This window comes from Nuphar pumila, chromosome 7 (assembly GCF_984573655.1).
Source record: "Nuphar pumila chromosome 7, dmNupPumi1.hap1.1, whole genome shotgun sequence".
In the NCBI taxonomy this organism is placed as follows: domain Eukaryota; kingdom Viridiplantae; phylum Streptophyta; class Magnoliopsida; order Nymphaeales; family Nymphaeaceae; genus Nuphar; species Nuphar pumila.
Window position 1 is genome coordinate 48,205,334 of NC_143255.1, and position 72,089 is coordinate 48,277,422.

General features: G+C 37.3%; 2 protein-coding genes across 4 annotated transcripts; both read right to left on the reverse strand.

The window, feature by feature from the left end:
* Positions 1-22,661: 22,661 nt before the first annotated feature.
* Positions 22,662-37,565, reverse strand: LOC149832179 (disease resistance protein Roq1-like). The gene is made up of 3 exons (XM_090013180.1): positions 37,537-37,565; positions 37,359-37,410; positions 22,662-22,994 (listed from the first exon to the last, which is right to left on the reverse strand). Exons 1-3 carry the CDS (start codon positions 37,563-37,565, stop codon positions 22,662-22,664), a joined length of 414 nt encoding a protein of 137 aa, XP_089869306.1.
* A 13,370-nt stretch (positions 37,566-50,935) lies between these two features.
* LOC149832180 (uncharacterized) lies at positions 50,936-57,590 on the reverse strand. 3 transcript variants are annotated; one of them, XR_016433326.1, is made up of 4 exons: positions 57,353-57,590; positions 51,955-52,352; positions 51,792-51,860; positions 50,936-51,674 (listed from the first exon to the last, which is right to left on the reverse strand). XR_016433326.1 is itself a non-coding variant. In XM_090014349.1 (4 exons), the coding sequence occupies exons 1-4, from the start codon at positions 52,068-52,070 to the stop codon at positions 51,256-51,258; spliced, it is 303 nt and encodes a 100-aa protein (XP_089870475.1). In that variant the 5' UTR covers positions 52,071-57,590; the 3' UTR covers positions 50,936-51,255. The 3 variants fall into 3 exon arrangements, 2 of the variants coding, with proteins under 2 accessions (XP_089870475.1, XP_089870476.1); XM_090014349.1 differs by having other exon boundaries at positions 50,936-51,315; positions 51,617-51,674; positions 51,955-57,590; XM_090014350.1 differs by having other exon boundaries at positions 50,936-51,362; positions 51,617-51,674; positions 51,955-57,590.
* Positions 57,591-72,089: the final 14,499 nt, after the last annotated feature.

Genomic DNA, 72,089 nt, shown 5'->3' on the forward strand with positions numbered 1-72,089 from the left:
AAATCATGCTCAGCATGATCTCCAAACTCCAACAAAACAGTCCTAGATATCAACAACTAAGTGAGTGTGTGAACAGTAAAGTGTTACATCCAATAAATTAAATAACATATGATGCACTTGCATCACTTACTCACCACGGGTATTTACCCAATTTGCATTAGTTTTGTCACTTACTTACCACGGGTGGCGGGGCACAAGCGGGTTCTGTTGACAAATTTGCAATAGACACTGTGTTAAAATGAAGTCACTACCTGCCGAAAAAAAAAAACCGAGGCAAGGTCGCCCTCCTGCCGGAAAAGCAGGGGGTTGGGGGGCAACCCCCTGCCCGAATAAAAAAACGGCAGGACGTCCCCCTACCGAATAAAAAAATGAGGCATGAGAGTGACCCCTACCGAAAAAAACAAACGAAGCAGGGGTCGCCCCCCTGCTGAAAAAGAAAGAGGCACGAGGGCGACCCTCTACCCGAATAGAAAAACGAGGCAGGGGGGCGACTCCCTGCCAGAAAAAAAAAATGAGGCACGGGGGTGACCCTCTGCCCGAAAAAAAATGAGGCAGGGGGACGGGGGTCGCCCCCCTGCCGAAAAAAAAGTGGCAAGAGGGCGACCCCTGCCCGAATAAAACAACGACGCAGGGGGGTCAACCCCTGCCTGAATAAAATAACGAGGCAGGGGATCCACACCCCCTGCCGGGAAAAACAAAACGCGGTAGGGGTCGCCCCCCTGCCGAAAAAACAAACGAGGCAGGAGGGTCGACCCCCTGCCGAAAAAAACAAAATGCGGCAGGGGGCGACCCACTGAAAAAAAAATAGAACGCGGCAGGGGGCGACCCCCTGCCGGGAAAAATAGAAGCGGCAGCCCCCACCCCTTGCTGAAAAAAAAAACACTTTACCTGCGGCGGGCGGGGTGCGACAGGTGACAGAACAGGGGGTGACGGGCGGCGGGCTTGGGAGTGCGTCGGTCGGCGGAGCGACGGGCCGGGGAGTGCGCCGGGCGACGGAGGAAGGCGTCGAGCGGTGGGGCGATAGGTCGGGCGGCGGGCCGGGGAGTGCGCCAGAGGAAGGTGTCGAGCGGCGGAGGGCAGCGTCGGGAGGGCAGAAGAGAGGAAACAGGAAAAGAGGGAAAACGGCTGTAGTTAGGGATTTACGCAAAAAATAGTGATGGCTTTGGCGACGGAATTATTCCATCGCCAAGCCATCGTAAATTTATAGAAGCCGTTAGCGACAAAATATTTCTGTCGCTGACGTCGTCGCTAAGAAGCGACAGAAAACCTTCTGTCGCGTGTGTTGCGACAAAAACGGGCCGTCACTACGTAGCGACGAATTTAACGATGGAAGGTTTTCAATCGCTACATCCATCAATATTACAAATCTTAGCGACGGATTAGTTTCTCTCGCTAATCCGACATAAAGTTGTGACTGAAAAAATCCGTCGCTAATATCCGTCGCTACTTCGCATTTTTCTTGTAGTGGTGGTTAAACCCACCACTATTCGCATTACTCTTGCTCTTGCAACTGGACACAACTGGTCAATCTGGCAACTTGATGTGTAAAATGTCTTTCTTCATGGTATTCTTAATGAAGACATGTACATGGCTCAACCCCCAGGTTTTCAAGTCCCTTGCTTTCCCCACTGTGTGTAAGTTGTGCCAGGCACTATATGGCATGAATTAAGCTTTGTGTGCCTGGTATCATTGCCTTAGTGCATTTCTTTTGACAGTGGGTTTTATTGGTTCCCAGATGGACACCTCTTTATTAATTTTTCGAAAATCGTCCATTAATATGTTCGTGATTATCTATGTGGATGATATTATTGTAATCGACAACTCTTCATCACACATTTCTGTCACTCGTAGACGATATGGGGCATGAGTTTGCTCTCAAGGATTTGGGTCCACTATATTTTTCCTCGGCATTGATGTTCATTCGCTTTCTACTGGTTTGCTTCTATGCCGGTGCAAGTATATTTTGGATCTACTCAGTTGGTCCAACATGCTTGAGGCCAAACCCGTTACTTCCCCAATGGCAATCGTCCTTTCGTTATCAGCATTCAGTGGCACAACCTTTGAAGATGCCACATTATGTCGTAGCATTGTGGGAGTCCTATAATACATCACACTAACTCGACTGGATGTGTCCTTTGCCTTGAATAAAGTATGTCAATTCATGCATCGTCCGACTCTCGAACATTGGCAGGCTGTCAAGTGTATTCTTTGCTATCTCAAGTCCACGGTTTCCTATGAGTTACTTATGAATTGATCCACTAATTTTGATCTCTCAATACTCATGGATGCAGATTGGGTCAGTTGCCCTGATTACAGAAAATCAAACAGTGGGTATGTGATGTTCATTGGCCCGAATTTAGTCTTTTGGAGCTCCAAGAAACAAAACATGGTGTCCCACTCAAGCACTGAAGTTGAGTATTGTGCCCTCTTTAATTCTACGACGAAAGTCACATGGGTTGGATATCTTCTACAGGAACTCGATTTCATTGGTCCACCTCCTATCGTTTGGTGTGACAACTTTGGTGCCACCTATCTTGCCTCTCATCCAGTGTTTGATTCACGTACGAAACATATTGAAATCGATGTTCAATTCGTTCGTGACAAAGTTGTCAAGGAGCTGCAAGTTCATTATTTACATACTCATGATCAACTGGCTGACGTGTTCACTAAACCCTTGTCCATTGTGATCCTCGTGTTTGCGGTTCAAACTTAATGTACATGAAGAACCATTGGGTTTGAGGAGAGCCGTTAGAGTCATGATTCTAGATGACTGAGAGGCAAAACTACTGAGAGTCCTAGTGAAGAGCAAGATAAAGCAAATGAGCTTGAGCTTCCAGAAGGTCACGATAGTTCTGTTGAAAGAATAGTCCATAAGCTCAATAAAGTCCATATGATTTTATTAAAACAAAATGATAAGGATGAAGAAGTGAAGACCAAGTTTAGAACTCCCTATCCTCATGTAACGTTAGCTATTTTGGACTCCCAATGTAATACATATAAAGAGAACCTCTATTCGTGAGTTAGAATAAAGAGAGAAACTATGGACGTAGGTTTATACTGAACCACGTTAAATTCTTCGTGCATTTGCAATTTGTGCCTTATTGTGTGAGTGATGGTTTGTTTTAAAAACATAGTTAAAAATGGGATAAGATGAGAAATCAACACACATCCTCTTGTTGACCTTTTCAGCATCAACAGGTGAGTTGGGTGTTTTGATCCGCCCACTTATCCAGAAAAGTTGGATAAGTTGGGATATTTTGTTATGGGCAATTTTCTGGATAATTGGGCATTTGAGTGAATCGAAAGGAGGCATCAGTTTCATGAATTTTTTGATTAGTTATTTATCATTTCTGTTATCCATCTCTCTCTCTCTCTCTCTCTCTCTCTCTCTCTCTCTCTCTCTCTATATATATATATATATATATATATATATATATTCAATGTGACCATGTTATTTTATGTTGATCTTTTAACTTGTTCTATTATTTGGAATATAAGGGTTCCAATATGTCACTCAACGCCTTCAGAAGATTTTGATGGTGTTAGCAATTTGATGAATGCCCTTGAAAACGTATAAGAATAACTGGAAAATCTTGACAACAATTTTAAGAAAGTATAAAAACTGAATTTCTTGCAAAAATATCATGAAAATATTCTGGCAACATCTAGGAAATTCAAGTTGCCATCGTTGCATTGTAAATTACGTTTAACAAAAGTATCTAAATTTATGAATTTTCAAGCAAGAATAGGGTAACAAATTTTCTTTTAGATCTGATAATATATGGATATTGTTTCACACTTAAATCATAAACCCTAAACCCTAAATCTTTTGTTCATTACCCTCCAGCCCCATGGCTTCTTTTAGCTTGTTTAGAACATCAGTCATTGTAGGCCTCATGTTAGCTGTCTGAGCAGTGCACTCCACACTCTGGATATCCCCTTCTGAAAGCTTCGTTGTGGCCCATTGGATGACATGAATACGCTCATCTTCAGTAAAGATAGCCAGCCAGCTTGAGAATAAGCTCATAAATGACAACGCCAAAGCTATATTCACTTTTTTAGTGATTTTATTTGTATTGTAGTACCCAAGACAAAAAGATCATGGATAAGGTGGTTGTACTTTGATAAGTGGAAAGATAACTATTTTATGAGTTTTTTTTATCTAGTGTATATATTTTAAATTTCCATCATTTACAGGAATGAGAGTTATATGTTGAACGTAAGAAATGAAGAAATTAGAGCAAGTATGTGACATATGCAGATGCAAGTCTTATTTAGACATACTCTGGATCTATGTATTCAGGTGTCTGCAAGTATGTGGCATATGCAACTGCAGTTGGTGTCTCATCTATGATGTCACTCTTGAACAACCCAAAGTCAGAGAGTTTTGCTTCCATGTTTTCATTTGGAAGAATGTTTGATGTCTTCACATCTCTGTGAATGATTGAGAGTCGGCGACCTAAATGAAAATAGTCCAACCCAGTGTACGGTATCATTTAAGTTTATTAAAACTAATAAACAAAATACAATTCAATAATGAATAGGAGCCTGTTGTCATGAATGGTTAAACCTCATACCAACAAGAGAGTTTTATTCTTCAAAATTATCTCACATTTTAAAACGAAAATGAATTGTTTTTCAAAACTTTTTCAAACCGGTTGACTTACAAAATCAAACAAAAAATTTTGCAACGATAACAAGGTATCATTTAAGTTTATTAAAACTGATCAACAAAATACAATTCAATGATGAATAGGATCCTGTGGCAGCGCTTATTGCTATTTGAAGTCGTTTTCGGCATGTCAATGATTATGTGTTTTCATCTGCAAAAACAGTTATATATTACTGTACGTCTTTCTTTTTTCTTCATTCAATTTATTCTATTGAACTTTCTGATATAACTGAACAAGTGGATGCCCATTATACATTTGAATTTCAGCATATTTATGTGGCTTCATTTGGCCAAACTACAATGTGATGGTAAAACATTGCAGATGGGGCAACCTCTAATCATTGTTGGAATTGTTCTCTGGAGAAGGCTGGTGAAGGAAGGAGGTGGTTATTTTTGGGTTGTTTTTGGACTGTCCAGACTCCAACTCTTGTATGTATGTGATTCCTTAATTTCTTGGTACTCCCAGTTAGTTATTATAACAGCAAAATATGACTTGGTGCTGGTAGTCCCAAGAACTTTATGTTGCAAGCATATCAAAAGATGTTCCTTAATCTCCAAAAAACACAACAAATTTAAATGATCGTTGCAAGTTCAGAAAATGTAAGTTTGGTTAGCTTGCCAGGCTTGATGAAAGGGTTCATTGCTTGAAAATGAGGCCATACTGAAGATGGGCTGAATGAATTCCCTTGAAAGATGTGGCCTACAAAATTCATCTACACATCCAACCACAAAATAATAGCGAAAAAGCTCAGCCTCAAACACATGAAACACAAATTTGAGAAAAGACAGCTATTTCCATGAGGTGATGATACTTGTTTCTGAGAATGGAGGACTGCAGATTACATGGCATTTACTTTCTCCATGTGTCAGTTATAATCTATTAGATATAGAGATTAGATAATGGCATTGTCAGTTGTCACTAATATGTGAGTAAAAGGTAGTTGACATAAAAATATTTCATTCTTTTGCTGAACTAAATATATTCATATAATGCACAACAAAAATCAATAATGATCTGTGAAGTTGAAGGAATAAGCCATTTGCACATCAATATTGAAAGGAAAATGTAATATCTATATAACTTGTATCTATTATAAACTTTAGAAACTAGTTGCAGTGGATAACCAAAAGCCTAAGCATGAGCAGTGACACCAGGCAAAGATGAAATGTGACAACCAAAAATGGTCATAAGATTAATATTGCAGTAGACAGTTACATGCCAAAACAAAAGTTGTTGCATCAGTCTGTCTCCTGTCACCTCCTAGCTTGCTGAAGTTGGCATATAGGATTGGGTTATCTATCAAGTAAAATTAACATTTTGAAAAATAGAATCTAAGTTGGTCACAGAAACTAGTGCTGTGTTTCAGGTTGGGACAAAGAGTTTGGCGGAAGGGTGATGGAAACCAAGTTCCTAAATGGGAAATGTGGTATACTTACTTAGCTTCACATATGAAGCAGATAGATTAAATAAGAAAACTACTTAGTAGAAAAGAATAATTTACTGTCATGTGATAAGGATCTCCAAGGAGAATCAGAACATGAAACAAGATTTTGTGTTAAATTTATGCAAACTCCCATAACATTAAGCTTTCATCTCTTGTGTGTGTACATGTTCTCTCTTGTAAATGATTCATTATTTGGTTGTGCACTTACAATAATGTCTGTGATGGGGGCATCATAACATTTTTTATTGGATAATCATGGAGAAACCACATTTTCTGGTCCCTGACAGGTACTATTGTTTAGTGAGCCTTATTTGTAGGTTACCTTGGTGTAAAGCTCAGGGGCATCCTGCCAGCTAAGTGTAGCCCCCAGCTTTGGCCATGTGGAGAGGGACACACCCCCTGGGTGTCGATCTCATGACATCTATTCAACTTGTGACATAGTAGTCAACTCCCTAGCCAGGAGAAATCTCAAGCTATTGTCATTTGATATTAACTGTGTGTTTTTAATCACATAAAAAGTTGTATGCTTAATCTTGAAAGCAGAATACAGAAGGCGATAGTACCTAGCGATGGCAGTGGACTGGGGCGAGGGCAGGGGACAAGGTCTCCACCCCCGCCCCATCTTAAAAATTTCACCTTCATCCCCGGTCCATCCCCGTGGTGGGGGAGACTTTGGACCTCCACCCATGGCCCGTCTCAAAATAATAATCCCCATCCCCACCCCCGTTCAGCCCCCCCCCCCCCATCCCATCATACATTTATACAAAAAATGCACAACTACCTTTTGCAGAGTTCATTAAAATAATTGACAACTTATCTTAAATTTGACATGATATAGATGACAAAAAATGTTGGCAGAATAAGAAATCTAGCAAGCAAGCAAACTTATAAGCACAATCTAATAGTCTCTGTACAGGCTGTACTAAAATTTGTTACCTTCTCTACCAAAACTTAATATTAACATGGTTCTCATGAGCCACAGAAAGCACTTATCAATAATCATCTATATCCTTTGGGTGTAACAATGTGTAACCATATTCCTTTACTAAAAAAGAAAAAATTCACTTCAGCAATAATTGCAACAATTCACGTATAGCATGCATGCATCAATGTATCCAAATGAATCAATATAGTTTCACTATTGCAACAACTGGATCATCAAAATTTGAATTGCTTTCTGAACTAGTGCTGGACTCTTTCTTCTTTGGCAATGAACCATTCTCAATGCAGCTTGGGGTGGCTTCTTAGATGGAGCTGAAGCTTTTACTGTGGATTTAAGCTCTTAAAGACACTATTGAAATTGGAAATACAATCTTCCAAAGGTTTTTCAGATATTCAAATGTCCAAGCAATAATACATTTAGTGCACAAAACAACGCAATACAAAATCCAGAGAGAGAGAGAGAACCATAAAGTTTGGAGGTGAAGATCATTCGGTTGGAACGTAGAGATCTACAAAGGAGTAGGCTAAGACACAAAACACCTCATCTTGGATTCATGGATAAGCAGCTATCATCGAAGCAATGATCAAATGGCAGCAACAAGAGCACCTTTGTGTTCACGAAGAGTTCTTTCAGCCACTTTCTTGTCCAACTGAATGGTTGAAAATTTGTTTCATTAGGCACTATAAGCGCAAGAATAATTTAGAATGGGAGGAAAAATCGGTTAAAAGAGGAACAAAGAGAGGGGGGGTTGGTTGGTTGGTTTGGAGATACAACCTCGAGTTCATTTGCAATTATGTCCACATCAGCAGGGTTGATGTTTACTCCAGCCAATTCTTTTCCCCTGTTGGATGCAAAGTGAACGCAGTCCTCAGCTTAAATTAAAATTATATGCTTGTACCAATAAAAAATCAAGACAAAAATTCAGATTGTATTGTTATTCTGTGTACACACCCCTACATATGCATCTTGGGTCTCTCACTAATTAATTTAATTTTGAATATAATAGTAAATCTCCAAAGAATCCTTAATTAAATCAAACTGAAAAGCTGTTTTTCAACAAAATTTCCTCGCAGTACGAAATGAATCCTCATTCAGCTGCAACAATGTAGGTAAGAGTTTTGTGAAGCAGAATGTAAACCATAAACCTAAACTTATTCCAATAGCCTTACCAGGACAAAATATCTAGATTATAATGAGAAACTTGGTAAGAAATCATTACGGCAGACAAAGTGAAGACCATAGGGAGTATCCCAAAACTCAATAAGCTTACCACCAGGCTGATGCTCGCTGTAAGGACAAGACAATCGGTCTCAATAGAGTGAACATTATTTCATAGATAGAAAGAACAAGAGGGTACAAAATGGAGTGTCCATGTACCATAGATCAAAAAAATTCTTCTATGTGCAAGCAAACATGCTCAAGAACTGAGACTAGAAGGGGAAGAATATCACAAATTCCCTTTCACAGACAAGGGCTTAGAACCGATTTCTCAAACCTTGTAAAATCATACATGCACGTTAGCATAACATGATCCAAGCACCGATTTCTACTAATCCAAACATGTAGATTATATCAAGAAGGTCAAATGTACAAAAAAAACATTAAAAATTTAACAATATTACATATTTTACTAGGAAGTTCTTTACCCACGAAGGTAGCAAACATTAACCCCATTTTAACATTGACTAGCACATAACCATCTTCAATGCTCCTGTAGGAGTAAGATGAAAAACATGTGTGGATCCAAGAAGTCTGTCTAAGAGACAATGAAAAAATACTACCACAGGTTCATTTCAAAGCCCAAACATGCAAAAATCCCCAAATCAATGCACCTCTCATGAAACTCATTTCTTTGCAGCCTCCAAACAAGAACTTGGGAAAATGCTACACATATCAAAAGCATACTTCAAGGAAAACTCTAATAGTTTACAAGATATTGCTCTAATGGATGTAATAACCAAACACATTGCTGCCAGATCAAAGGGCTTCTGGCTGCAGCTTCTCAAATATGGTATAAAACAAAGAAAAAGAAATTTTACCTTCTCTCTCCTTTGGGCGGCGACGATGAGTCCGACTGATATTTTTTGTCTAATAAGATTTAGGGTTAGGGTTAGTAATATATATATATATATGTGGTTGTTTTGTAATTTTATAATTAATGGGGGCGGGGAAAGTATAAGTTCATCCCCGCCTCCATTCCCCACTCAGATTAATTTTAACCTTCATCCCCACCTCCATCTCCGTTTCATGCCCTTCATCCCCGGTCCAAACTGGGCAAGGCGGGGCGGGGCCCCGTTTTCCCCAGGTCCACACTGCCACCTGTTAGCAGCTGTCGCAAGTTACCCATCGACATTACTCATATATGAGGATCATATTTGCAACTTCCTCACAGAATCCAACAAGAGAGGTCTTTGTGATGCATTCTCATTAATAGTTTAACCTGCTTGTCAATCAGCGTGCCATTTATGATCATTCTTTTTCTTATTTTGGAATATTTGTTCTTTCTCATACAAACCTCTGATGCAAACCCCTTGATTCCCCGAGGTATTGATCCACTTAGTATTTTCACTGCCACTTCAGAACCATTTTTCAGGCAGCCATAGTAAACAATTGCAGATTCTCCTTTGCCTATGACCTTCTGAAAATAATGTCTTACCATTAACTTCATATGTGAAAGCTTGGTTGCTTTATGACTCCATAGAATCTTTTTGTTTGGCTTCTTTACATGTCTTTCCAAAGTGAAAATGTCAAAGAGATATGCAACATGTGCAGGCGCACATGGATTGGCAATGTTTTGAATGGCTTGTTAGAAGTTAAAGCTTGCTCTTGCAAAATATCGCTCAAGTGCATTTAGTAATCTCAAACCAAACTTACAAGGAACATCCATGAGATCATCCAAACCATTTGATTATATTTAATCCAATGGTTCATAATTTTAAAATTCAAAACCTCTTAAGTGGCTGCTGTGAGTGCTTGATCTATTAGACTCCCTGCTTGATGCCCATCTTTTTTTCAAAAACTTATTTTAAGATTTCCTTCACCCTTTTCAAAAATTTTGGAATTTTTATTGCCCAAAATACCCCTAAGCTTTCTCACAAATAATAGCATTGCCCTCACGGCCAAATGGATTTGATCCATCATTCATGGATATTAGCCGTCAATTCCAATACCAACCCTCTCAATTAATTAAATAATCTTGTTAATAAGGGGTCCAAAAATTCAAGGTGTTACAATCTACTCCACTAAAAAAATTATCGTTGAAATTTGGTCACAGTGAATCCTCAATCACAAAAACTTTCAACATATGGTTCATCAAGCTTTCACTGCTCACTTTGATCAAAAGTATTTGATACACTCACCTCAAAAACAAAAAATCACCACCAAAACAAACAAAAGCAAAACACTAGAACAATCAAAATACAAACATCAATGATCAACAAAATGAAAGATAACAACTTCAATGGACTTGCTCTTGTCGCTCGAGCCTGCTACCTCAGTGGTGGCCACATACATGCGTCCTTTGTTGTTGGTCGCAGGTGTGCTGCTAGTGCTATTGTCACGGTAGCTACAACAGCTATTGCTGGTCTAGGCTCTCTGGTGAAATCTCGCCCCTCTTCTGCGGGCCCTTTCCAGCCTGACCATGGTTCCTTAAGGGTATGTTTGATGTGCCGCTCCTGACGTGATTCGGACGAAAATCAGGCTGGGAACGATGATTTTCAACAAACCTTGGACGCGTGCGTCCGCCACGTTCATTTTAAGCCAGAAAGGAGAAAGAATAAGAAAGGATGGGCTGACCTCTAGAGGTGGTAGCTGCCAAATCCATCCTTTAGTGTAAATACAAAGGAGAAAGGGCCTCACTTCCCATCCCAAATGCATAAACGCCCATCCTAGCTATGAGATTCCAAACGGGACCACCATGGGCGTTTGACCAAGATTTTGCCCCGGGGAACACCAAATGCATAAACCCCCTTACTGTCATTTCTTGATCATCTAGATCTTGGTTTTGGCGTGGGTTTCTACATGCTTCTGGTTTTATTTTTTAATATCTTGTAAATATTTTCTACAGCATGCAGTGGTTAAGTCTGCATTTTCCTGCGATAGCACATTCTTCAAAAAAAAAAATCAAATTCATAGAGCTTAAAGGAAAATGGAGTAATCTAGTTTATGCTTTTGTATTTCTAGCTTTATTTTTTAATATGTAAGCATGTTCCTACAGAAATCTAGCCAAATTCAGTGCATATTAATAAGTTATTTATCAGTTTGTGGGAAGTCATTAGCAACTCTGCACATTTTTCTTTCTTCAAGGATTTTGCATTCTTCAACTTCAAGGTTTGTTTTGTATCACATACTTCAAACAAAATCTTTAGATGTGTGTTTATTTCTTATGCTAATCCGTTTGAAATACATTTAACTACATATTTTTGGATCTCTCCCTCTGTCAAGAGTATGCTGGTAACCTGTAAGCTATGATTTTTTTGCCTGTGTTCATATTCTTTAATTTCTATTTCAAATATGAACTTATAAAAAATGGTTAAACCTCAGGGTTTGTGTTCATCTTCCCATGTGTGTGTGTTTTATTTTTATCTCTAATTCTCTATAATTTGTAAATTTATTTGATGGTTCTGGACTAAGCATAGTCTTTCCCCAACATTCTTGCAGATGCAAACTTGGATATCATATGTCACGTCATTCTTATTTTTATTTGTTTTTCTCTTCTCATTTAGGGTGCATCACCACAAAAGAATTAGGAACTGTTATGAGATCTCTGGGGCAAAATCCAACTGAGGCTGAGCTTGTGGACATGATCAATGAGGTTGATGCTGATCAAAATGGCACCATTGACTTTCCGGAGTTCCTTAATTTAATGGCGCGAAAGATGAAAGTGAGTTTAGTTTTACAATATTCCTTAATGTGATGTTTGGAAGTTACATACTTACATTTATGATGCTTATATTATTGTTTTCTGATCTTGCTGTTGGGTTTTATCATTCTTTTTTTTTTTTAGTGTGCCTATAACCAAGAGATCTGTAAAAATCACTCTTATTTGAATCACCATGTCTTTTTTATTTAATCAATATAATATCCGACTATGTTAAAGTTATACTACATGCTTGATCATCTCCCTTTTTAAGCCCCCATTTTCACAATTGATTCCTTGGTTATTTTGATTTGATGTTTCCAAAATTTGTGGAATTTGATAGCTGTTGTTGTTTCACATCCTTTTGAACTTTTTGATAGAAAGATAATACAAACCATTTTTCTATTTTTACATGGGGAAAGCTGATTAAATATACCACAAATTCATAAAAGTTTGCCTATTTCTTTTTGCTAACTTGCTACTGATGAAAAAACACAATAAAATCTAACATAAAATTTTGTTTTACTTGAATTATGAAGGACTTGGTGACTGTTTTTTGGATTGATTGCTTTTGTACGTTGGGGTTTCTTACCAGTCTACCCTTGAATAAATGTGGAAATTATCAGCATTGCTTGTTTGACTTTGAGCTCTCTCTCTCTCTCTCTCTCTCTCTCTCTCTCATGCACACACATATTTTACTGCCTAAAATTTAATTTATGAATTGGATGAACTCTAAATTGCATACTTTGTGCTTCATCAACTTAGCAGCATCAGGAACTAATGACATATAACTGAGGCTAACCACTAAATCATCCATGTCCTGATTAAGCTAATATTAGCGTTAGAAGCACTTAAATGTCGAAATAAGGAACTTTAGTGCTTTGTTGCTAATTAGATGCTAAGCAGATTCTGATTCACATTGGCTTGTTGGTTGGTTTGTTCTTCCAAGATGACAAGAACCTCTGCTTGAAGAGTGCTTAAAATTCCAGTAGTCTACATTCTTCATGACCGAGGGCTGAGTAGGTCATGGTATTAGCTAGCTCAACATAATACAATGAACATGAACAAAAAAAATTCAAAGTTTAAAAGCTGCTAGAGAGATTCTTCAGATCAAAGGCAAAATTAAACACACCCTAATTTTATTTGGTTGGCCTAATTGTTGATCTCTCAAAGCAAACACTTTTCATGACTCATTACATGTGATTATACATACTATTCGGATTTTATTTATCTTTATTTATGCATGATTCATGATAAAATCACATTAAAAACTCATGATTATCGTTATTTTTGAGGTTTTGTTTTAAATTGATTTTTTAAGAAAATATCGTATTTTCTGATCCAGCCCTGCGTTTTTAGTGTTTTTAGAATTTTCTTAATTATAATTTAGCAAGATTAGGACTTAATAACTAATTTTAATTAGTTTAAATTTTTTTTTTCAAAAACATGTTTTTGAGAAGAGTCCTTTTTGAAAATTATTGAAAAATCTTCGGTCTCTTTTTGAAAAATTGGTTTTTAACCTAATTAGGGATTATAAATAATATTTTAGAGAGAGAAACACGTTTTTACCTTATGCAGCATGCTCCTCTCTCTTTCTCTCTCTCCTCTCTGCCTCCCTGTCTTCCTTTCTCCTTTCTTTTCGACTGACGAGTTGCCTACCTTCTTTCTTTCTTGCTTTGTTTGCTTTTCACTCCTTTTAAACCTCGTCGTCACCGGTTTCTCGCATCTCCTCTGCCAGAGAGAGAGCTGAAGTCCGTTTGAGTGCAACAAAGTAAAAACTATCATTTTCTCTTTTGTTTTATCATAATTTGTAGTTTTAGCATCTCACCAAACATAGCATTGGATGTACTTTTTGTTTATTTATGTCATATTCATCACATCTAATTTCGATTCATCATATTTTTCATCTGAAAATAAAATATAAAAAATTATATTTAGCTTTGTGTATTTTAGCCATTTTTATTGATCTATGTGTAGGTTAATAATATTTTAATTGAATCAGTAGTTATAGCGTAGAGTTCCTGATATGTTCACAAGTTGCAGTTTAGTTTAATTCTAGATTTAGGTTTAGATTAGACTCAATCTTTTTTGTTTTTATTAATTAATTAGAAAATTTCTTTGTATTAGCCGATTAGGGTATTAGCATTAGTTTTCAAGTCTTTTTAGTTTTCGGTTCATATTAGCAAATCAAAGTCGTTTCTTTTAATACAATGTTTTATTTTTTATCAATTGATTTTTAATCACTGCCTTTTATTTTGATTCGTAGCATGGTTGCGTGAATTAACTTCAATCACGAATTTTCATCATTGACACTAAGGCCAGTTCACCCTTAGTGTGATTCAACAATCCTTGCTAAAATCACTTACATCTCTTTTTTGTTTGATAGTTACATAGCTGTTTTCCCTATTAGTTTGCTATTAGGTAGATGTAGTTTTAATATTAACAATTCTTATTCAGCAGCATATAGTTTCAATTTCTCTATTTCATTAGGTGTACTTTATGTTTTACGTAATTCATTAGTTCAATTAACGTGTTTGTTTTTGGTAGTCTATCTCTCGTGTGTTGCAGTTTATAATAGTAGTATTACATGTGATTTATTTTCTTTCTTTTCGGTTTTATGAAATTAATAGTTTATTAATCATTCTCCCAATTATTTTATTTAGTTTATTAGTTGTTTGTTTCAAGTTGAGGAATTATAGTATTATTTAAGTTTAGAGTCACATTATTGTCTTGATTTAGTACACTTAGTTTGCTTCAATTTATAGCATGTTTAGTTAACTTGTAATTAATTTGAATTCACATTTTTAGAGATTGATTATTTGCCATCTTGTTTTACTTTCATTAACCTAAATTCATAGTATTATTATTAATTCGGTTGGTCATTTGATGTCTTTACATGTGGTAGTTGGTTTCATCCTTTCGTCTTTGATTTGAATTCATTAGTTGCTTATTTGATTTAAGTAGTTAGTTTTATAAATTCTTATTAGTTTGTTAGTTAGTTTTCTTATTTTATCTTCTAGTGCCTTAGTTTTTGTTTAGATTTAGTATTAGTTTTTTTTTTGTTTCTGCGTTTTGTATTTGTGATTTTTGCAGGGAGCGATCAGATGTGCGGTGAGCCATATTTTGATCCCCCGAGGACAAGAAAGGCCTTAAGAGAGCCTCATGAAAACATGCATTACCTGTTCTATTAATAAATGAACAAGAAAAAACTTGAAGCACTAAAGACCATTTTTTATTTCTTTTAGATTATGGTTTATTTTATTAGTTCAATTTGGTTTGTAATAAAATCATTTATTTATTTGTTTAAGCCCTCTCCAGATAGCCACACTCTTTTATTTAGATTAATTAATTAATTTTTTTTGGCAATAAAGCGTAGTTAGGTTGCATGTTTGAATACAAAGTATATCTCATTTCTTAAGATCGACTCAGACTCAACCACTTGTGCAAACCGTTTTTTATTAATTTTGGTGTTTGGCTTTCACTTCAATTTTATTTAAAAATATTGTTTTAAAAAGCATTTTTCAAAACTCACACCAATATGGTCACAAGATTTCAATATGCAACATTAAAACTATGTTTTCAAATATCTTGCAGTTCTTGTTAGTGAAGTCATGAAGAGTAACCTAATTCCATTAATAAAGCCACCACTGAACTCAAGTGACGTTAAACTATAAAAGAATAAATTGTGACACTTTATCAAATCAAACCTAGACTTGTTTTCCTAAATAAAGTATGTATTCTTGTTGGGTGAATGGATCTATAAAATCAAGGATCCATTGCTAAATATAAAATCTGTTTTGTTGTCAAGGACTATGGTCAACAAGAAAGACTTGACTATTTTGAAACATTTAGTGTTGTTATAAAACCCAATGTTTGTTGGATGATGTATTCTATTGTTGTTAGTTTGGGTTGTTACATGAGTTGGACGTGAATAATGTTCTACATGTTATTTATGTTATTTTGATGGATAAAGTTTATATGTGCCAATGACTAGGGCTCAAAGATGAAAACCATCCTAACATTTTTTGCAAGCCTAATCATGCTCAATATGGACTAAAACATGCTCATTGTATGCAGTTTGAAAGACTTTGCCTTTATTTTAAAAAGATGGATTTTTCCAAACCAAAAGTTAATCCATCACTTTTTATTCATCATAGCAAATGGTGATGGCATCATTGGGACAAGAAATTCATGTGACACTATGAAGCATATTATACATGATTTCAGTTGTGATTTTTCTATAAAAAACTTGGGTTCTTCACATTATTTTCTTCTAAATGAAGTGGTCCATGGATTCTTAAAAATCATATTGTGTCAAAGGAAGTATATTCTAGATCTTTTGATCAAAATAGGCACGACAAAATGTAAACAAGCTATTACTTCAATCGCACAAAATGTTACATTGTTCAGATATGGTGGATCATGTAACATCCCTATCCAGAACCTTTGAAGTCTGGGTTTGTGGGTATTACTTCTCAAAAAAAAAATATCAAAGTAGCGAACAAAAACATGACATCAATTTTTTTTTAAATAAACAGTTATCAGTTAAATCTAAATAAAGAAATCTCACATAAGCCATAAAGGTTACATCATTCAAATGAATCATCGCTTCTCAAGTTCAATAAATAAAGAAGAAAGAGAACATTGCTCAAGTAGACTAGCAATGTCTTACACCAAGTCCTATCCCACAAAGTCACTTGAAACCTACAATTGTAATAATTAAAAGAAAGATGAGTCTACAACTTAGTAATAAATAAATTACAAAAAAAAAACTCAGAATTACAACTTTAGTAGGTTCTAAGCCTTTAGTCTTATTTCAGTTTTCTTATTTTAGTTTTGGATTACACAATACACATATGTTTGTGTCTTTTAAATCTCTCAGTTACTGATAATAGCCTAATGTAGGCAAATACTTCAATTTTACGGTGTTGGTTAGACTATAAATCACTCCATCTATCTCTATCCACTACAGTGTGACCCCCAATAGTGAACCAGCAAGTCAGTAACTAGAGCTATACTTGTTTCAAGGTTTTCGTGGTTCATGTTACATCTTAATCTAACTCTAGAACCTCAAATCTCTCAATGAAACCCTAAAATTCTTGATTAAATATATAATATGCATTTCATACATTCACATGAACTCTTACTTGAGTTTATACTTACTGTCTCCCAACAAGTGTTCTCAAAGGATAATCTTAGGAATATAAAGTTCACCTATTTTCTAAACATTCAAAGATGTAGTCTCTCTACATCTATAAAACCTGAGGGTTCTGTCAGTGGCGACTCTCAAGCTGACAACCATCAAGTTGTCATTTTCACCTATCACCCCCGATAATTTATGGGGTTTTAGCATGCTAAAGTATTTCAAGTCACAATAGCACATCTATAACTAATATGAGATTTAAATCTCATCTCAAGTATTATATTCTCAAACAATTATTTCTAAGTTCTTCAGAAACTCAATTATGCATTTCATCTAAAATACAATAATTTTATACATGCAACTCATGTTAAAGTATCACATATATATAAAATCATTTATGGCATTAGGACTAATTTACATGCATTCAATCTCTAATCACAAGAAAAATGTATTTCTAATAAGCAGTTGCAAACTCATTAGAATACAACTGTAATCTCAAGTAAGAATGATTTCATGTAGTCTAATTCACAAATATATCAACATATAATATTTTATTAATTAAAATACTTATAAGTTTTTTTATCTTGAATGCAAATGTTGGACTCTAATTCACAGTCGAGTCTCTTGTAACTCTAATTAGTAGAATTGTAACTCTAATTAGTAGAATCTAATCATCATACAAGTGTGTTCATATTAATAACAAACATTCTTTATACTTTATCAAAATATTTCTCCCAAGATGGTATGTCAAACATCAATTTTAATGCCCCTGGTTTGGTTAGAACCGTAGGACAATCTAATTGCTCTATGCGACATGAACTCAATGAACTCAAGCATAACCTCACTCAATTATGAATTTGGAGTGTGAAGTTATGCTTGTTTTACTAACTTGATATCGAGTCACTACAAGAGTAGTTTGATAATTTCAACTCACTATGATTTGACCTGGTTTAGCCCAAGTCAAACTGGACTCGGTCTCAGTTTAAAATACTAGGTTTACATAACCTAGTATGGATGCAACTGAGTTTGGGTTCAGACCCACCTGGACATCTTTAAATTTCTCTATTGGATTCACTCACTAAGTGGTGCAAATTCATATCCAGTTTGGTGTATAGAACAGTCCAATTATTTTTCAGTCAGGAAGAGACTGGACTGAATCCACTTGAGTCTCAGTCAAGAATAAACTTGACTGAATCTAATTGAGATCTAAAGTTTATCCAACAAGTCACAGATTAAAACGAGGTCCAATCTTGATCTAGATCCAGTCCTGATCTGGATTTAAGACCGGTCCTTCTGGTCACATACTAGATCCATACCCGATTCAGGTTGGGTCTGGTCTAACCTAGACCAGTCCAGACTAATTCGATTGAACTGGACCTAAACCCAGTTTGGTCCAATTCAATCCAGATCCAAAATAAGAAAACCAAGACAGGGCTTAACCTGTCTCGATTCTTTAATACATTGACCAGACTGGGTATGGCTGGATTGAAATTGAGTCGGTCTCGGTCAGACCCGACCTGGTCTGGATTCACACCGTGACCTATCCGGTTGGACCAACTCGTCCCCCATTTTATTTAAAATTTTGTTTTGTTTTTATGCTTATCCTCCCCACTCGACTCTGCCGGCTGGGTTTTATCGGTCATTACTTGAAGATTCTACCCAATAAACAACAACATTGTTGGTACTTTTCAAAATGTCGCATTTAACAGACTAGGCATACCCTTTGCAATCAGATAGACCAAATCATTACCATTGGACATATGCTAAAAGAATCATAAAATATCTCAAGGAAACCATAAATCTAGGGCTTAAAATCAAGAAGTCACCTTCTCTTTGCTTGTCTGCATTCTTTGATGCTGACTGGATGTTCGTAAGTCTACAAGTTGTTACCTCACCTACGTTGAAACCAACATTGAGCTCAACTAAATAGCACATTGTGTCCAGGTCAAGTACTAAAGTTGAATATATGAGAATTACATAAGCAATTTCTGAACTTGTATGGCTCAAACAGTTGTTAACTGAGATGGATGTTTTTCCATATGAAACTCTGGTCTTGTGGCATGGCAATTTGGGTGTCACATATCTTGCTGCAATCTAATATTCCTTGCTAGAGCCAAACCCATTGAGATAGATTGTCATTTTATTCTGAAGATGGTTTCTAAGAAAAAATTAATGTTTAGTTTATTTATTCTCAAGATCAAGTTGTTGATATTCCCACTGAGCCTCTTTTTTAACATACATTTGGCTTCTTCAGAAACAAGCCCCATCTCACAGAGATTGGCTTGAGGGGCATGTTAAGACAATCGTAGACCTATATCCAATGACTCATCAATGTGAGTCCAAGAAGCAAGAGACTCCTCTTAACGTAAATCCAAGAGAGAAGAGGACTTGTACCGATGAGAGGACTCCTGCCCCAATGTGAATCCAAAAGGGAGTCCTCTCAACGTGAGCCCAAGATATAAGAGTGGATGGTACATCTATAAATAAACATAGACCTTCTCTTCTCTGTTGTGTTAGAAGAGAGAGAGGGAGCTCGTGGACGTAGGTCGCATTAAGACTGGACCAAATTGAAAATGGCTATTGTTTGTGTGTGTCGTGCCTGTATTCTGCGTTTTCAGTTAACAAGCTGGCAGATCACCTAAATAAACCTTGCAGTAGTGATAGCTAATTTGGTCGTGATGAGCCTTCTCAGACAGCGGCAGCCTAGTTTGATTTTGTAAGTTCAAAAGAGGGCTTTAACCGGATTAGTTGCCAAGTCTGAGTCCATGTGCCCTGTATAGCTGTCACGAAAGCATTCAATTCAATCCTGCTTAGGTCTTTAAATGGATCAAGTCTGAGTCCATGCATAAAACCTGGTTTGGGCTTTAATGTAACGAGACTAGTAGCTAAGTGGCCTGTGTCAGACCCGCTGTATATATGCAATATATGGATCCCGATATGGAAGGTTGATTATCTGACACAAGGTCACCCGATATCCAAGTTTCAGAATGTTTTTAAAATGAAAATGCATGAAATTTGTCTCGTTATATCAAAACTCAGCAACAGATGAAATTTTGGGTTGAGATCTGCCACATCAGGCTCAATTAGGTTCGGGTGCTCCACATCCCTCGCCATAATGCATAATGCTCTTGATTCCATTAACAAGATCTTAGATTAATATATATATAAGAGAGAGAGAGAGAGAGAGAGAGAGAGTCGGTAAACAAATCTATGGTAAACCATTCATATATTATAGAACCAAAGTTGTTAAAACATAATATAATTGACAGGGATACAAATCACAAACGACACTTGGTGATTTATTGATAAACTGAATTCCTTCATGTGTTTCATTCTCTTCCCACTCAATTTATTTTATTTTTTGAATGCTTAAGCTATTTTTTTTAAAAGATCAAAAACATATTCAAAAGTATTAGATCTGATTTAGTTCAAGCCAACTTTCAAAATCATTTTGAAAAACTATTCGGTTCAGAAACCGATTATGAAAAAAAATATTGGTTTTAATATTTCAGGCGATTCAAGCTTTCAAGGCCACTTATATCAACAAGCTTCTCGCAGCCCCTTTAAACCCAATGAACGTAGATGTTTAGATTTCAAAAGATCGGCCATGGTTTCCAAAGCAGAGCAGTCCCGTGCCAAAAGTATGACTAGGGAAGGGGGGAAGTTCGGGGAGAGATTTAAGTCTACTACATCCTGTGAGAACCAATCTTTCCAAGCAATCCAATCTTTCAAAGCTACTAACATCGACAAGCTTCTTGCAGCCCTTTAATTCCAATGTACACAACTTCTTCAAGTTTGAAACATGTATGATTTCCCAAGCAAGGCAATCTGTTGCTGAAAGTTGGACTAGAGAAGGGGGAAGTTCAGGGAGAGATTGAAGGCTGCTACATCTTGTGAGAATTAATTCTTCCAAGCAATCCAAACTTTCAAGGCCACGAACATCGACAAGCTTCTTGCACGCATTTAAATACAATCTACGTGCATCGTGCTCAAATAGGGAAGGAGGAAGTTGCGTGAGTTTGAGATGAAGGAAACTAGAAGGCGCTACAGATTCAGGCAACTCGTGAATGGCTGTTGCGACTAAATCAAGAAACCATAGATTCTCTAAATTGCCGATTGAATCGGGCAAAGCTACAAGTGAGCGACAGTATTGAGCATCTAGTTCTTGGATATTGGTTAAACGTAGACATTCTCTCTATTTCAGTACCACTAATTCTGAGCTTTCTCAAATATTTCAAGCTTACAATCCATTCTGCGAGCTCTGAAAGTGACCCATCTAAAGAGAGTAAACTGAGGTTCTCCAGGTGTGCCATGGAATCGGGAAGAGCGTAGCACTCCTCAAATAATGTGTTTTAACAAAATGTCAACGTTATTGAAACACTTTTGCCTAGTTTTTATATTATTTATATTTATATTTTAGTTAATATATTTTCTATATTAACATAACCAATACATCTGATGTGAAACAAAATATTACAAACGACCCTAAAATAGCCTTTTGATGAAATCATTCTCAATGTGAAATAAAATATTAAACATACTTTATAGACTAGGTGAGCGCGCTGAGGAGACATGTCCATGGTGAGTACAGTCACAGCCTTAGAGAATGTTTTGTTGACATAGTCCATGCCCTTATATTGAAAAACTAATCCTTTGGCCCAAGCAAACAAGAGAAATCCTTTGAAAAAAAAAATCTCAATATTTCTCAAAACTGAACCATCTAAATCCTATTGACTTGGGCTGCGACAAAAGGCTGCCTTAGCCCATTTTCACCGATAGGCTGACTTGTTCATGTCTATATTTTACCTGCCTCACCCGCCCATTGACAGGTTTGCGACTGCTTGATTGACCCAGTGGATGGGTCACCAGACGGGGATGAATTTAGAAAACGAGGGTCCAGCTGGGGACATTCAGTCTGGACCACGGGCAGCCCGTGGGCTTTTGACCAGTCTGATTCTCACCCTTTTGACTATTAAGTGGCTATTCCAACTTTAAAGCTAAAATTTAAGTTTTGATGGAAAACAGAAAGCCAAAGAATTAACAAACATTAAAGTTCAACAAAATAATCTCTGCAGTTGCATACAAGCGACATCCGTGACCACGCTTACTCTCCGAGCCAACTAAGGTACTTTTTCCATTGACTTCCATTGCATCCATCAACATATTGGTATGAACTTGGTTAAATATGGTGCCTATACAAATCTGTGGCAGAAAACATGGTTGAACCCAAGGTTGCTACACTAGGAAGTAGAAGCCAGGCATTAAGCAAGTATCAATTTGAAAGCGAAACTAGAATAAAAAATGAAGTAATATGAGAATTGAATAAGAATCAAACAAAAGCTTAAATAAAATTTGATTATTGTTATATTTCATGAATTTTCAGTAAAATTGATACTTCCTTTTCCTGTCGCTCCTTTAATTTTTCAAACATGCTCTTCCATTTTTCTGGATTTCTTAAATAAAAAAAGAGTGACCCATATACTTCAAGTACCAAGGGTAGTCCACCAGCAACCCATACAACTTCTTGAGAAAGTTGTGCATATTCTTCCATAGGTTCTTTGCTCCCAAATGCATGACAGTTGAAAAATTGAAGTGACTGCTCAGAATAACTCCAGCACTTCCAGGTTATACATCTCATGCTCATTCACTCCCGAGCCACCCAGCAAGCGTTTGTCTCTTGTTGTAATGACAATCCTGCTTCCGTTACAAAACCAGTCTTTGTAACCAGCTAATGCACGAAGCTGATCCTTATCATTAATATCATCAAGAATAAGAACCACGATTTTGCGTTTAATTCGTTGTTTGATCATCCTAATGCCATCATCAATATCATTTACTATGGTGACGTTGTTGTCACCAAAAATGGCATCCAACAACTGCTTTTGCAGATAGGTGATTTCTTTTTTGTCCTTGATATTGGAGATGAAGATGCTCTGTTGAAATTTAGAAGAGATCTCGTTAAAGATGGCCTTCGCGAGGGTCGTGTTTCAAGAATTAAATTATTTTTCAGAAAGGTTCATAAAATCAGTCTCAATCGAATCAAATTGAATTTACTTAATTTATTTTTTTTTAAAATTTGATCTTTATTACAAATTCAAAAAGATAGAGGAGAGTCTGGGTCTCTGATCACCTACCGCTGGTGAGACAGAGAATAGGTTGTGCTGATCATTGTGATAAGGAAATCACATATTCTAGGGAGGGAATCTGCCTACTCATTCAATGCATGAACTTATGTCAAGATATCCAAATATTGGGAGGGTCTATCCGGGTGGGTCCCAGTGAATTGTTTTGGGTCTTGCTCAACTCAAGTCGCACTTTACACTTTGTTGGGCTGCTCACATGGAAGGTGTCCAAAGTTGGTTAAAGGCATTGCACCCCCCCCCCTACACACACACACTAGGTTTTTCCTCTTTTGTTTGTTTTTTTTATAATTTTTATTTTTGGTGGTTGTGGTGGGAGGGGGCACTAATGACTGATTATGCAACTTTTATTGCTTGGTAAAAAGAGGGAACACAACAAAGCAGACTTGGTGCATTAGCATGTGCTTTTTTGTACAATTATGTACTGTGAAGATGTCAAAATTGATGATTCACCTGTGAAACTTCATTGGTGTCATTCACTCACCATGTTTGTATTTTCCTAATTTTGCAACTCTAGTGTTGAAAAGCTGAAGTTGGCCTTTTTGTTTTTCTCAGTGAATCATCGGCTTGCCTTGGTCAGGTAGGCCAATATTTCTAGGGCTAAAATTTTAGAACATACATAACATTCTGATGTTAGCAAGTAGGGCTGTCAAAGAGCTGGATTTGCAATGCAGTGTGTGGGCTCAGGTCCAACAAAGTAAAAGAATCATAAGACGAAATTAAAAAAGTAAACACCTTATTATTGTTATCGTTGCAAAATTTTTGTGTTTGATTTTGAAAGTCAAACTGACCAAGTTTTGAAAAGATTTTGAAAATAACTCCCATCCGTTTTAAAATGTGGGATTATAACGTAAAATGAGACTTGTATGTCGGTACGAGATTCAACCATCCTTGGCACCATAACCAGGAGTAATTGAACCAAGGATCAATCATGTGTTCTGATTTGCTTAATTTGTCTAAATCATGTTCTATTTCCTAAATGCATAGAGAATCAGGCATGTGCTATGAACTTAGAAAGAATGCAAGTTTGAAAACATGATGTTTGCTTTGATATTTTTGAAAATGCTTGGAAAAGATAGTATTTAAAAATTCGTGAGCCAGAGAAAATTTTGAAAAAAAGAAAATCTTGGAAATCATGAGTCAGAGTTTAAGTATTGAAAGTACTTGGAAATTGAAGGTTTTGAGAAATCGATTTTGATAGACAGACACAGCATATGATGTTGGCTAGCCTATATGATGCATGAAATGAGGTTTTCGAAAATCATACTTAGAAAATGCAGTTCAAAAATTCCTTGAGAAATCTCTTCGTTTCAGAAATGGAACTTGCATAAAATCAAAAAGGGTTTTATGTGCCTTATAGAACTTGATAGAGCAAATCCTCCACATAACCTGACTATGGCCACAGTTATGTTTTGGAATTGGTTCCATTGATTTCCATTAGGAGGGTTTTCGAAGAATATTTGAGAAAACATTAAAAGATGTAATATGATTTTCGAAAACAACCTAAGAGTGTAGGCCGACTGTAACTTAAGGGAGAGTGATAAATCTGGGTATCTTTCATACCCTGACTATGGCCGTAGATATGACGCCAACCGAGTTTATTAAGCCCCCATAAAAAGCTGCATGTGCCATTCATGTCGATCATAGTAAATTTACAATTTATGTGCATGAAATGACAAGCAATAGCAGGATATAGCAGAATTCAAATTATATGCGAATGCAACTTATGCTAAGCAGGAAATAAAGTTCTTATTCCAATATGAAAATTACAACATTACATGATTGAAATAAAGAAAGAAATGGAAATTACATTCTCATTTGCAAAAAGAACAAACTTGTCAAGGAAATGTAGGTTTTTCTAGGTTTATCCGACAATATCTAGAAATTAAAGGACATTTTTCAGAATTCAGCCCTTTCAAAGCTTCCATGAATAAAAACTTAAGCAATAAAGTACTGAATTCATGTATGAATGAATAAAGTATGAAAATAGAGTTTATTTGAAAGATTGAATTTCGAAATTAGGGTAAAATGACCAAAATACCCCTGAAAACAAGACTATGGCCTTGAAATCAAGGTTTTTTAAAATAAATTTAAGATACCTCTAATTTGGGCATTCAAAAATTGATTATGAAGGTGATTGACATGTTTGAGAACATGTTTAAAGTATTGAAATATTAAAATATTGCCCAAAATTAGAAATATTAAGGAAAAATAATGATTTTACCCCTGTTTTAGGGTTTTTAAAGAACTAATGCATGAATGAGATGCAAAACAATTTTAGAAAAATCTAAGATTTGTTTTGAAGACTCCTAATAGCCTTAGAAATATCTTAGAATAAAAAAATCAGGAATACTTTTGAGAAAATCTAGGAAAATAAGATATTTTTTGCAAAACAATTGGATTTTTTATAAAAATAAAGAAAGGAAAAAAATAATTTTGGTGTTTTGGCCAAAAAGGATTAAAAAAGAGCTCAAATTGATCTCAGTTTGAGGCTGAAGATCCTAGACATCCCTAAGAATCAAATGGAATTGATAGAGTTGAAAAACAATTTATAAAAATAGATTTATGATTAAACATTGAAAATAAAAAGCTTATAAAACAGAAAACAAGATTTTTAGGCAGACTTTTGGTATTTTTAGTGTTTCAGAAGCTAAAATCTTCAATTTTTCCCCAAATTTTGGGAAACGATTTTAGGCATCTCAATGAACACATCAAGACTTAAAACATTGAAAAATACCACTACAAGAAAATACGTTGTTAGCGACGGAATTTTTTCGTCGCTCGTTAGCGACGGATTACCGAGCGACAAACATCCGTCGCTATAATTAATGAAGCCTACGAACATAACGATGAAATATAGTCCGTCGCTACTTAGTGACGGATTTTGCGACGTAATGGTTTGTCATTATGGTCGCACCATTTGCCGACGAAGTTGGCGACCGAATCCAGTCCGTCGCTACTTAGCGACGGAATATAGTCCGTCGCTCGTTCCATAAATTTGATTTACGTTGGCTTAGCGACGGAATTTATCCGTCGCTAATTTTTGAATAACCCTAATCCCAGACAACTTTTCCTTTTCTTCTTTCGCTGCTACCGCCGTTCGCCGCTCCCACCGTTCGTCGGTCCCACTCCCGCCGTTCGCCGGTCCCACCGTTCCCCGGTCCCACCATCCTCCGGTGCCACCGTCCACCGGTCCAACCTTTCACCGGTCCCAACCCCCGGAGACAGGTAAAGGAAGGTAACCCCCCCCCCCCCCCAGCTTTCCGGCAGGGGGTTTAACCCCTGCCTTTTCCAGCAGGGGGTTAACTCCTTGCTGAAACAGGCAGGGGGTTAACCCCTTGCCTGTTTCGATAGGGGCGACCCTGGTAGGGGGTTAACCCCCTGCCTGTTCCGGCAGGGGGTCGACCCCCTGCCTTTCCGGCATGGGTTTAACCCCCAGCCGGAACAGGCAGGGGGTCGACCCTCTGCCTGATCAGGCAGGGGGGCGACCCCCTGCTGTTCCGGTAGGGGGTCGACTCACTGGCGGAAAGGCTGGGGGTCGACCCCCTGCTCGAACAAGAGGTCAGTTAACCCTCTATGTTCCGTAAGGGGGTCGACTCCCTGTCGAAACAGCAGGAGAGTCGACCCCTTGCCGGAACAACCTCTTTTTTTTTTCGTGGTGACTTCATTTTAAAACTGTGCTTTTTTTTGCAGATTTTTCAACGGAACCAGCTCGTGCTCAGCCACCTGTGGTAAGTAATTAATAAAAACAATGCAAATCGGGTAAATACCCGTGGTAAGTAAGTGATGCAAGCGTATCACATGTTATTTAATTTATTAGATGTAACACTTTATTGTTCACACACTCACTTAGTTGTTGATACTTAGGGTTGCTTTGTTGGAGTTCGGAGATCATGCTGAACATGATTTTAATGTATGAATATTGAAGTGTTCTTATTTTTGGAGTACGGAGTCCATGCTAAGCATGGTAGTAGTTAGTGAGATATTGAAGTGTGTTTGTTGCATGTACATGTTTGCCATTTGTTTGATATGAATGATTACGATGTATTGCAATGTTTGATGTAATTGTATCCATGCTTGCATGTAGTTACTTTCAATTTGATTATGACTTTCAAGTGAAATTGTATAATGAATGCATGTTTCAAATGATTGTATCGTGTCATTAATAGTTTGTATATGAAAATATTAAGTTATCAATGCATGCATCAAAATTCCTGTTATTGCATGACATCATATATTGCATGATAAATTTGATATTTTCTTCATTGTAGCATTTTGATTATTCTCTTTTAATTCGTTAGGCTATTATTCGTAACATCATAAGAAAATGACTGCAAACCGTGAATGGATGTACCGTAGGATAGTGGACAATGAGTTATCGCATGAATATATGGATGGTGTTGACAGTTTTATAGAATTTGCAATGACAAGTGTCAGTACAGTGGATCCCACAAGTCAGATTAGGTGTCCCTGCAAGATTTGTAAGAATAATCGATTTGTAGAACCTCATAGCATTAGACATCACCTATACAGAAAGGGTTTTGTGAGTAATTATCAGAACTGGATGTTTCATGGAGAAGAATTTAGAAACGATTTTGATGCACGGGTGAATGTGGTGCACGATAATCCATATACGGATTTGATATTTGATGCTGCAAGAACAGAACTGGCTTTTGCTATGAGTTCTAGTGATGTAAGAACTGCCGTAGATGAAGAATCACCAAACGATGCAGCTAGTAGATTTTATGATTTACTTAGAGATGCTGATGAGCCACTTTGGAACGGTTGCGAGAGTCACACTATCTTGTCTGCAGTTCTTCAACTAATGAATTTAAAGTCCGAGTATAATTTGAGTCAATCATGTTTTGACCGTTTGTGCATGATTGTGAAGAGTATGTTGCCCAAAGATGAGACATTGCCACAAAATTTTTATCGTGCGAAGGTTATGGTCAACGCTTTGGGTATGGGTTACAAAAAGATTGATGCATGTCCAAATCACTGCATGTATTTCAAGGAGCAGGAAAACAACATATCATGCCCGTCATGTGGGCATCCTCGGTTCAAGCCAAAGACAAGAGGCAATGGTAGCACGAGATCAAAGGAAGTTTCATACAAGTCGCTCTGCTACTTTCCTATCACTCCTAGATTGCAGCGATTGTATATGTCTTCAAGGACAACTAAACACATGAGATGGCATGCACATAAAGTTCGACACGATGAAAACAAGATCACGCATCCTGTTGACGTTGAAGCTTGGAAGCACTTTGATCGTACTCATCAGAACTTCACAATGGAAGTGCGAAATGTTAGACTCGGTCTATGTACAGATGGATTTAATCCATTTGGGGGTAGATCAACTCCATACTCATGCTGGTCAGTATTTGTAACTCCATACAACCTTCCACCAAGCTTGTGTATGAAACATCCAAATCTTTTCTTGTCTCTGTTGATCCCTGGTCCGACCTCACCTGGCCAAAATCTTGATGTATATTTAAGGCCATTGATTGATGAACTAAAAGTACTGTGGGATGACGGTGTTACCACGTATGACGCCCACCAAAAACAAAATTTCAACATGAAGGCCGTTGTTCTATGGACAATCAGTGACTTCCCTGCATATGGTATGCTATCTGGTTGGAGCACACATGGGAGATTGGCATGTTCGTATTGCATGGAGGATTCCAAAGCTTTTAGATTGAGGCATGGAAGGAAGCCTTGCTGGTTTGAGTGCCATCGTCGATTTCTACCCAGCGATCATCCGTTCTGACGACAAAAGAATGCTTTTAAAGCAGGCACAACTGAAACAGAAGGTTCATCCTCAAGATTGTCTGGCATAGAGATTCTAAGAAGATTGCGATACTTTTCAGATGTATTAACAGATGCCCGCAGTTCTACACCCTTTCATGGATTTGGGAAGGATCACAATTGGACGAAGAAATCTATTTTTTGGGAACTACCGTATTGGTCGACCCTATTGATACGACATAATTTGGATGTGATGCATGTGGAGAAAAATGTGTTTGATAATGTGTTCAATACAGTAATGAATGTTAAAAGAAAAACAAAGGATAATCTGAAGGCCCGTATGGATGTAAAATTAATATGTAAAAGACCAGAATTAGAACTCAAAGAGTATAATAGCAAAGTATTGAAACCAAAGGCAAAGTACGTGCTCGGATCTGATCAAATAAAATATGTATGTCAATGGTTGAGATAATTGAGATTTTCAGATGGATATGTCTCTAACATTGCTCGGGCTGTGAAGATTGATGATGGACAGTTATATGGATTGAAGAGCCATGATTGTCATATCTTTATGCAACGATTGATACCCCTAGCATTCCATGATATGTTAGACAAACCTATATGGGGGGTACTGTCTGAGTTGAGCGGATTTTTCAGAACATTATGCGCATCGGAGGTCGTAGTATCAGATGTAAAGAATCTCGAGGACTCTGTCATCACCACTGTTTGTCTGCTAGAAAAGTTATTTCTGTCAGCATTTTTCGATGTTATGGAACATTTGATCATACATCTGCCATATGAACTAACGGTTGGTGGCCCTGTGTAATATCGATGGATGTACCCATTTGAAAGATATATGTTTTTTTATATTTGTCTCTTTAATGACAGATATTTAAAATTTGAAATGTATATTTTTGCCAGATGCATGTTCGACCTAAAAAAAAAGGTTCGTAATAAAGCAAGAGTAGAAGGCTCTATTTGTGAGGCATACACTTTAGAAGAGATTTCAAATTTCTCATCTATGTACTTCGAACCTCATATTCCAACACGTTACACATGCCCGCCCTGTAATGATGATGGAGAACAAGTAACTGTAGCTGACAAGCTGTCGATATTTCAAACACTTGGGCATGCATTTGGTAGTTGTCGATCAAGGCTCTTGACAAATCGAGAGCAAGACACAACACACATCTATATTCTTTTTAATTGCTCAGCGATCGACCCATACATCGAGTAAGTATATGTAAACGCAACACAATTATAAATCCTTTTATGTTTTATATGTGGATACATGGCTCGGTAATATAAGTATTTGTGGTTTGCAGACGATTTGATCTGGAGTTGCAAAGAGAAGTTTCACATCTCACTGATGCAGAAGTACATAAAGAACGTGAAACTAAGTTTGTGGAGTGGTTGAAATAGTTGGTAAAGAAGCTAACATAAATTTCGTACTTATAAACAACACTAAGTTACTTAATTGATCGTTATCACAATCATTGTTTATGTCTGTGCGTAGGTCCGCCATGGTGATGTTCAAGATCAAGGAATATGTGATTTAGAAAATGGTTCGACCAAAGTTATGCAATGCTACAACGAGTACATCGTAAATGGTTATCGATTCCATATAAAAGATTACGGTATAAACAAATCAACGATGAATAGTGGCGTGTGTGTCAAGGGTAGCAGCTACGGTGAAAATGAATATGATTACTACAGTGGTATAGAGGAAATAATGGAGTTGACTTACTTAGGCATAAATAACAGGGTAACTTTATTCAAGTGTCATTGGTTTGATCCAACTGCAAAAAGACTCGACAAAGCTTCAGGCATTGTGGAGGTGAATCATAAATCCAGGTTTGGAACATATGAACCATTCATATTAGCCTCGCAAGCTCAACAAGTTTATTATACTTCATATCCGAGTATAAAAAAGTTAGATAGAAATGAATGGTGGGCAGTTTGCAAGGTGAAGTCCAAACTATACCCTGAGTATGATCAGTTACAGGAAGATGAGTTAGCTGAAGACAGCGATTACTATCAATCAGATGATGTCTATGACTTCGCTTATGGTCACGATGTTGTGCATGATATGCATGTTATATCTCCATTGGCCGATGAAACATTCATAGAGGAATGTGATCCAAATGATGTACCAAGTGGATGAGCAAACAATGAAGAAGAAGAAGAAGAAAGTCAATTAAGTAACGAGGAAGAATTCTCAAGCTAGTGAGCAAAATCTTGTAATACAAACCTCTATTTAAATGCATTGCAATACTTTATGTGAATGATTTGAATGATTTGAATGTATTGTAATACTTGATGTGAATGAATGAGTTGTAATGCAATACTTGATGTGAATGATTAAAAAATTTATTTGAATGTATTGTAATACTTGATACGAATTATTTGAATGCATTGTAATACTTAATGTGAATGATTTGAATTATTTGAATGTATTGTAATACTTGATACGAATGATTCGAATGCATTGTAATACTTGATGTGAATGATTTGAATTATTTGAATGTATTGTAATTTATGCAACGAATGATTTGAATTATTGAAATACTTGATGTGAATGATTTGAATTATTTGAATGCATTGTAATACATGATGTGAATGATTTGAATGCATTGCAATGCTTGATGTGAATGACTTGAATGCATTGCAGTACCTGATATGAATGATTTGAATGTATTGTAATACTTGATGTGAATGATTTGAATTATTGTAATACTTGATGCGAATGATTTGAATTATTGTAATACTTGATGCGAATGACTTGAATGTATTGTAATACTTGATGTGAATGACTTGAACGTATTGTATGACATATGTTATTTGTTAGAATATGGTTCGTGGAGGTTACAGTGGTCGTTCATCCAGTAGTAGTCAGGCCCAACCTTCATTTTCACGAGCTCATGTGATAGGTATATCATTTAACTAATTGGATGATTGATTAGTTCAAATGCGTATTCTGAGAAAGTCTAACGTATTTTTTTACAGATGATGTTTCGCCTGTACACGACCCACCTACACCAATTGATCAAACAAGTCATGAGCCAACACAGGAAGCAGGGTCTTCTTAGTCTGCCACAAGAAGACTCATTCGAATAGTGTATATCGATAATCGACCGTAAGTATTTTGTTTTCAATTATTGTATATCTTATAAATATTTTATATTGATATTTACTGTGTACCAATTCATGTGCAGCACGATGTTTGAGCCACAAGAAGTAGTACGGAAGATTAGGAATTCACTTCTTCAACATCTACCAGGACCGGTGGCTCAATGAAAAGAGTACCCAAAGGAGGTGTTAGACAGATTGTGGTCCTCATTCATGGTATACAGTTGTTTCTCATAGTTAATGTGTTTATATTTAATTTATTTAAGTAATGTCTACTAACTTTCTGAAAATATTTGTAGGCTTTGAATCGCTTCGCAACTACGGTGGAAGAAAATGATGCAAGGAAGGTGTGGCAGAAGGTGGTTGCCAATCGATTTGTAGACATGCTGCACACTATGAAGACTGCAGCAAAAAAAGCATCGTAATAGATGATCCACTACAGTGGAAGGGCCATGGCCCTATTACTATCAGGAGAGATTATTGGGATGAAATGTGTGATACGTGGGCGGGAGATGCATTTCGAAATCGCTCTGCGAAGGCTGCACAAAATTGAGCAAAAATGCCCGAAGCCCATCTACACACAGGTGGATCTAAGACATTTGGGCGCCACCTGAAGAAAATGGTAACTCATCAATATATAATATTAATTTTATAAGTATTGTTGCAAACTTGTGAACTAAATTTTTTGTCATTTAACTTCGCAGGAAGCAGAAAAAGGAGGCATTGTACCATATAAGGATGTGTTTGTTGAAACACATAAACGGAAGACCATGGGAGTCTTCGTATCAGAGAAGGCGAGAACGACAACAATATGTATTTATTCTATTAATAATCATTGCAATATGCAAGTTATCATAATGTTATCATTAATTATTAATGCATACTTTAAACATTATTTTGTAGGAGGCATATGAGCAACAGATGATAGAGCGATATGACAATGACGCTACTCAGCATCCATCATTTGATCCTGCAGCATGGGTGACTGCAGTAGGTGAACCCAAAAAGGGTCGCATGTTCGGGTTTGGGAGTAATCTGAACACTGCACCAGTTATTGCTTCTTCCAGTTACGGCTCACCGACTTCTTCCGTCGATATAAGCTCTAAGCAGCAACATATTTTTTTCGGTGATGATGCACGCCTAATCATTAAGGACACAATGAATGACTACTTCCATGACACCGTCGCCCCCTTTCTTCGAGATGAGATCAACAATCTTGTGCTGAACAGGGGATCTTCGATTGCAGGTCCCTCTCAGGTATAATCACATATTCAGTTTTTTGTCTGTCTGCCTTAGAACACATATGAGCATAATCGAATCACATATATAACTTTTTGCCTGCCTTAGAGCACATATGAGCATGATAGAATCACATATAGAGTTTTTTGCCTGCCTTAGAGCACATATGAGCATGCTATAATCACATATAAAGTTTTTTGCTTGCCTTAGAGCACATATGAGCATGATAGAATCACATATAAAGTTTTTTTGACTGCCTTAGAGCACATATGAGCATGCTATAATCACATATAAAGTTTTTTGCCTGCCTTAGAGCACATATGAGCATGATAGAATCATATATAAAGTTTTTTTTATTGCCTTAGAACACATATGAGCATGCTATATTCACATATTCAGTTTTTGACTGCTTGAGAACACATATGAGCATGTTATAATCACATATTCAGTTTTTTAACTGCCAAAGAACACATATGAGCATGCCAAAATCACATATAGAATTTTTTTACTGCCTTAGAACATATATCATTCATGATATATTCACATATAAAGTTTTTTTCTTTGCCTGCCTTAGAGCACATATGAGCATGATAGAATCACATATAAAGTTTTTTTGACTGCCTTAGAGCATATATGAGCATGATAGAATCACATATAGAGTTTTTTGCCTGCCTTAGAGCACATACGAGCATGCTATAATCACATATAAAGTTTTTTGCCTGCCTTAAAGCACATATGAGCATGATAGAATCATATATAAAGTTTTTTTGACTGCCTTAGAACACATATGAGCATGCTATAATCACATATTCAGTTTTTTGACTGCTTGAGAACACATATGAGCATGTTATAATCACATATTCAGTTTTTTGACTGCCTGAGAACACATATGAGTATGCCAAAATCACATATAGAATTTTTTTACTGCCTTAGAACATATATCATTCATGATATATTCATATATAAAGTTTTTTGCTTTGCCTGCCTTAGAGCACATATGAGCATGATAGAATCACATATAGAGTTTTTCTGTCTGCCTTAGAACACATGTGAGCATGCTATAATCACATATTCAATTTTTTGACTGCCTTAGCACACATATGAGCATGATCGAATTACATATATAGTTTTTTGTCTGCCTTAGAGCACATATGAGCATGATAGAATCACATCTAAAGTTTTTTTATTGCCTTAAAACACATATGAGCACATGATAGAATCACATATAGTGTGTAATTTATTTCATTATATTTTGTTTATCAATACTGACTGTTCTTTTCTTGTGTAGGCTGCTAGCGATAATCAGCGTAGAAGAGCTGAAGGGACAGATAAAGGCAATGAAGAAGAAGACGCAAAAAATCTTGGCAATGATTAGAGAACTGTGTTGAAGTTCTATTTTTTTTTGTTTCTTAAATGTAATTATTGAATTGTAGTTAATTGAACTTGTTAATTTTAAGGTGAAATGATTAATTGTTGTAGATTCCTTTTATATGGAATTTTTTGTGTGGTTTGTTTTTTATTTACAGAAAATATAAATTGTATAGGAAATAAAAATTATACCGTTCTCGGTATTTAATTTTCAAATAATTTTTTTAATTTTTTTTTTGTGTTTGCGACAGATTAGCGACAGAACCATCCGTCGCTATGCATATAAATCTAGCGACGGCTTAGCGACGAACGTAAATCCATCGCCAAGCCGTGGTCGCCGTTTAGTACCGACGGATTGGCGACAAAATATATCGCTCGTTATTCTGTCGCAATTAGCGACGAACCTGGCGACGGATTTATTCCGTCGCCAGTTAGCGTCGAAAAATTCACGATGTAAGCATACCGTCGCCTAGTCGTCGCTAAGCCTGTTAGCGACGGAATAGCGACGGAATGTGGTCGTCGCTAATCCACGGCTTTGTTATGGTGTACCTCAGGGTTAGGGCTGAGTGACTTCAGGAAGTCAGAGTTTTTATTTTTGAAAACAGACATGTTACAGAACCTGGGTTCTATACCAATCTCGGTATTAAATCCGAAAAGGGGGTCAAACAGACTCCAAAAATTATGAATAATTTAGGGTAAATACTAGACATCTAAGGGAACAACATTGGTTTTTATAGTGTTTGGAAAACAACTCCCGTTTTAAAGGTATGGCCGGGACACATTGACCCTGATTATGTATCCGGCTTGACGACCTACAGAGATAGGCTCTCAACTTTTATTTTTTAAAACAAGATTACCGAATATTAAAAAATCCAGTTTTTTTTTTTGAAAACGTAAGAGAAACACATGAACGTGCCATAAAAAATTAAAATTTTATGATGCATAAAAATAGGTGAAATAAATATGCAAACAAACGGCTGAAAATCAAGCATGAGCAAATAGAATAGCATAGCATAGCATGAAATAACTTGATTTAAGCATCATAAATAATCAAGAAAATTATTCTAAGGCCATTAGGCATGCTTCAACACATTAAACAATGAAAATATGCATGCATATGCTTGAATGAAATAAAAAAATATAGGAAGCATGAAATAAACTTTGATTTAGCCCTTGAAAGAGGGATTTGATCCATAGAGGGATCGAATCTCATCCTTTCTTTGGCATGAACTTAAAAATATTAATCTAAGCTATTCTAATAGATCAAAAATGTAAAATACATTATAGATTAGCATTAGATCAAGTTCTTGAATTAACTTTATGGTTCCTAAATGCAAATCATGCTTGAATCTAACATGAGAGAGGCCATAATGGTGAAAAACACATGAAAAAGATAAAAAATAATAAAAAAGGGAGAAGTTATACCTTATGGTGGCTTCAATAAAGGATTTCAGCTGGAGGAGGAGTCTTGGAGGAGAGAGACTAGGTAGGTCGGCCAGGGGAGGGGGTATATAGGCTAGGGAAAGTCATATTTAATTAGGACTCTTAGGTTAGTTAGGTAGTTAATTAAAAAAAAGAAAGAAAAGAAAAGGGATAAATACCAAGGGGGTCGACCCCTCTTGGAGAGTCCTAAAGGACTTCCAAGAGGTGAGTGGCAAGCTCCTTTTAAAATGATTTTTATTGGAAAAAGAAAGGGCTTGCCAAGTGGTGCCACCTAGGCGGCCCCAAATCATTTAAAAATGATTTAAAAAAAAGATTTTCGAAAACAAATGTTTGAAAGGTTGAAAACTTTGAGTATTCTATTTTTGAAATTGTAAAAATCGCAAAAGTTAGATAAAAATCAAGGATTCGAGTGTGGCGTTCCCGACAGAGTGGGCCCTACTTGAAGAAAATTTAATAAAATTGAAAGTTAGCCTAAAGATCAGGTTTAAAACAAATCCAAGCTCATTTTGAGAAGCATGTGTTTTGAAATAAGGTTCTTGGGGTTGGCCAAATGGCAAAATTCGATTTTAAAACCCCATATTTTCAAAATTGGTTTTGAATCGAGCCTAGTTTTCAAAAACATGAGTGTTGGATCTCGAGGATGATGTGAAATGATATGAAATGCAATAAAATGATACAAAATGCTATGAAATGATATGCAATGACATACAATGCTACAAGGAAATAGACCCTGGATGAGGGTTTTGAAATCCCAGACCCCTGGCATAGATGAACAATTGAAAATTCTTATCTGAAGGTGAACATTTGAGTTTGCATTGAGCCAAGATGAAGAAGTATTGGGAATTTGAAGCAAAATTGGGCCTCTGAATGGCCCAGGCTCAGGTGTCAACCAACTAGTTCTCTGAAGGCTTCAGAGAACAAGTCTTAGTGGTTGAGGGGAGGTGTTGGTGAATGAAGGTAAAAATTTGGGGTGTTTACAGATGCCCCTCTTTACTACTAAGATGGGTTAGGTCCAAGCTTAGTGGCAAAGAAAAACACACAAAATTTGGGCTATAAAAATGCCCCAGATAGAAGGATCTGACTAGGTATGAAGAAATTAGCCATAATGATCATGGTATGTATGAAATGGAGAATAAAGAGAAGATTCACCTCATTGAAAGTGAGGCTCAAGCTTGACTTTTACCTGAATGAGAAAAAGATACCTTACGGGAGAGGCTCAGGTTTGACCTTTACCTGAACAGGGAAGACAAACCTCACAGAATGAGACTCAAGTTTAACCCTTAACCTGATCAGAAAGACAAATACCTCACAAAGTGAGACTCATGTTTAACCCTTAACCTAATCGAGATGACAAATACCTCATGAAGTGAGGCTCAGGTTTAACCCTTAACTTGATCGGGAAGACAAATACCTCATGAAGTAAGGCTCAGGTTTAACCATTAACCTGAAGGAGAAGGCAAATACATCACAAAGTGAGGCACAGATTTAACCCTTAACCTTATCGGAATGACAAATACCTCATGAAGTGAGGCTCATGTTTAACCCTTAACCTGATCAAAAAGATAAATACCTCACAAAGTGAGGCTCAGGTTTAACCCTTAACCTGATCAGTATGATAAATACCTCATGAAGTGAGGCTCAGGTTTAACTCTTAACCTGATCGGAAAGACAAATACCTCACAAAGTGAGGCTCAAATTTAACGCTTAACCTGATCGAGAAGACAAATACCTCACGAAGTGAGGCTCAGGTTTAACCCTTAATCTGATCGAGAAGGCAAATACCTCATAAAGTGAGGCTCAGGTTTAACCCTTAACCTGATCGGGAATGAAGATGAGATATATCAAAGACAGACGTCAAGCTCTCACTTCACGTTGGGATAACTAGAAAATATTGTCAATAAGGTAAAAATGGTTGTTGATTTAAAATAACTGGAAAATAATGCATATTGGTGCAAAAAATATTTTATCTTTTTCTACCTGAAATATTACCTCTAATTGGGCTAACTCCGTAGAATCAAGAATCAAATTCAAATTACTTATGCTTGGCTTTCTTCAAGGAGGCTATCAATTTTCTTGATATGAACAAAAAGGAAAGTATTAATATTGTGAAATGATATTGATAAAATAATTTCACAAAATTAAAGAAAATTCTTGGTAGACTTGGCAATTTGATATCCTGGGTTTTTTCCATGATGATCTTTTTGCACTCTTTTGAGACATATAATTTGAGCACTCTTGAAGTTTGGCGAGAATTTCATCGCATCAACCTTCAATTTGGAGATGCTCTGGTTTTCCCTAGAAGGATGCGTCACAAACTCCTTCAACTTGGAGATGATTTGAGTCTTCATTGATCCCAAGGATTATTTTGATAAGATAGTCTCTTTTGATTGAAATCTCTTTTGATGATAGCATTAATCAAATATTTTTTAGGGATTGGTTGGAGGTTTATCGTATCGACCTTCAACTTGGCTATGATTTGAACTTTCCTTGGAAGGACACATCACAAACTTCTTCAACTTGGAAATGTTTTGAGCCTTCTTTGGTCTCAAGGGTCTAACTCGTCCATCAGTCTTCAACTTGATGATAGTTGAGAGATCCCTTTTGCAGATAAATAATTGCAGTTTTGAATTATTGAAGAGATAATTAGATTGATCGGATTCCTTTTTCTTTTTCTTTATCACCTAGGATATTTCCACTGTCTTATTACCATAAGAATGGTATTTAAAGATGTGCCATAGTTGTGATCAATATCAATCACTTATAGCTTTTTAGCACCATTGAATTTTCCTTGTTGGTCACATCGAGGATCTTTCTTCATCCTTTTGATTGACCAATAGAAAAAAATTGATTTTTGAATCTTTATTCGCAAAAGCTTTGTCCTTTTGGAGAAAAATATTGGATGTAACTTGAGGTAAAGACTTGTGCAATAAAAGTTTTGAGATCAACAAATGCTTGATGACAATTTGGCAAAATATTATTAAAATATTTGGTGAAAGAGAGTGCTTGATGCCTGACTTGACATGTTTGTGGCTGCTTTCAACTCAAAGGTTGGGCCTTAATGAACCAGTGTAAAATTGGATTGAGGTGATTCGACCAGTGTAAAAATTGGATTTGAGAAGTTTGTCCAGTGTAAAAACTGGATTTTGAGTTGTTCGACCAATGTAAAAACTGGATTTTGGGTTGTTCGACCAGTGTGAAAACTGGATTTTGTTTGTTCGACCAGATAAAACTGGATTTGGGTTGTTTGACTAAATAAAATTGGATTTGGGTTGTTCAACCAGTGTAAAAATTGGATTTGGGTTGTTCGACCAGTGTAAAAACTGGATTTGAGAAGTTCGACCAATAAAAATTGGATTTGAGAAGTTCAACCAGTAAAAACTAGATTTGAGAAGTTTGACCAGTAAAAACTGGATTTGGGAAGTTCGACCAGTAAAACTAGATTTGAGAAGTTCGACCAGTATAGAAACTGGATTTGAGAAGTTCAATCAGTGTAGAAACTAGATTTGGGAAGTTCGACCAGTAAAAATTGGATTTAGAAAGTTTGACTAGTAAAAGTGGATTTCAGAAGTTTGACCAGTGTAGAAACTGGATTTAAGAAGTTCGACCAGTGTAGAGACTGAATTTGATAAGTTCGACCAGTGTAGAAACTGGATTTGAGAAGTTCGACTAGTAAAAACTGGATTTGAGAAGTTCCACCAGTAAAAACTAGATTTGGGAAGTTCAACCAGTAAAAACTGGATTTGGAGAAGTTCGACCAGTAAAAACTAGAATTCGGAAGTTCGACCAGTAAAAACTGGATTTAAGAAGTTCGACCAGTACAAACTGGATTTTGGGAAGTTCGACCAGTACAAACTGGATTTGAGAAGTTCGACCAGTAAAAACTGGATTTGAGAAGTTCGACCAGTAAAAAACTGGATTTGGAGAAGTTTGACCAGTAAAAACTGGATTTGGGAAGTTTGACCAGATAAAACTGGATTTGAGAAGTTTGACCAGTAAAAACTGGATTTGGGAAGTTCGACCAATAAAAACTGGATTTGGGAAGTTCGACCAGTAAAAACTGGATTTAGGAAGTTCGACTAGTAAAAGCTGGATTTGGGAAATTCGACTAGTACAAACTAGATTTATGAAGTTCGACCAGTAAAAACTGGACTTGAGAAGTGACCAGTACGAGTATTGTTTTTTGATAAAAGGACACGACTCAAAAGTCGAATTTGAAGAGACCAGTGCTCTTAAAATGTTTGATGGTTATGATGGGAAATTTTCAATTTCACCTTTATGATTGAACCGTCTTAAATGATTGTCGGGGTCTCAAGATGATCCCTTATCCTAAATGGGTATTGAATTAATGCAAAATGATGCAGATATGCAAATTAATGCAAATGGATGTATATCAATGCAAACGGATGCATATGCATGCAAATTGATGATGAGAGATTTGTTTGATCCTGTCTGCATACAGGACATTTTGAGATAAAGACAAAATTTTGAAAAATGCCCCCGTGTAACTAGGGAAGATGATTTTGATCATTATTGAAGAAAGCATATCAAAGAATTACAAAGGATAAGATATGCGCTTTAGGCATAAAACTTGTTCAGATGTCGAGCATTGATGGGATCCAACAACTCTACCCCATCTGCGTTGATGAGACGATATGAATTGTGTGACAAGGCTTTTTTGACCATGTAGGGACCTTCCCAATTTGATCACCATTTACCGTGCGTACGGTGCTTGAGATGAGTTGTTGATCTAAGCACTAGATCGTTAACTCAAAATCTTCTTTCAATGACTGATTTGGTGTATTGCCTAGCTATCCTATAGCGATAGGATTGAGCGTGCTCGATTGCCTTGAGTATTCTCTCATCGAGTAGATCAAGCTCTATCAACGGTTGTTACTGATACTAATTAAGTGGTAGCTCTAAAAGTGATGCGAACTTAAGATGGAGCTTCTGGACATACAGAGGTAATACTACTTCGGTTTCATAGACAAACTCTGATGGAGTAGCATTGGTTGAAGTTTGAATAGTGGTTCAATACGCCTAGAGTGCATTATAGATCTTCTCGTGCCAATCACGGTTCGTTTCCACGGTTCTCTCTAAGATGTGAATCAAGATTTTATTGGTGGCTTCTGCATAGCCATTCCCTTGAGGATTATAGGGAGTTGAAAAATGATGATGAATCCTGAACTTCGAACAGAAGATCTTCATTCTTTCGTTCTTGAAATGGATGTCATTGTCTGACACAATGTCATGTGGTATGCCGAAACAACAAAGGATATTCCTGTGGATGAATAAGAAAACATGTTGACCTTCTACTGTGCATAGGGTGACAACTTCCACCCATTTAGTGAAGTATTCTGCTGCTGCAAGAAAATACTTGTGGCCATTTGACTCAAAATGAGTAATTGGGCCCACAACATCGAAAGCCCACATAGAGAATGACCATGGAGATATGATGGATTGCAAATATGTTGTTGCCGCATGAATGGAAGGTGTGTGCATATGGCATTGGACACACTTATTCACAAAATGATAGCAGTCCTGTTGCATGGTTTTTCAATAGTATCCTGCTCAAATGATCTGCTTAACAAGGGTTTGGTAACCGGCATGGCCACCACAAATGTCTTCATGCGCCTCTTGCATAACTTTCTTGGCTTCATCTTCGTTCAAGCATCTAGAATATTCAGAACTGAATCCACGACAATAGAGAACATTAGCAAGGATAAAATATCGGGCAGACATGTATTGAATCAATTGTTGCACCCTCTTTGAAAGTTCTGGAGGAAATTTGCCAGTTTTAATGAAGTTTTTGATGTCTTGGTACCAGGGCTTCTTCTTTTGCTCAACCTGGTTTACTCACGTTGTTGGAAGGAAGGCAGGTTGATCAAGTCTGTCAATTTCAAAAGAACAACAAGATTCACCATTTTTTAAAGACATGATGGAGCCCAGGCTGGATAGGTTGTCGGCTATTTGATTGTATTCTCTCTTGATATGATAAAGTTGAAATTCTTCAAAGCTATCAACGAGAGCTAAAATGTTCTTTTGATAAGGAAGCAATTTCTGGTATTTCACTTGCCATTCGGCATTGACCTGGCTGATGACTAACAATGAGTGGCTAAAGGCATGCACTTTTCTGACGTTGAAGTCTTGTAGAATCTTTTGGTCTTATATTAGAGATTTATACTCAGCCATATTGTGAGTGCATTGAAAGTTGAGCTTAAGAGAAAAAGAGATCATTTTTTTCTCGGGCGTGATCAGTAAGATCTCAATCCCTATGCCAACAATATTCTTGGATACATCGAGGAATAGACTCCAAACTGGAGATTGATGAACATTGCAGATGCGTTCATCGGGAAAATCATCCTCGACTTTCACATCCTCGACTAAAAGAAAGTCCTCTAGCTGGTCGACAATGACCTCACCTTTGATCGACTTCTGAGAAACAAACTCTAAGTCATATTTCATCAACAACACTTGCCATTTAGCGATTCGTTCGTTGAGAAATGGCTGCTTGAGAATGTACTTGAGATGGGTAAGCTTTGATAAGATTTTGACTTCTGATGCTAGCAGGTAATGTCTTAACTTCGGGCACATCCAAACCAGCGCTAGACATGTTTTCTCTATCGAAGAATACTTCTTCGCATAATCGATGAATGTCTTGCTCACGTAGTAGATGACATGCTCTATCAAGCTGCCTTCTTCGCACTGCACCAAGAATCCGCCACAAGCGGCCTGGTTGACTGAGATATATAAGAAAAGAGGCTTTCTTAATTCTGGTGGCTTCAGAATGGGTGGATTTAGCAAGTACTTCTTGATGCGCTCGAACAATTGCTGACACTCTTGTCCCCATTCGAACTTCACTCCTTTTCTAAACAAATGATTGAAAGGTTCGCATCTTATGGCCAAATTGGATATGAATCTACAAATTGATTGGATGTGTCCTTGAAGACTGCGCAGTTCTTTCAAGTTGGTCAGAGGCGGCATATCGATGATAGCCTTTGCCTTGGCGGGATCCATTTTTATCCCTCTTTTGCTGACTAAGAAGCCGAGCAACTTGCCTAACTCTACTCCAAAAACACATTTCTACAGATTTAACCTTAGCTTGTAGAGAATAAGTTGCTTGAAGACTTGATCGAGAGCTTCGATGTGATCTTCTTCTTCCTTGGACTTCATGAGGATGTCATTGACATAGGCATCTATGATTTTATACATTTGATCATGAAAAATAGCAGTCATCATACGCTGATAGGTTGCCTCAGCATTCTTGAGCCCAAATGGCATGACTGTATAACTAAAAGTGCCTCAAGGTGTGGTGAAGGATGTCATGGACTGGTCACAAGCGGCCAGCTTGATCTGATTATACCCAGAGTATTCATCCATGAAGGAGAACATGGCATGCCATGCCGTGCTGTCGACCAAGAGGTCGATGTTTGGAAGCGGATAGTCGTTCTTTAGAGTGGCTTTATTGAGATTGCGGAGGTCTATACAAATTTGAACCTTGCCATTCTCCTTGGGAACTATGACGATATTGGCTAACCAATCCGGATAGTCAATGGTTTGAATGAAACTTGTTTTGAGTAGATCTTCAAGTCCCTCTTTGACTTGTTGCTCGATTTTGGGATCCATTTTTCTTAGAATTTGCTTGACCACCTTGGCACTAGGCTTTAAGATGAGGCGATGTTCGACTAGCTTGGGATCCAGTCCCGGTATGTCCTCATAAGTCCATGTGAACACTTGATGCTTCTTGAAGAAGTCGATGAGCCTTTCCTTCTCATATGCTCTCAGCCTTGTGCTAATCTTAAGAATCTTTAGATTGTCCTCTGAACCAATGTTGATATCTTCGATCGAATCTTGAACTAAGGACGATGACTCCTCTTGCTTCTAAATCGATGTGAATTCTAGTAGATTTTGGAGAGACAAGTCAAACTCTGCAGGCTTCTCTGACTGCTTCATTTCTTTACTGTCCACTACTCTTGCTTTGATTCGATGGATCCTTACCGGCTTCGAAAAGGCATTCATATTGATGATGAGCTTTTTGATTGATTGAGAAGACATTCTGAAAGTTCTGAAAAGAAATCGTATTTAGGGAAAAGTGCTCGTCATGAGACAAATCGCATATTTGGAAGATAATTTGCAAAAGGAGGACAATAAAGACAACATCCAGTCATATGGGAAAATTTGATGACTTTATTGAATACTTGAATAATCAGATGACAATGCAATAAGGGAAGGAAATGGGACATCGTCCCTACAAAATGAAGAAAACAAAGGAAGAAAATGAATAAAAAAGAATGACAGAGTAGAATGAGAGAGCTATCAATTTGCTGACGAGCTAGCCGACTTAGTCTCATCCTTATCTTCCATCAGAAGGTTCTGATTGATGCAGTCCTGGATAATATTCTTGAGAACGAAGCAATTCTTAGTATCATGCCCCACTATCTGATGGAACTTGTAGGACTGGTCTTTTATTTTGCCCATGACAACAGGAGGATCTGCCATTCTAGAAAACTTGACCATCTTTTGCCAACATATACTCAAGAATGGTCTCGAGTGATTGGTCTAGGGGAGTAAACTTGCGGTCATAGCCCCATCCTTTTCATTTTGGCCTACCCTGTGGCCTCGATTCCTACTGGATGGTTGGCTTGCCTTTGAATGTTTTGTTCTTCTGCTAATTTTTGACAAGGTTAGAACTATCTGGCTTACTCTTGCGACAATTCCTGTGGTTGCCTGACTCCACAGAGTAGGTAAAGTGAGTTTTCTTCTTTGAGTCCTGCTAATTATTGCTTTTAACAAGGGTCAGGCTCTCGTAGACCCCACTGTCCATGCCCATTTCGAGCCATTCGGCTCGCTCTATTAGCTCAATGAATGATTTTGAAGGTGATGTTGAGATAAGACTCCTCAGTGGATGTGAGAAGTTAATCAGAATGATTTAGAGTGTGTGCTCCTCTGAGATTTGGTTCCGCATTTTGTTGCAGGTGCCTCTCCACCTGCGAATGAAGTCGTGGGCTTTTTTATTATCTCTCTGCTTCAGATTACAGAGATGGTTCAATGTTGGCAATGCTTCTATGTTGAATAGAAAGAGCTCGATAAAAAGATTGACACCTTATCAAACTCTTTCAACTCGATGGGGTTGATATGCTCAGAGTACCACTTGGCTGCAGTACCCTCCAAGCTACAAGAGAAACACCTGAATAGAGCCCAATTATCCCTCTTAAATTGGTTGCACTCTGCGAAGAACATGGCCAAGTGGGCCTTGGGGTCGGTAGAGCCATCGAACTTGATAAACTTCTTGGAGAGATCTTCTAGATTGCCATCCCCTTTCAGGCCATCATAAAAATCCTCGTTGGTATAGACCGTTTTGCCCTTGTCGCAGGCCTACGGGTTCTTGACCATCCTGCTCATTTCTTTTAGCTGGGCTTATACCGGATCTTCTACTGAGTGGTCCTTGAGCTTATTGACTGATTCATGTTCGGGGGTTGATCTTTGGAATGCTTGGGATGCAAGGATGAAGGTTTCCTGCTCTTCTTCAGTATCATCAGTCGAGTCCGCTTCCTTGAAAGAGTCTTTATATCGAACCTTTTTCTTGGAAATTTTCAGATGCTTCCGCAGAGTCTGGCCCTTGGCCTTCTTCTTGAGAATCTTTTCAGAATTGGCTCTGGCATGCTCGCTCATCATCATACTCATCATCTTCTGGAATAATGAGTACATTTGGGGGTCGATCTCATCGTTGGTCTGCTGACCTTGGGCACTGGCAGATAGTAGAGATTTCATTTCTTCTTTGGATGCGGTCGAGAAACTGATATGCTGGACTGACATAGTCTTCTTCCCGAACCTTGTCTGAACCATATAAACTCGTGAGAGCTCTCTGCAGAAAAGATGGGAAAGTTAGTTGGAGGTGATTTTGATCAGGTCGACCATTTGAAGGATATCCCATTACTAGAAATCGGGTCGTCACAGGAGGTGCGACAATTGCATTACTACTCATGGAAGGAGTGAGTAACTAAGATATGACTTGATACCTAGGCGAGGTCGTTGATGCTCATAAAGAAACTTTAGAAGAAAATATTGGTCTAACAATTTGAAGAACATCTCATTACCAGGGATCGAGTCATCGTAGGATTTGCGACAATTGTGTTGTTTCCCTTGTGAAAGGAGCGAACAACTCATAGATGCCTTGTTACTTAGGCGAGGTCATCAATCACAAATATGACACAAATTATCAAAATGAAGACTTTATTGATTTTATTGAATATATAATGAACAAAGGGAAGGCAGACATACAATTTTCCACCATTCAACATAATCATGTGACACACGTGGACCGGGAAAAATAGACAAGTAAACAAAAGAGACCCAACTGTACTGGCAGAATGGTATGCTCCAAACCATTGAGCGGACTTTAGACTGAACTCTGATATGATGCCGAATAGAAGGCGCGCTTCGATGCGTCTCTGCCTCTGCGAAAACTGACGAACACATCTCTTGGGCTGATAGTACACATAGAAGAAAGGTCCTAGCAGGATGAATTGCTTGCCACAAGTATAGGCGTATCGAGGGGGCGACTCTTGTTGATCAAAGTAGTCCCACATGATATTTTCTTCACAAAGTTCTTTAATCAAGACAAAGTACTGAGGAGTGGCTAATGGTTTTATGTCGTTGAATATGAAGGAACTAGCTCGGGCTGACACGTGCTTGAAGAACCAAGACTGCAACGCATAAACACACCCTTCCACTAGAACTGAGTATTTGAGTGTGAAACAGATCAATCCATGATACAGGAAGGCTAAGGCGGCCATGGCAATGGAAAGGCGACTGGTCTGATGGCTTCCCCATCTGTGCAAAAGTTGAATTGTCCTGAGGTCTATATAGTTCTGTCCATCCTGGAAGAAGGCTAGTCCTACTGTGCACAAGACCATCACATGTTGAATCCTTTCTCGGTGAGCTTGGGATAAGGAATCGACATCTTCAGGTGCGCCGTGGAAGCGGTACAACTCAAACAGATCAACATGTTGACTGTTGTAGAGCTCGATCAGGAGCCAAGACCGGCGTCCTGTCAGTCTGACTAAGGCATCTCGAGGATCAAGTCTTTTGACATTAACAAGGAACTACTGCTCTAATGGATCTTCTGGCTGCCCAGCTGGCTCAGGCAGACCCATAATCTCTGAAAACTCGTCCAGTATGAGAGTCATCTCTCCCCATAGAAACCAGAAGGTCGAAGTGCACGGGTTACACCACTCTGCTAGTGCTTGAATCAGGTTGACATTGATGTTTTGCTTTCCCACTGTCACTGCTAGCTCAAGTCCGCAGTCACTCAAATGGTTCGAAAACATATGCGAGAAGGTATAAAATCAAGAATAGTACCATCGAGGAAGAAAGGGTCTGGTATTCAGGATACGATGATCGGGGAGACCTTGTCGCACCTCGTAGGAGATGTGGCCCTTAAGAAAGACTGAATCGAGACGACTGGGTGCAATCTAGACAGACTGGAAGGATGTAAGGAAGACATTAGGGCAAGTCTTAGGAAAAAACACATAAATTTTTTAAAATGATGCAGATAGGATCAAAATAAGGCTGAAAGTTCGAGATCCAGCAAAAATGCAGAAAAAAAAAAAATCGCCTGGACCTTTTGAGGAAAATAGAGGTTTTAAAAAAATCATCTAGGGTTTTGATAAATCGTTGAAAATATTATAAAAAAAGAAATAAAAAGGAAAATAAAAGAAATTTAAAGGAAAAAACATTCAAACACATCCTGCACAAACAATTATGCACATACAACATTCCCTAAGAAGCTGACTCTAAATACACAAGGTTTGAAATAGTTGTAAGACCCAAATCCTAACTCTAAGCTCAAATCATCTGTGTCCAATCATGCTATGTCGATATACTTGAGCCGAAACCCAAAGTACGTGGCATAAAAGTTCTTTCTCCGGTTTTAGGCTCATGTTTTTCAATATCCTTGAGCACTTGCCGATATACTTTAGACTATGTCCCTTGGTATGTGGCAGGGGGGGGGGGGGGGGGGTCAACCCAAATAGGTGGGCCAATTGTGAGGCTTTGTCCCGAACTATGGTTCTGAAAGAAAGCCCAGCAACGTGGTGGCCAGGTAAAAATAGGTGAAGTTATTTTTTAAAAAAATGCTCAACATGAAAGAAATTAGAAGGCTTTAAGGATCTAAAGAAGGAGAATTTTGAAAATTTTAAAGAAGTAAACAATGTTTTCACACAAATCCTAGATTGAGAAGGATTGTATGAGACCTAAGTTTAAGTGAGCATGAATAATGCTTTCTCAGTCGGTCCTATCAAACCATGCCTAGGTCTACATGCTTTCATGTCAACTAAGTTTGAATCTAGGCTCCTAGGTTCACATGAAATAGAGCTGACATTCAGAGAACACAATTTTGACAATTAGACTAGAGCAAAGTACATGATTGATCAGACGAAGACAGGTCCCATCACAATCTCCAAATCTGTTATCGTTGCAAAAATTTTGTGTTTGATTTTGCAAGTCAAACTGACCAAGTTTTGAAAAGATTTTGAAAATAACTCACCTCCATTTTAAAATGTGGGATTATAATGCAAAATAAGACTTGCCTGTCGGTACGAGGTTCAACTGTTCCTGGTGCCATAACCAAGAGTAATTAAACCAAGGATCAATCATGTGCTATGCTTTGCTCAATTTGTCTAAATCATGTTCTATATCCTAAATGCACATAGAATCAGGCATGTGCCATGAACTTAGAAAGAATACAGGTTTGAAAACATGATGCTTGCTTCGATGTTTTTTAAAATGCTTGGAAAAAATAGTATTTGGAAATTTGTGTGCTAGAGAAGATTTTGAAGAAAAGAAAATCTTGGAAATCATGAGCCAGAGTTGGAGTATTGAAAGTACTTAAAATTTGAAGGTTTTGAGAAATTGATTTTGATAAAAAGACACAGAATATGATTATGGCTAGCCTATATGATGCATGAAATGAGGTTTTCAAAAATCATACTTAGAAAATGCAGTTCAAAAAATTCTTGCGAAATCCCTTCGCTTCAGAAATGGAACTTGCATAAAATCAAAAGGGATTTTATGTGCCTTATAGAACTCGATAGAGAAAATCCTCCATATAACCTGACCATGGCTACAATTATGTTTTGGAATTGGTTCCATCGACTCCCATTAGGAGGGTTTTCGAAGAATATTTGAGAAAACATTGGAAGATGTAATATGATCTTCACAGACAACCTAAAAGTGTAGGCCGACTGCAACTTAAGGAAGAGTGATAAATTTGGGTATCTTTCATACCCTGACTATGGTCACAGATATGATGCCAATCGAGTTTATTAAGCCCCAAGAAGAAGGTGCACATGTCATTCATGTCGACCATAATGAATTTGCAATTTATGTGCATGGAATGACAAGCAATAGCAGGATATAGTAGAATTCAAACTATATGTGAATGCAACCTATGCTAAGCAGAAAATAAATTCTTATTCCAATATCAAAATTACAACATTACATGATTGAAATAAAGAAAGAAATGAAAATTACATTCTCATTTGCAAAAAGAATAAACTTGTCAAGGAAATGTAGAATTTTTTAGGTTTATCCGACAATATCTAGAAATTAAAGGACATTTCCCAGAATTGAGCCCTTTCAAAGCTTCCATGAATGAAAATTTAAGAAATAAAGTATTGAATGCATGTATGAATGAAAAAAGTATGAAAATAGACTTTATTTGAAAGATTGAATTTCGAAATTAGGGCAAAATGACTAAAATACCTCTGAAAACAAGACTATGGCCTTGAAATCAAGGTTTTTTAAAATAAATTTGAGATATCTCTAATTTGGGCATTCAAAAATTGATAAAATCGATTATGAAGGTGATTGACATGTTTGAGAATATGTTTGAAGTATTGAAGTATTAAAATATTGCCCAAAATTAGAAATATTAAGGGAAAATAATGATTTTACCCCTGCTTTAAGGTTTTCAAAGAACTAATGCATGAATGAGATGCAAAACGATTATGAAAAAATCTAAGATTTGTTTTTAAGACTCATAATAGCCTTTGGAATATCCTAGAATTGAAAAATCAGGAATACTTTTAAGAAAATCTAGGAAAATAAGATATTTTTGCAAAATAATTGGATTTTTTATAAAAATAAAAAAAGGGAAGAATAAATTTTAGAATTTTGACCAAAAAAGATTCAAAAAGAGCTTAAATCGAGCTTAGATTAAGGCTAAAGATCCTAGACATCCCTAGGAATCAGATGGAATTGATAGAGTTGAAAAACAATTTATAAAAATAGATTTATGATTAAAACATTGAAAATAAAAGGCTTATAAAAACAGGAAACAAGATTTTTAGACAGGCTTTGGTTGGCAGAGTGCATGCTAAACAAGTTCTAAGAGTGGTTTATCATATGGTTTCAAAAGATGGACTTAGATTCCCCTCACTCTACCTCGATTGGGAAACATATTGATTGCATTGTTAGTTATGCTTTCATTATCAAAATATGTCTTAGTCAACTCCTTTTCCAACAAGGCCATTTTACATGTTTTAACAAGTTTATTATGGATTTTTGCCTTAAATATCAAATTGGATCCAAATACATAACATAAAAAAAAGTTTAAAATCTAAAAATCTCGGATTGGATCTAAAAACTAAAAAATGTTTTGACAGATTACAACAAAAACATTATTTTAGTTTATTATGCACTATTTGGGACTACAAGTCTTAACTTTGATGCAGAATCCCTTTGTAACTGAATAACATAAATTTATCAAGAAAAATGTACAAATTTCATATTGAATTCACAATTGTTGTGCAACCATGCCAGAAATAATAAAAAAAAAACTTGTATTACAATGGTACCCAAACTCTGCAGTTTTGAAAGTATAATGTCTATTGCACTAAATATCTCACTAACACTTCCAATTATCATAATGATTCTATCTGTTCTTGAAAAATATTCATTGTTATGGGACAACTGAACACGAGTTCCAGATTGTAAAGCCAACTGGAAGATTGTTGAACCACCTTTGCCAATGACAAATCCAGTTGTTGCATTTGACACAAACGATATAATTTCACGGGCATCCACCGTTTTTGTGTTTCGCAGCCTTGCAGTAAGTTGAATGATGTGCTCCTCAAAAAATCAAAGTCCTGTTCTGGAGCTTCAAGCAATATCCCATCACCCTGTCCATCGACTAGAATGGCACCCACATCACTTCAAGCACCAATGACTAGATCATCTCTACAGAAACAAAAATTTAGCCAAAAAGGATAAAACATTTTGAATGCCTGAAATGGATAAACTCCATGGGATTCAGAGGCCACCAACCTGTAAATTCCTGCTGGGAATTGTAGATGGTGAATTACAGGAAAATGCATTATAATATTGAATTCTTTATTAGTTTGACATATCAATGAACATTCATCTCAATTATGCAAAAACATCATTATTCACAAAATACTTTTACAAAGACACTGAATCATTAAAATTCTCACCCCTAACTCCGTTAGTTTCCTCAGCGAGTTTCCCTGAAAGCTCAAACGACGGCTTTTGCTGCATTTCAAAAAACTAACCGGTAAGATGTATAATAAGATGTTCATATCATTAATCAATACAAGATGCCTTCAGCAAAAAACCTGAATTTATATTAAATTCACAATCCAACAATACCTTTGTTTGGCCTCTAAAGCCTCCTCAGCATCCTTCATCCTAGTTACTGAATCATGGTCACCATCCTTGCTAAAATAAGCAACATGTGTGAACATCAGAAAAATTACAATAAGTGGATGCTTTGTCTAGAGAATATAGTGTTGGTGTATGGAATATTATCCACCTTATAGTGGGAACAAAAAGGGTATTTGTAACACCAAAAAGGGCATTCATCTCTAAACTCATAATCCAGCCTTGCTTTTCAGATGTTGCTTGAAATCCATAATGTCGCCTTCCCATCTTGTCACAGTCTGGTTTTGGCAAACCCAAATTTCCTCAGCCACCTGATTGATAAGCCTGAAGTCATGGCTGAGTACCTCTAACAAAGATTCAGCCTTTTTTCTCCAATCTTAATCTCGCCTCATCACTGTTTATGACAGCCTCAAGGGCAGACATATGTGAAGCTTCAATTTCCCAGCTGAGGTGATAGATAACCATTCAGGAATTGGAAGCTCCCTGCAGCCTATTGCTGTAAGAAGGGTGGACTTCCCACAGCCATTCAACCCAAGCAAACCATAGCCCCTAGAAACAAAATGACAATAGAATCTCCATCAAAAGAACCTCCAGGGTTGATGAAAGAGAATTGATGCAAAGGCTAAATAGGACGTTATCTGCCATAGTTGAGCTCATAATCTACAATCAGATCATGACCATGGAAAGTAACTGATAATGACTCAATCTACAACAATAGGTAAACCAAAAGTCAGGCAACAAGAAATGCAAGAACTATAGGTTCGATTCAGAGTCGGAACACAATCCATATAATGTATTTCTATGGATAATTACCTCAGATCTGAAAAACATTTTAGATTGACCAAAATATACAAGAGTTGAAAATTTACAAGAAACATGGGTCTTCAACCATGGTCTTGATCTAGAGTAGTAAGGAATAAATAGAACATCATGAGTTGTAACCAATCAATCAAACTTAGCCATAAAAGCATCCATAAAAAGGACATTATCAAAAGGCTGCCTGCTATATTAAGATTTTCTGCCAATGCCATGCTTGTAACTTGATAACACAGAAGGCAGCCTTATGATGTCCCCCTCATTAACACATGCTAACTATGAAGATCAGTGACAAAAAACATACATAGGAAAATGGTGTGACACAGTGACATCATCAAACGAGCTTGATGCTTCAAGTGACCAGACCATAAGGCCATGAGCATGTAAACATAGATAAAATGCTCAAAGTCTCATTCCCTATCTAACAGAAACTGCTTGAAAAAATAAATCATTTAAAACAACAATTTCGATAGATTCCTAACTAGCCTGACCTCCACTCCTGATGGAGGGGTTAAAAATCAAAGGAAGAAAGGTAGTTATATTTTGCTAGGCCAAGATAACTTTCTTAGGATTCAAGTATATAACAAGAAAAGAAACGAAAGACTGACTAATTATTCCTTCATTAAAAACACTAGATCTCTCTCTCTCTCTCTCATGCATTACATTCTTAGAAGCACATGCATAACCCTAATCGAAACTAAACCATTAATGATATTATACACAAAAAGATTTTCATATTCTTAAATTCTCATAAAGCAAACAAAATTCACACCAAACTGCCAAGATTTCAATTTTAACTGTTATCATATTTTGTAGCATCAAGTTGATGACATTTTGATGGAACAATGAAATAAACAAATGAGCCCCATAAAGAAAGAATGAAAGGGTTATTGTTAATACCTTAAAACCTCAACTTCTCATGCAGAGCAGGCCCAGGCATCACAGACCCAACAACACGCAGACATTGTTTTGGGTCCGGACCTGAGACCCGAATCCAAACTGAAACCCTTTAAATAAGCTGCCTAGGGTTTCGTAAGAAGGCGGAGAATATTCAATATTAGCAGCAGCCGTATTTGTTTTTTTTTCAGCAGTTTTCCCCTTTGCCTATTACTTGTTTTCCCATTCTTGGTTTGATGTCATTTCCTTCCTGCAGATTTTCCCTTTACATTTATTCTTTTTGTCATTACGTCTTTGTTGTTTCTGTTTTCCCCTTTTTGTTATTGCCTTCAGTTGTCAATTCATTAGTTAATGAAATAAAGCATAAAGCAGTCAGTGTATCCCACAAAGACTTTTCATTTCATATTAACTGTGTATCCCACGACTGGAGAAGTCGTGTTTCTGTGTCATTACTTGTTGCCGTCGGTGCCTTGAAGACACAGCCTACGACAACACTCGTTAGCAGCACAGTGCTCGGTTCCTCCTTTGCACCAACGACCGTTCAACCTTAATCCCCTCTCTCGCTGCATCAAAATGGTATAAGAGCACCGGGTATCCTCTGTCGCCAGCAGCATGCCGCCAAATGTGAGGAATGATCCGGTAACCGAAAAAGAGCGAGAGGGCGCCGGTAGGGAAGATCAAATGTCGTGTATGATGGAGATGATGACCCGAATGGACGAAGATCTGCTGCGTATCAGTCGAGACGTCGCCGGCTTGTCGAAGCGGATGGATGAGATTGAGGCACAGTTGAGAGCACCGGAGTCCAAGGTAGACGCACATGAGGTGCGATTGAACCAGTTAGGCTCGCGCACGAACAACTCCGATGGTGTTGCGGTCATCGATCCAGCCTCGTCAACACTCCAGTTCGCAGCACGTCGGGAAGACGTTGGGACTCTGCACAGGGATGTAGGAGGCAGCAGTGTTCATCCAGTAGCAATGATTGGATTCTCAACAATAGAACCTGAAATACCGACTGCCTTGTTTCTCAAGGAAGCTGCCTATGGTTCTGCTGAACATACATATCACGAACTGTCAAAATATCACAGCTTCAAGACTTGGTATGAAGGGACTTTGTCTCTTGAACTCTCAAATAACCATCCTAATCAGCGAATTATACATCGAAAAGTTGCATGGATTTTTGGAAAATGGGTTTTAGAGATCAAAGGCGGCTTAAGGAAACCAGTGTGGTATGCTTTGATTATCTTGCTCTAGGATAACGATCTAGCAGTTAAACTTGCAACAATTTGGCCGTTGTATTCTCTTATTGATGATGAAAACTGTTACGAACTAGCTCCTTCTGATTGTTTCCCAATGTGTTGGAGTCTGTGTTTCAAGTTGTTTGGAGCGGTGCAGATGTTTGAATCGAAGGTGGTAGTTTCAAACTTGATATCTTTGATCGTTGAACATCTTGGTGATAGAATCATTCCATTTGCAAATGAGCTGGCTAAGTTTTTTCATAAGTTATGGGGTGAATCAGCTGATGAATTTTTTTTTTCTGGAGGACAGTATGCAACTATGGGGAGCCACAGTGATTCAAGCAACTTCAATGGCACTGCAGCTACTAGATCTCTTTACATACCTTATGGCGATTATGGGAAGGAGTTTTGATCACTTACAAGTTGCAACGAATATCACTGAGTGCTACATTATCTTAGGCGGAATGTACTTTTTAAATGTTCAGGCCCAAAACCTGGCCAAACTTTTAGATGGAATTGTGAACAGTGTGGTGACAACAAGTCGTCGGAGCTGATTTCTTCCCAACCCGGGGAGAATGATGCAGAGCAGGCCCAGGCATCACAGACCCAACAACACGCAGACATTGTTTTGGGTCCGGACCCGAGACCCGAATCCAAACTGAAGCCCTTTAAATAAGCTGCCTAGGGTTTCGTAAGAAGGAGGAGAATATTCAATATTAGCAGCAGCCGTATTTGCTTTTTTTCAGCAGTTTTCCCCTTTGCCTATTACTTGTTTTCCTCTTCTGGGTTTGACGTCATTTCCTTCCTGCAGATTTTCCCTTTACATTTATTCTTTTTGTCATTACGTCTTTGTTGTTTCTGTTTTCCCCTTTTTGTTATTGCCTTCAGTTGTCAATTCATTAGTTAATGAAATAAAGCATAAAGCAGTCAGTGTATCCCACAAAGACTTTTCATTTCATATTAACTGTGTATCCCACGACTGGAGAAGTCGTGTTTCTGTGTCATTACTTGTTGCCGTCGGTGCCTTGAAGACACAGCCTACGACAACACTCGTTAGCAGCACAGTGCTCGGTTCCTCCTTTGCACCAACGACCGTTCAACCTTAATCCCCTCTCTCGCTGCATCAACTTCCAAGGCAAAAAATCAACTTGTTTACGCTTAATACCAAACTAAAGATTATAGTGTATACTTTATGTGCAGATGCATATGAAGTCAAAAGAAATTACTATCAATGAACACATGATAGGTCCTCTGTCAGTAAAACCACAGACGGCAAACAAAGGAAAGAGAAAAACAAAAGGCACACTACAATTAAATTCTTCTCTTGAAAGGGATTCATGCAGTAAGAGCAGAAGAATAACTACTCATTGCAAAAGCTGAGAAGGCACTAATGAAGCTAAGCCAATCTCTGAACTTACCCATTTTTACCGGCTTGTCATAGCTCCCTGCTCATGTGAGTGTGCATTTCTTTATCATATTTAGTTGATGATATGCTTCACTCATATCAACTTACCCTAATATTCTTATATAGGAAAATAACATACTTTGCCAGAAAAATAAAGCATAGCAGCATATCGATTTAGGTTGCTATCCTATTGATGAATTGTGCCATGACAATGTTTTGTTGTTTCTGCTCCTTACATACATTCTGACTAGCAGTAGACAAGAGAATAGAGATGAAGACAAAAGAAAGGTTGGGTTAATGAAATAAAGAGAAAGAATGATAAAATCTAAAATGGAAATTAGATCATTGACTGCACATCACCAATCACAAGCCAATACCTCATGAGAAATTAGATAAAAAGAAACTGTTGCAGTGCCACTCATGCTAAATAACACAATGCTGTAGATAGAGGGAATTCGCAGTGTAGGAAATATATCTTCAAACATAAAATTTTCTACAAGATGAATCCAGTAAAACTCCATAAATTTTTAAAAAATATTTACCAGTATCAATGAAACCAATGAGTCAACCGGAATGAAAAATGGTTATCTCCAAAAACCATAAAATAAATTAACATGTTTATTATCCCCAAAACAAGCAATGATTGAAGAAATCAACCAGAATGAAAAATGGGCAACTTTTTATAAACTAATAACCATTGAAATAGATCAAACATCAAGATGGTAATCTCCCAAATCTAAGAGAAACCAAGTAAATAGATGAAACTAGAAGAGAACTATATCTAAGAACTTATTGAAATAAGCAGTATGATATCTCTAAAACAGAACATAGCTATCTCTAAAACTAACAGGAAACAAATTTAACGAAATGAAAGATGGGTGTCTCTAGAAACTAACCGAAAGCAAGGAAATCTACCGAAACAGAAGATGGGTATCTCTAAAACTAGCAAAAGTACAACAAAAAATGACAAAACAATAAGATGGGCAACTGAGAACTAGAATAAACAAAACAAATGGATCAAACAGAACATGAGCATCTCTAAAAACAACCAGAAAACAATAAAATCTATTGAAACAGAAGACTGGTATCTCCAAAAACACCAACACTAAACACCCGTTGCACGTCTACACATTGATTAATCAAAGAGCAAAAATCAGATAGAACCGAGCTGCGTTGGAGATCGGATCCACTTTTACCACCGGGCGGATCATTCTCTGCGAATTCCTTCTCTAGGGCTCGATAAATGATATCTGCGAAGCTGTCCTCTTTCGTTGTGGCGTTTCTCCCGGCGTCCGGCTGATCCTCGACGGCGAAAGAGCGACGGATGGAGGCAGACGTGGAAGAGAAGGAAAGTAGGAGGAGGTGGAAGACGAGGAGAAAGGAGAGGGAAACAGAGGCAGATCACCGGGGGATTGCGGAGGGCGACGGGGCTCAAAGAGGCACGCCCGTCGAGACAAAATGAACGTTCCCCTCGTTCCTGTAACTTTTGTAACAGGGGGGAGGGTGGAACGAAAATATCAAGTGTATAAGGACGCGGCGGACGCACGGAACGCCGTCCGCCGCGTCCAACGTTTGTTGGAAATCACCGTTCCCAGCGAGATTTTTGCCTGAATTACGCTGGGAACGTTGCATCAAACATACCCTAAGTGTGCAATTTTTATCGTTTTTCAACGGAGACAAAGGAATGGAGTGTGTAAGGAACCCTCTCTCTTTTTTGGGAAAACCTTTTTCTCTTCAATCAGATGAGCAAAACCCAAAAAAGTTATGACCGTGGTATTTTGGGTAATTTTGTGATACTGACCTACTTTTTATCTAAAATTTCATGTTGAGGCATAATCTTTTTAAAAAATTACCCTTTCAATTTATGCTCAATTAAATTAGCTTGAGTTCAATAATTTTAAAAGCTTTTTTTCAACATATGTATATTATATTGGATATAACCACAAATTCATATACTAAAAATATGAGTAAGATCTATTTGGAACCTAGGCTAGAAGTATGATCCGTTTTGGTTATTCATAGGTTCCCGATATTTAATAGCGGGTGGATGGAAGTTGACAACTTGTACAAAGAACAATCATATATTTTTGATAAATAAAGATAAAAATAAGAATTTTATAATATCAATTTTCTATAGATGTGTTGGAGGGAGAATAACTCAATGTTCTTATTTGACTATATACGGGTCTATATCAAAAATTACCAAAAATATCATTTTCTTCATGAAATTACAAGTAAAAAGTGTGTGTGCATCATAAAAATCGCTCAATTAATTTAGTAATAATTGAATTTTGTGTGATAAGACAGCGGATCCCACATTCTTAAGTGGTATATATGTTCCTCCTTACTTTTTTAAGTATTTTTATATGATATACGGTCATCCTACAAAGACTCTGTAGTTGTGAGTTTATTTGGGTAAGAAATAAATTGGTGGGCAAAAACATTAATGAGATTTAATTACGAGGGTTTCAAGAAATACCAGGTATGAGAATTAAATGGCATTAAGAGCCTCACCATATTCATCACTTCCATTCCATCCGTGACCGTTGGTCTTAAAATACCCGTGCGTGACTGCACGGTGAAAGCCTATAGACTAGAGGTCCATCCGTGACCGTTGGTCTTAAAATACCCGTGCGTGACTGCACGGTGAAAGCCTGTAGACTAGAGCGTTCAAACCGAATGCGTCAAAAGCAGCATCATATTTTCCAGAAGCCCCCCCTTGAAGTCATACAAAAATTACAAAGGACTGCTCATTTACGATGGACAATTGCCAACGAGCAATTCTGAAAATGACAGGCCATCTTCAGGCCCTGACCTTGGGACGTTGGAGCAATGCGTCAAAACCAGCATCCGAGTTTGTCTGTTAGAAGCAGCTAGTGTATGTCACCTTGGGACGTTGTAGGTTCAAACCCCAATGGTATAATTGTATAACTGGTACAGGTCGGCCTAACCTTAGCATGCCTTTAGAAAAGAAAAATCAAAAGACTAGCTCGCTGCACATTAGGGCCTTTATTAGACTTCACATTATATATGCAAGTAAACAACCAGGTCTGTCTTGACATTTCGAGATGGATGGTCAGCAGTAGTGGAGCTTCTCAAGAATTGAGTGCTCCAACCAAGTCTGCAAATGAGTTTGGGGAGCAAAAACCATTATGTTGTTTTCTTTTTTTTATAGACAAACATGTGCAGAAATGTCAAAAAGCACCTGCTGTAAAAAAACAATAGCATGTACAAGACCCATCAAGGTGTACCGAAACCCGCCCAAATAACAAATTGTCAGGTTTAGGTTTGGGTTTGGGTTTGGGTTCAGGTTTTGTTGGATCATGAAACTGAAATTCCAAACCCAGACCTGTATATTTTAAAATTTTACTTTTCCTAAAAATACATATAAACACTAAGGTTGGGTAAGGTCACATTTCCGGCGAAAAAACTGGGTTTTGCAGGTGCCGTCCAAAGTCATAGCCCAAACCAGCCTGCATATTGCTCGGTCAGGTTTGGGTAATTCCCTAAAAATACATATAAACACTCAGGTCAGGTTTCCAGCAAAAAAAAACTGGGTTGGGCAGGTGCCCGCAAAAGTCATAACCCAAACCAGCTTGGCATATTGCTCGGTCAGGTTTGGGTCAACCAGAATATTTTTAGGGTTGGTATTTTTTATGTCTATAGTCTGAAATTCAGCTTTGGACTTTTGTGGCAAGAACCTTAAGCTCGAAAACTTGGAATCTTTAATTTATTGATTTATCGTGGTGAGTCACGCACCACCCACGTGATTGCTAGACAAATTACCTACTAACTCGTTCACTTGAAAAATATTACAATTTAATCGCAATATTTTCCAAAACTAATTCTCCAAAAATTTTGTGATAAGTATTGCCTATTTTGAATCCAAGGCAGTTTCATCGTCATATTATTATGCTTTTCTTGCAATATTAACATTTTTTATTGCAATTCTTTTGTGAAAAGATCAGGTGCAATATGATTGCATATTGCACAAATATTTGTTCATTAACCACCTAATCACTTGAGGATAGGGCCTGTCAGGTGTGGGACCCAAGACCTGATGGAGGGCTATCGGGTGCTTAGTGCACAAATTTTTGTTCAATCATATTGCACCCGACTTGAACTCAATTCTTTTGTACTTTTCTTTATATTTTTAAAATTTAAATGCACTAATGTTTTCCACAGTTTTTTTTTAGATTTTTTTTTTAAATATCACAAGATTATACTTTACAAAGAAAGGTGATGGGTAAGGACGGATGAATTTTACAGCATCCTTGCAAGGATCCAAACCAAAGTGGAGAATAAAATGTTTGAGTGTTGAACCAAATCTGAGAGCATTTCGCTAGATCGAAACGGATTCCTATTGGCAAGTAAGTGGATACTCTGTTTGAGTGTAATATAAATATGAGTTGGGGCTTAGTCAAGTTCCAATCCAATCAAACCTAAACTCATTTTCAACGATGGTTGGGATGTGGACCCCTAATTTAAAAAAATGAAACAAAGTGAAAATATAAATGTATTCACACCCTCCCACAGGGGTGGAACCAATCACCCCAGGATCCTGTGTCAATCTTAGTTATTGTTTGCACAAATCTTCCTCCCACGCTAGAAAGATAGGTTGCCATTAGAGCTGGTAAACGAGCCAAACAAGTCAATCAATGGGCATTCAACCTTACTTCACCTTTTATGGGGTGTGAGCTAGCAGATCTCAAGCTGGAACCATTGTGTGTGTGTGTATATATATATATATATTCGAACGCATCAAGGGCATGCACGTGTATTTTTTCCCCTCTTTTGGACTGCTTAATATCTAAAACTAAAACACATGTCGCTGATAGCACGTGGGTATGTTCGATGTTATGCCCTACTATATGTATAGTTAACAAGCTATATAAGTTGGCATTAGGTGGACACCAGATGTAAAGAGAGATGTCAATTTGTTAGTAAAAATGATTGGATTTTAAACCCAAACCCACTGTAACCAATGACTGCAACTCGACAGAGACGATGGTGGTCTGCATGGACACAAACATGGTAAATCTCGACAAGGATACTCTAGCGAGAGGTACATGACTGGGAAGACAACAACAAATTCCGTTTTTTTTCTTTCGCTACCCCGTGGTGGTATCGTCTGCATCATTTGTATCCCCTAAGTCCACCCAACCCAACCCCAACCTGCATTGTTACATTATCAGTTGGTACTAAGGGTATCAACGGGTCGGGTTTGGTTTAAACCCAATTGAAATTAGACGTGAACCAGATTTTCAGTATTGGGTCCGAGCTTAGGTATAAATGGGTCCACTATAAAAAAAATCATACCCAGACCTGAGAACTACATGAATCAAACTCAAACCATACTTGGTAAAACCATATATTTTTTTATCATTTTTACATTGAAAATTTGTGGGTTTTAGTCAAAACTCGGGTCAGGTTTGAGTCTAATACAAAATTTCATAAACTATACTCGGGTCCAGGGGTGTAGAAAAAAAGTTTGTGTGATAGTTGGGGGTTCGGGGGCAGCGCCCCCCGATTTTTTTTTTTTTTGAGATAAAATAAAAAATGGCTATAATTATTAATAAAAATCTATTTCATATGGACAAATCAAACTATCTGCTACAGTCTTTTTCAATCTCAACATAAAGTTCTTAAACATTATCTAATGGCAATATATAACACTGGTGCGATAATTTGAAGTTCATAACAATGCATAAATTTTATTTATGACAAAATAAATTAAAATAAGAAAGTACCAACTAAAATGGGCCCCGACGGTTACTCGCAGCATAAAATTCATCTATAAGAGAATCTATAACTAAAGTCATAGTATATTCTCGTTCGATGTACAATGTCATACAGTCAGCAAGAAAATCGTCATCCATTTTGTTACGAATTTCCGTCTTCACACGCTTCATCACTGAAAATGCTCGTTCTGTAATGGCCGTAGAAACTGGTAATGTCAATACAAGACAAAATAATCTATTTAGCATGACATAACTTTTTGACCTTTCACTTGCAACCAACTTTTGATACAAATCAGGTAGAGTAGGTACTTGAAATTGAGGATCAGAAACCACATCAATCTGATAATGTTGTAACTCTACTTTCAAGTAAAATATATCTTGTGGTGTAAAATCTTGAGGATAGAACTTCTCTGCAAGCTTGCAAATATCAGTTATATTAAAGGATTCAAATGAGTTTCTAGGATCCAATGTCGCACTGAGAGAAAAAAGTTCGACTGATGTGCCATTAAATCTAGTATTTAACTCTACCAACAAGAAGTCTATAGCTTTATTGAAAACATCAAAATGATAGTGATGCTCAACTGAGGGATACTCACGACCACGGGATCGACCAACCATATATGAACTACTGAAGTCAGGTAGGCAAATATCATTTGTTGAACAAAATGATGTTACCTCTTGAAGGAATTTTTCCCAACCATCTTCTCTCAAAGCTTGAAGCACAATCTTTGTAGTGTAGACAAATCTCATAGCAGTCAAGATATCTTGATTTTTCTTTTGAAGGGTCTGACATAGAATATCAGTAACTGCAAATATTCGATTCATCAAATGCAAGACAAATACAAATTCAAAACTTGTAATGCAAGTGTATGCACCATCAACTTCAGCCTGAGATCTAGCACTTGGAGAATTTTCAATCAGGCACTCAAATACTTTACATGTTGCAACGTCCATATCCATCAAGCTCTTTACAAATTCATAATGAGAACTCCAATGAGTAGCTCCAGCTCTATGCAAGTTCCCAATCTGATTAGCCCCACTTCCCATTGACCGTTCTCTAATTTCTAACAAATGCTCAATTTCTTTTCTATGTGCAGCTTTCAACTCACCAACACGCTTAGGCAAAGAAGTAATAATGTTAACAACATTATCCAAATGAGAAAAGAATTGCCAAATGTCACAAACATCCTTAGCTGCAGAAATCAATGTTAATTGCAAACGATGCGCAAAACAATGGACATAATATGCATAAGGACAATCCTTCAGAAATAATGCTTGGAGCCCATTCCAAGCACCTCACATACTACTAGCACCATCGTACCCTTGTCCTCGCATATTCTAAATTTGAAGGTTGTGACTACTAAGAATATCAGAAATTTGATTTTTCAGATTCAATGAGGTAGTATCACTAACACTTTTAATTGCAAAAAACTGTTCTCTTAAAATTCCCTCTTCATTGACAAACCTTAATACAATGCACATTTGTTCTCATTTAGATGCATCTCGTGCTTCATCAACAAGGATACAATACGGTGCATCTCCAGCTTCATTACGAATCATACCTTGTACTCAGTTTGCCATAATGTGCAAAATCTCCCTCTGGATATCTGGAGAAGTGTACGTGGCATTTCTTGGAGCATTAGCCAAAACAACTTTACCAAAATCTGCATTCATTTTTCCAGAATAATCAACCAATTCAATAAAATTTTCACGATTCAATGAAGATAAAGATTCATCATGGCCCCTAAATGCGCAACCTTGGAGCGCTAACCATTGAAGAGCTAACATTGATGTTCTTACTCTCAAACGAGCTTTCTGACATTCCTCTTGGGATACAACATTCATCACTTTGTCAATGTGATGACCCGGTCTCATCAAAATCTATGCATTTCTTACACATACATTATGATATGAAGAAAGTGAAGAACCGACATGGGTAAGAAAAGCACATTTTTCTCCTTGACTAACCCTCTTCCAATTATTAAACCCAACAGTTGCCAATGCTGAGAGATTCGAAGAAGAGCTATTATCAAGAAAAAAAAAGCAATAAAAACAATATGCTTTATCTTCTGTCGGAGAATACTCTAGCCAACGAAACTTATCATACCAATGTTCTTGACATCGACACACTTGTTTACCACATTGTCTACTTGGGTATTGTGCAAGTTTTGGTTGAAAAGGTCCTGCACTAAGATAAGCTCGTCTAATTCGATCTCTTTCATTAACAGGGTAATCACACATACACTTTCTCTTACCCGGATCTCTTTCAATATAAAAATTAGATTCGAAAGTTGGATTCGAAGATGGAATATGCTCACGTGATGAAGGAATGGTTGGAGTAGGACTTAGAGTTTCCTCAACTTGTCCATCTGAAGAGCTGTCTAACTTCAAAAAAAATGATAACAAGTTTTTTCTTTTTTTAGTACTCGAAGATTGTCCTCTTTGCATTTTAAATTCTACAAATAAATAAGATACTACATGAGCAATGAGTAAGTGTAGGACATTTTATGACATTTAAGGAATGAATATCATTTCACACAAGATGAAAAGACAAAGCATGACCATGGCGAAACAATGCTTCATTCTATACATGCAAAGTAGCTTGGCCTTTCCCTTGCAAGTAAACAGCAGGAAAAATAACTCCTAAAAGGCCTTTCTTATTTATAAATGTACCCAATTAACTAAACATGTCCAGCTATTGATTACAGATTGGTAATGCACATCTGAAGATATATGTGGAGTATAAGAACCTATTAGACATTGCCACCAAAAACAAATATTCAACAAAATTTCTAAGTGCATCAATTGCAAAAGTGATATAATAATCAATGTAGTTCTAAAGATAGAAGAAAAAAGCGACACTTATAAGCATAACAATGACATCCTGATTGACTCACTAAAGCATCCAGAAGCTTGAAACGAGTTAACAAGAGCAATCTTCTGAAATTGGGCTACATGTTTTAACTTTTCCAAGTGAATAACCAGAAGAACGAATTAATTTTGGATCAACACTGCCATGAAAAGCATCAAATTATGTGGTGGTAGCAAAAACCATCATGTACTGATTCTTCAGTCAAGATTCACCAAGACACTGTATCTTGAATATAACCACCCAAAAAAAAGATAAAAATGTTAAAGAAACTAAACTTGTTAAGAGTGAACATTTTAGTACTCTTTGTTCAAGGCTAGATCCGGATCACAAAATTCACTGGTCCAGCCATCAAAATGCAAAAGTAGTTCAAATGAATTAGATCACAGGCCCCTAGCAACCCAGTTCACCATAATCAGTGAATCCATTTTCTTATTGCTGATGCAAAAGAATGAATCTACATTCAACGTCTGAGATCACTAGGTACTTAGTGAGTGGAAACCAAATCCAAATAAGATACTGGGCAAATCTAAACAAAGACCCAACTGTTCTTTTCAATTTGTTCCTCTATTTCATATGACCCACATTAAAAGAACCTCTTTTCCAAGATTATTTTTTGTTAAATGAATTGATGAAGACAGATTTTCGTTTTCAACTAATGAAGAAACTGAAAGACAGATGAGAATCAACCTAGAGAGAGAGAGTTCGATTCAAAGATCACTGACCGAGGCTTGCTGAGGAACTCTTCAACTCACCGGAAGCCGTCACTGAAGCCAACATCGAACGACGACGACCGTATCTGGATTCCACCGGCGTCGTCGGCTGTTGCAAGCAGGGAGAGAGAGATGGGGGAGAAAGATAATACAATACGTAACAGGGGGCAGGGGCCCTGTTTTAAAACCCTACCGGGTTTCGGATCCGGGTCAGGTCCGACTCGGGTCCAACCCGGCTTCTGAGGCAGGACTGGGCTACAACCCAGTCCTGCCTCCCCCCAGCTCTGCCCCTGCTCGGGTCTATTATTAATCGTTCGAACCCAGGTCTTAATCATGTCTTCTTATTTATCACCATACCTGATCCCTATAGGGTATGGTTCAGGTCAGATCTGGGTAAATCGGGCCCATTGACAACCCTAGTTAGTACCCACAAAATGTCAAAATGCTTTTAATCAAAAGCAGACTCTTTTTCAAAAACCCTAGACTTTTCTCTGCATCGATTCCTCGCCATTCTAGACCAACCTACAAGCAAAATGAAGATGCCTTTTACATTCACCACCATCGTCATTTTTGTTGTGGCACTCTTTTCTCTGGTATTAATAGTTAGAAAATGAAACTCCAAAAGGGTGGCCTCTTAAGATGGTGAAGCAAAGGACTCTTCATCTTCCACATCCTCACCATTTGAGTCTTAGAAGTCATGGGCATTCACACCTTCATCGATGAAGAGAGGTTGGAGAAGGGACAGAGGGTGGATGGATTATTTGGGTACATCGATAGATCCAAGATCTTCGTGCCCATCTTCTCAAAGGGCTACCATCATTGTTAGATTTTAACAAAAAATTGGTTACTAAAAATTTCTCATGTTTGCTTTCAGGTTGTGAATTTAACTTGTGTGAAAAACTATCATGTAAAAAAGTGTCATGTTTTGTCATTATCGTAACATATTAGGGCTTATAAAGTATATACATATTATTATAACCATACTTTATATATGACCCAATAGTATATGATCGCTTTAAACATGCCTTCACCTTAGGCAAACATACTTAGGCCTGCATGAAATGTTTAATAGCCTCCAATTTTGTGGGGTCTACAGTCAAAATTGCTATGTTGGTCATTCAAGAAGAGTAGCAATCATTTTTATGCAATAAAAAAGCCCTTGCCCTCCCCTAAGCTACCCAACACATTTTCGATTTAGATAATAAGCCCTACAAAAGTTTGACTAATTCAGCATGTTTCAGTGAGGCCTAGCATGTGTAATATAGGTAGGGGTGTTAACGGGCCTGGTTTACCTAGACCTGACCCGAACCAAAACATATAGGGTTTGAGTATGGTAATAAATAAGAAGACCCGATTAAGACTTGGGTCGGACTTGAAGATCCGATTAATACATGGACTCAGGTATAAATTGTGAAATTTTATACTAGACATGGACCCGGCCTGAGTTTCAATTAAGCCCTGTAAATTTTCAATGTAAAAATGATAAAAAAAATATGGTTTTACTGGGTATGATTTGGGTTTGGTTCATGTAGTTCTTATAGAGTCCGATTATAGTTTTCTTATAGTGAATCTAATTAGACATAGGTCTGGACATGATACCATACTTGAAAATTTGATCCAAGTCTGATGTCACTTGGGTCTGAACCAAACCCGACCCATTTGACACCCCTAAATGTAGAGAGTTGGTGTGACACTTTCTTTTGTGTGTGACGTAAAAAGGTCCCTTCAAATAAAGTGCTTTTAGCATCGTCCATCTTCGTAACGTAAGGGCTGCCCTTGAATTGGATCTATTCAGGAACACACATTTTGGGAGCAATTTTTTTTGCGCCCAATGTTTTCTATATAGCTTTTTCCTGCAAATGGTTTTGGCTTTACCAACACAAGGTTGACAAGGCACCCTAATTTTGGCCCTAATTTTGGCAAAATGGATTTTTCGTGTTGATTTTGAAGACAAATGCATTATTACTTCATTAACAATTGTTAAAATATTAAGTTCTGCATGGTTTTTATAAGAGCTGTTAGTGCACGTCTCCTTGTGGTGGGACGTTGCAGGTTCAAACCTTAGTGGTAGGTTGAATAATAACTGGTGGGGGTCTGCCTAAGCCAAGTCCCCAACTTGGCTTTAAAAGAAAATATTTGTGAAAATACTAGGCTTTAGTTTTCTACTATTATTTAAAAAAAAATGCATCCTATCTTGTCTTTAGATGTAGATTTGAAGCCTATGTTTTTCTTAGGGCACGTTTGAAAGTAAGAAAGATGTGGAAAAAGTGATAAAAAATAGAAAATCTTTCTATGATTTTTTTTACCCTTTCAAGCGAGAAAAAATTTCTCTTTAAGAGAGTTTTTCTAAAATGTACACTTTTTGATAGGAAACATTCCTCAGTAGGAATGTTTTCTACTAAGAGAAAATGGTGAGGTCCACTCTCAACCACCAATCTCGCCACCACCACCTACCATCTCGCCATGACCACCACTACCTACTATCACCCATCTCTCATGAAATTGTTCTTTTCATAATGATTTTCTACTATTCATCTCACAACTATTAATGCTACCCACTATCACCCACCTCACAAAAAATGATGTCGGTCACCCTCCACCATCAATCACCACCCACCATCACCCACATTCTGAAAAATGGTGATGGTGAAACTCCACCACCACCACTCGCCTTTTAGAAAATTGCAACCAGAGAAGCCTCACGATCACCCCTACTATCACTTTTTTTAAGATTTTTTATTTTGTTTTTCTCATGTTATCTAAACAAGTGAAAATTTTTCATTTTAGAAAAAATATCATATCAAAACTTTATATAGGCAAAATTTTCTTTTTCTACGAGAGTTTGTCTTGCTTCCAAATGTGTTCTTAGACAACCCTCACCACATACTATTGCACCCCTTGCATCAAGGGTTCTTCATTTGTCCTCTTCTAACATAACCAAGAAGGGGGCATCCCCGCAATGTTGGCATTCCCCCAACCGATGGATGGGGGTGGTGATACAACATCAGGTCCAATCCTCTAACTATCATAGTTGTTGTTGTTGATCACGACAATGATCGGTGCTGAGCAAGGAATGAGAGGTGTCATGTATCTATTTAGTCTAGACACATCTATCAGGGTCATCTCGAAGTATGTCAGAATGAACACCATTTGATCTGTATGTATGATCGTTGGATGTTCTCTTCTTTCTAAATTCATGTCATCCATATAATTGTTTTCATCATTCCTGTTAGCATTCATACCTGCTAACACGGGTCAACTTATAAGCATAAGCTTTAACTAGCTATATGGACTCTCCTAGACTTTAAGCTACTGGACCGAAATTAGATGGTGCAAATCATTTTTCTTATGAAACCTTGTATAACTAGATAGTCACCGTCATTCTTAATAATCCTTTTTCATAATCTGACTATGATATTAATTGTGATGACTCGAATCGGGGTCTCTCGAGCCCAGATTCGTGGACAATAATTCTAAAAAAAAGATACCAAAACAACCACAAAAATCATGTCAAGTTTTTTTTTATATAACAAGGTTCATTCATCCATCATTAATACTAATCATCTAGGTTTAACGAAAGTAAACGTCCTCCTGTCGGCTACTTGCCCACTCCCAACAAATCCCATTGACTACACCAAACGCATGATATCACTAGCTAATTGTTTTCTAGGAAAGCTGATGACCCAGCCATTCACACTGCAATGTGAGTTAAGTTGGGTTAGGCCCACCCTCATTCTTGACAAGCTTATCATCAATTGACCTGTCAAACATGGCTGCCACCTTGTTGGACTTTTCATACGCATACCCATTCATAATCTCAAGACTTGACTTTGAAAGATGAATGCGGGTGCCCCCACAGGATGCAGTGCCGCTGTGGCCCGATTAGGTTTAGGGATTTACTGAATCCGATCTAATAGGATACAACCTAATCATCTTCAGATTTGAATCTTGGGTCAGACAAAAAACCTAATACCAAATTCGGACTTTTATGAAGAGAACACGGCAATAGTGGAAGATAAAGTCACACTTTGCCAAAAAGCGACTACAATTCCTCTCAACTAACTGGTGCCTAATACAGTAATGCCTACATTAAAATTAAATAAAATCCGACCCATTTAAACCCAAAGTCAAAGAAATTGCTTAAGATGCAGATCATTTTATCATCTTTCCATCTCAGCCACTCTTTCTAAGTAGTATGAATGAGTCAACTGCTAGGCATGTTGTCATACTTGAGTATGCTAGTCGGATAATAGTCAGGTAAGCTTAACATGTTGGAGAGTAGATAACCTTCACCGAAATAACACTGGATTCAAGCCATCTTCATTATGATAGGCAAGTTTAGGCAATCCCCACCAGTTATTATTCAACGTACCAATGGATTTTGAACCTGCAACGTCCCACAGGAAATTGCCGTGTACTGACAGCTTCTTACCAACCACGCCGAGCCCCTCTTGGTTATTACAAATTACACTTGACCCAAGCCATGTGCTACCACCTAATGGGCAAGTTTGACAAAATCAAAGAGAGATGCTATCCTTAATCATAAATTGTTGGGGGACTCAAGCTAAAGTTTGACCCTGTCATAAATAAATTGGCCCATTGACAACTTCAACTTGTCAGTGTTTACTTGGAGCATTAATTTCTCAGCCTAGAATATATTTTTTTCACAAATTGTTGGAAAATGCTGTGGTAGCCCCCCACCCCCGACCTTTTATTCTAAATATGGACAAACCCACCTTTTATTATAATTTCCTTAATTTTTTTTATCTTATTTTCCTTGATTTTCCAAGCTTTTCCTGTATATCTTTTGGGTTTTCCTCATTTTGTATGTATTTTGGAGCATTAGTGGGTTCAAAACCCACATCAGCTCAAGTTTTTAAGAGTTAGAGAGAGAAAAGTGGTGTGCACACAAAGGAAGTTTCTTGCATTGCGTCCGAACAGACCGACGCTGCAGCCGTTACCCCTCTTGTAGAAAAGGAAAGGACAAGACTACTACTAAATCTTGTGAAAACCAAAGATTAGGCTCTCCTTAAAAAAAAAAAAAAGGGTGTGTGCCAAATTGGAAAGGTGTCAGATACGATTACATGACATGACAGGTTCAAACGAATTTGGACTAAGTTTGAGAAAATAAAGTGAAGGGAAGCATAAATGTCTGTTTGGAGTCAATCAACTCTGAATACCCAAAAATTTAATAAGGAGGTATTTATTATTCCTTGAATCATAAGGATTTCATTTTTTTTTATGGTTGAAAATTTTTACTCATTTTATCTCAATAAATTTTATATTTACTTATTTTTATCATATTATTAACTACAATAATATCAGCTTGGCCTGCTAATGGGCTGGTTCCCGAGGGCCCAGGCCTAAAATTTTGGCTCAAACTAGGCTCATGGCAGGTTAGGTCCGGGCCAATTGCCCACATGGGATGTAGACTAGTTGATAAGAGAGACATAAATGTGATGGGTACAACATAGAGAGAGGGTGTTGTGTGTTCTTCTCGAAACACAAATGTGTTTCGATATGTACGAAGGAATATCTTGGGACCCACAATAATTCATATGCCAATGTTGCCCATGATGACTTTATAATAAAACAACATATAAAAAAAGGTAGATATGTTTTTGACGGAAATGTTCTCCTGTAAGATAGATATGCGTGGGATGAAAATGTTCTCCTGCTTCTCGTAAATAGATTTGCACATTTCGCCTCTGTTTTTAGCTTGTGTTACAATACATGGTCGCCTTCTTGTTCCTGCCTGATCAGTTATGGAGTCTGATTTATAGTTTTTTCTCTTACAGAAGGGTTCCCTCAGAACAAATTTTTTTTGGGCTTATCTTTAAGACTCAGTTTCTTATGGATCAGACCCGACTTGTTTAGGTTTAGGGTTATTGCCCTTACCTTATATAAATTCTTTGTTTTCTTTCTTTCTTGTAACTGTTGAAAAGAACAATAAGATTTCTCTCTGAGCGGCTGTGGTTTTTTTTACTCTCTCTACTGAAAATAGCGATTTACAGTAGAAATCAAATTAGAGAATAACGATTTGCAGTAAAAATTAAATCAGAGAGTAACGATTTATAGTAAAAATCAGATAAGAAAGTAGTGATTTACAGTAGAAATCAGATCAGAGAGTAACGATTTACAATAGAAATCAGATAAGAGAGTAGCAATTTATAATAAAAATCAAATCAGAGAGTAGCGATTTACAGTAGAAATCAGATCAGAGAGTAGCGATTTGCAGTAGAAATAAGATCAGAGAGTAGCAATTTACAGTAGAAATCTGATTTGTACTGTAAATCGCTACTCTTTGATCTGATTTCTATCGTGAATTACTACTATCTGATTTGATTTCTACTGTAAATCGCTACTCTCTGATCTGATTTCTACTGTAAATCGCTACTCTCTGATCTGATTTCTACTATAAATCATTACTCTCTGATCTGATTTCTACTGTAAATCGCTACTCTCTTATCTAATTTCTACTATAATTCGCTACTCTCTAATTTGATTTCTACTGTAAATCGCTACTCTCTTATCTGATTTCTACTGTAAATTGCTACTCACTGATCTGATTTCTACTATAAATCGATACTCTTTTATCTGATTTCTGCTG

What these genes read in the sequence shown, in the direction of transcription:
- LOC149832179 (XM_090013180.1), bottom strand. Translation starts at nt 37,565, where the DNA reads ATGGTTAAACCTGAGCCTTACTTCATGAG. An exon ending in CCTGAGCCTTACTTCATGAG is followed by an intron (nt 37,411 to 37,536) that starts GTATTTGTCTTC and finishes CTTTCTGATCAG; the next exon opens with GTTAAGGGTTAAACTTGAGT. An exon ending in GGTTTGTCTTCCCTGTTCAG is followed by an intron (nt 22,995 to 37,358) that starts GTAAAGGTCAAA and finishes AAATTTCAACAG; the next exon opens with AGCATCTTCATCTCCAATAT.
- LOC149832180 (XM_090014349.1), bottom strand. Translation starts at nt 52,070, where the DNA reads ATGGGAAGGCGACATTATGGATTTCAAGCAACATCTGAAAAGCAAGGC. An exon ending in CTTTTTGTTCCCACTATAAG is followed by an intron (nt 51,861 to 51,954) that starts GTGGATAATATT and finishes TGCTTATTTTAG; the next exon opens with CAAGGATGGTGACCATGATT. An exon ending in GGAAACTAACGGAGTTAGGG is followed by an intron (nt 51,316 to 51,616) that starts GTGAGAATTTTA and finishes GTGCCATTCTAG; the next exon opens with TCGATGGACAGGGTGATGGG.